Genomic DNA, 72,089 nt, shown 5'->3' with positions numbered 1-72,089 from the left:
AATTGAGATTACATTCATGCGTACCAAGTTGTTGGCACCGTTTTAGAGATCACAATTCCGTGCACCAATGACTCAGGTGAAAGACTCCGTATGGCTCTGCCTTCTCTACTCTGTAGGGACCTTCCCATCTTGATCTCAGCTTGCCTAGCATGAGCCTCAGGCTGGAGTTGTAAAGGAGAACTAATTCCCCAGATCTGAACTCTCTTCTCTTGATATGCTTGTCATGCACAGCCTTCACCTTCTCCTTGTATAGTCTGGAGTTGTCATATGCTTTGAGCTGAAGGGTCTCCAGTTCTGCTAGTTGCAGCTTCCTTTCAGCACCAGCCTTCTCAATTCCCATGTTGCATTCCCTTACAGCCCAAAAAGCCTTGTGCTCCTCCTCCACTGGGAGGTGACATGCCTTTCTGTATACTAAGCGGAAGGGACTCATTCCTATGGGTGTCTTGTATGCTGTCCGATAAGCCCAAAGCGCGTCTACAAGCCTGGTGCTCTAGTCCTTCCTATGCGGCTTAACTATCTTCTCCAGAATACGCTTTATTTCCCTGTTAGACACTTCTGCTTGCCCATTGGTCTGAGGATGGTAAGGTGTTGCTACCTTGTGAACAATGCCATGTTTCTTCAATAGAGCTGTCAATCTCCTGCTACAAAAATGAGTGCCTTGATCACTCACGATTACTCGTGGTGATCCAAAGCGACAGATAATATGATTTCTAACAAAAGAGACAACAGTGTTAGCATCATCAGTACAGGCAGGAATTGCTTCCACCCATGAAGTCAATGCCCCAAACGTAAAAAATTTCACAAAACAGCATAAGCTGTTGGGGCATCTCATCCCTCTTGGATATATTCTCAAACCTTTGGCATGGGAGCAAGATTTACAGAAGGCAGTAGCATCCTTAAAAAGAGTGGGCCACCAGAATCCACAGTCTAAAATTTTTCTAGCTGTTCTTTGAGGGCCAAAATGTCCACCACTCTCATAGGAGTGGCAAGCCTCTAAAATTGACTGGAATTCTGATTGAGGCACACACCTTCTAATTATCTGGTTAGCACCATACCTCCATAAATATGGGTCATCCCATATATAATATTTGAACTCACTTTTCAGCTTGTCCTTTTGATGCTTAGTAAAATTAGGAGGGAAGGTATGACTAACTAGATAATTAGCTCTAGGTGCATACCAAGGAACTACTTCAGATATTACGTACAAGCTATCAAATGGAAAACCATCATTGATAGGAGTGGAGTCACTCTTAATGTGCTCTAGGCGGCTCAAGTGGTCCGCCACTAAATTCTGGGAACCAATCCTATCCTTAATTTCTAAATCAAATTCTTGCAGCAACAATATCCAATGTATTAGCCTTGGTTTGGACTCTTTTTAGCTAATAAATGTTTTAGAACTACATGGTCTGAGTACACTACCACCTTAGTACCAAGTAAGTAGGCTCGGAATTTATCCAGAGCAAAAATAATAGCCAGAAGCTCTTTTTTAGTGGTAGTGTAATTAGACTGAGTAGCGTCTAAGGTCTTAGAAGTATATGCAATTATGAAAGGGTCCTTACCTTCGTGCTGAGCCAGTGCCGCTCCTACTGCATGGTTGGAGGTATCACACATAATCTCAAATGGCTGGCTCCAGTCTGGTCCTCTCACAATCGGAGCTTGAGTCAAGGCGATCTTCAGCTTATCAAACGCTTCCAAACAGTCCTCACTCAGCTCGAACTTAACATCCTTCTGCAGTAGCCTGGATAAAGGCAATGCTACCTTACTGAAGTCCTTGATAAATCTCTGGTAGAAACCTACATGACCAAGGAACGAAGGGACTTCCCTCACGGAAGAGGGATAAGGTAAACTAGAAATGACATTTACCTTTGCTGGATCAACTGAAATACCAGTATTAGAAATAACATGTCCTAGAACAATACCTTGCTTTACCATAAAATGACATTTTTCAAAATTTAATACAATGTTTGAACTAACACATTTGTCTAACACTCTAGCTAAACTATCCAAGCAAAGGTTGAAAGAATCACCATACACACTAAAATCATCCATGAAAACTTCCATATAGTTCTCAAGAAAATCTGAGAAAATACTCATCATGCATCTTTGGAACGTAGCCGGTGCATTACATAAGCCAAAAGGCATCCTCTTGTATGCATACATTCCAAAGGGACATGTAAAAGTAGTTTTCTCCTGATCTTCAGGAGCTATATAAATTTGAAAATATCCCGTGTAACCATCTAAAAAGCAGTAGTGTGATTTACCTGACAAGCGATCAAGCATTTGATCAATGAATGGCAGGGGGTAGTGATCCTTGCGAGTAGCCTGGTTGAGGCGCCTGTAATCAATGCAAACCCTCCAAGAATTCTGCACTCTAGTTGCTATGAGCTCTCCTTGCTCATTCTTCACTTTTGTGACTCCAGACTTCTTGGGCACCATGGTGCACAAATTGTGAATCACACTTTTCATAACTCGTACCACTGATCAGCAAGTGCACTGGGTCGTCCAAGTAATACCTCACGTGAGTAAGGGTCGAATCCCACGGAGATTGTTGGTTTGAAGCAATCTATGGTTATCTTGTAAATCTTAGTCAGGAAGTCAATTATGTTTATCAGTTGAGTTGCGAATAAACAAGAGAGCATGGATTAAAGGTTACTTGTTATGCAGTAATGGAGAATATGTTGGAGTTTTAGAGATGCTTTGTCTTCTGAATCTCTGCTTTCCTCTGTCTTCTTGTTCACGCACGCACGTCCTCCTATGGCAAGCTGTATGTAGGGGTTCACCGTCGTCAATGGCTACATCCCATCCTCTCAGTGAAGAATATGCTCACATGCTCTGTCACAGCACGGCTAATCATCTGTCGGTTCTTGAACATACTGGAATAGGATTCTTCGTCCTTTTGCGTCTGTCACTAACGCCTAGCACTTGCGAGTTTGAAGCTCATCACAGTCATTCGATCATTGAATCCTACTCGGAATACCACAGACAAGGTTTAGACTTTCCGGATTCTCATGAATGCCGCCATCAGTTCTAACTTATACCACGGAGATTCTGATTAAGGAATCTAAGAGATACTCATTCAATCGTATATAGAACGGAGGTGGTTGTCAGGCACAAGTTCATGGTTTGAGGAAGGTGATGAGTGTCACAGATCATCACCTCCATCACAGCTAAGCGCGAATGAACATCTTAGATAGGAACAAGCGTGTTTGAATGGAAAACAGAAATACTTGCATTAATTCATCGAGACACAGCAGAGCTCCTCACCCCCAACAATGGAGTTTAGAGACTCATGCCGTCAAAGAGTACAAAGTTCAGATCTAAAATGTCATGAGATGCAAAATAAGTCTAAAAGTTGTTTAAATACTAAACTAGTAGCCTAGGTTTACAAAAAATGAGTAAACTATGATGGATGATGCAGAGATCCACTTCTGGGGCCCACTTGGTGTGTGCTGGGGCTGAGATTTAAGCAATTCACGTGCAGAGGCCATTTGTGGAGTTGAACGCCAGTTTTTGTGCCAGTTTGGGCGTTCAACTCCAGCTTTTGATCCTTTTCTGGCGCTGGACGCCAGAATTGGGCAGAGAACTGGCGTTGAACGCCAGTTTACGTCATCTATCCTTGTGCAAAGTATGGACTATTATATATTTCTGGAAAGCCTTGGATGTCTACTTTCCAACGCAATTGGAAGCATGCCATTTCGAGTTCTGTAGCTCCCGAAAATCCATTTTGAGTGCAGGGAGGTCAGAATCCAACAGCATCAGCAGTCCTTTTTCAGCCTGAATCAGATTTTTGCTCAGCTCCTTCAATTTCAGCCAGAAAAATACCTGAAATTACAGAAAAACACACAACTCATAGTAAATTCTAGAAATATAAATTTTTCCTAAAAACTAACTAGAACATACTCAAAACTATATGAAATTAACCCCAAAAAGCGTATAAAATATCCGCTCATCACAACACCAAACTTAAATTGTTGCTTGTCCTCAAGCAACTAGACAAATAAAATAGAAGACTAATAGGTTGAGAAGCAATAATATCTCAGAGTTTTTGAGTGAAGCTCAGATTCTAATTAGATGAGCGGGACTAGTAGCTTTTTGCTTCTGAACAGTTTTGGCATCTCACTTTATCCATTGAAGCTCAGAGTGATTGGCATCTATAGGAACTTAGAATTCAGATAGTATTATTGATTCTCCTATTTCAGTGTGATGATTCTTGAACATAGCTATTTTATGAGTCTTGGCTGTGGCCCTAAGCACTTTGTTTTCCAGTATTACCACCAGATACATAAATGCCACAGACACATAATTGGGTGAACCTTTTAGATTGTGACTCAGCTTTGCTAAAGTCCCCAATTAGAGGTGTCCAGAGTTCTTAAGCACACTCTTCTTTTTGCCTTGGACCTTGACTTTAACCGCTCAGTCTCAAGTTTTCACTTGACACCTTCACGCCACAAGCACATGGTTAGGGACAGCTTGGTTTAGCCGCTTAGACCAGGATTTTATTCCTTTAGGCCCTCCTATCCACTGATGCTCAAAGCCTTGGGATCCTTTTTATTTGCCCTTGCCTTTTGGTTTTAAGGGTTATTGGCTTTTTGCTCTTGCCTCTTGGTTTTAAGAGCTTTTGGCTTTTTCTGCTTGCTTTTTCTTTTTCTTTCTAATTTTTTTTCGCCTATTTTAATATATATATATTTTTTCTACAAGCTTTGTTCTTTGCTGCTTTTTCTTGCTTCAAGAATCATTTTTATGGTTTTTCAGATTATCAATAACATGTCTCATGTTCATCATTCTTTCAAGAGCCAACATATTTAACAGTCTTAAACAACAAATTCAAAAGACATATGCACTGTTCAAGCATTCATTCAGAAGACAGAAAGCATTGCCACCACATTTAACTAATTAGAATTTCTCTTATTAAAACTCGAAATTTTATTGCCTCTTATTCAAAAGATCTACTACTTTATTCATGTTTGCTGATGATGAGAAAAATAAACTATAGCTTAATTGGATATAAAATCAAAATAGATACTAATTACTACTATATGACTCCTAAGGTAAACTTCTATAAGGACACTGTCACAGAGTTAAGGCAGAAATTGGAAATTAACAACCTTTATTCTGGGGGAACGGGGGTTCCTCTGATCCTTGGGGTGCTTGGTCCTGCAAGAGAAGACTTTTGGCGCTTCAATTCCCTTAAGTCACGCCCTTGCTCCTCTTGTTCTTTAAACATATAGGTCAGCATTTGAGTGTGTTCCTTCTGTTCTTTTATTATTTGCTCCATAGCTTCCCGTATCTTGGTAACAGATGTCTCAAGATACTCCCAGTATTCAGATTGAGGGATCTCTGGGAGGAATTCCTGTGCTCTCTTCTTGTTGGGATCATCCTGTGCTTGTTGTTTTTCCATTGATGCTTTGGTGATTGGCTTCTCAACTGAGACATACTCAGTTATTCCCATCCTTACTCCAGCGTCCTTGCAGAGCAGAGAAATCACGCTTGGATAAGCCAACCTGGCCTCTTTAAAATTTTTGTTAGCAATTTTGTAGAGTTCAGCTGAAATCAGCTGATGAACCTCCACTTCCTTTCCCATCATGATGCAATGGATCATCACTGCTCTTTTAACTGTGACTTCAGAACGGGTGCTAGTAGGCAACAGAGAATGCCCAATGAAGTCTGCTCTCATCATCCTCCTGTTGAAGGAGTCTGGATCATCCTTCAGCTGAGGTAGCTTTAAGATCTCCCTGATTCTGTCAGGGTGGGTATGAACAATCTTTCCTCTGACCACGGTCCGATAGTCATAGAGAGCAGTCCTAGATAGTTTCTGCTTGTCAGTTTGCCACATATTAGCATAGAACTCCTGGACCATGTTCCTTCCCACTTTCGTTTCAGGATTAGCTAGGACTTCCCAGCTCCTGATTCGAATTTGCTCCTGGATCTCTGGGTATTCATCTTCTTTCAGATCGAATCTAACTTCTGAGATCACTGATCTCAGACCCATTATTTTGTTATAATGGTCCGAATGTTCTTTAGATAAGAACTTCCCTTGATTCCAAAGTGGTTTTGGAACGCTCTCTTTCTTGCCTCTTGGAGTGGGTTGTTTTCCTTTGGGGGCCATGATCTTAGTGATTGCGGATAAACACACCAAACTTAGAGGTTTGCTTGTCCTCAAGCAAAAGAAGAGAAAGGAGAGGGATAGAAGGAGAGCTAGGGGCAATTGTTGATGGGAGAGGAGGGAGGCCGAACTCAAATTTATAAGGGGGGGAGGGTGGGTTTTCGAAAAAAGAGATAAAGATATGATAAAAAGATTTATTTGGAAAAGATAAGATAGAAGATATGATAAGAGAAGATATAGTTTAAAATTGAGAGGATATGAAAGATTTTTGAGAAAGATAGATTTAATTTTTGTAAAAGATAAAGTGGAGGTTTTGAAAAAGATATTGATGAGTTGAAAAAGATAGATTTGTAAAAAATTTTGAAAAGAGTTGGATTGAATTTGCAAAGATGCCTGGTGCTTATGGATTAAAATACATTTGATATTTTTAGTGGTAGGGTTTTTAGAAATTATGGAATTTAGAAATCAGGGTTCTTGACATGTTTATGTAAGAAATCATGAATTGAAGTATGAAAATCAAGATTTAGAATGAAAAATTTTTAACAAAAATGAGTTTTGTCTCCTCCCTGCCATCCTGGCGTTTGAACGCCCAAACACTGCCTGTTTTGGGCGTTCAGCGCCCAATTGCTGCTCTCCTGGGCATTCAACGCCCAGCTGCTGCCATTACTGGCGTTCAACGCCCAGTGGGTGCCCATTTCTGGCGTTGAATGCCCAGATTGCCTTCAAGATAATGTTTGATTCTCTGTCCATTGACAATGAACTTCTTATCAGAATCAATATCTTGAAGCTCCACATAACCATATGGTGATACACTTGTAATCACGTATGGTCCCCTCCACCGGGATTTCAGTTTTCCGGGGAATAGCCTGAGTCTAGAGTTAAACAACAGAACATTCTGTCCTGGTTCAAAGATTCTAGATGACAGCTTTCTGTCATGCCACTTTTTTTATTTTTCTTTATAAAGCTTGGCATTTTCGAAAGCTGTGAATCTGAATTCCTCTAGCTCATTTAGCTGGAGCAATCTTTTTTCTCCTGCTAGTTTGGCATCAAAGTTTAGGAATCTGGTTGCCCAGTAGGCCTTATGTTCCAGTTCCACGGGCAGGTGGCATGCCTTACCATACACGAGTTGGTATGGAGAGGTCCCTATAGGGGTCTTGAATGCTGTCCTGTAAGCCCATAGAGCATCATCCAAGCTCCGTGCCCAATCCTTTCTACGGGTATTTACTGTCCGTTCCAGGATTCTCTTTAATTCTCTATTAGAGACTTCAGCTTGCCCATTGGTTTGTGGATGATATGGAGTGGCCACCTTGTGGCGAATTTCATACCGAACCATGGCAGAGTAAAGCTGTTTATTGCAGAAGTGAGTGCCCCCATCACTGATTAGTACTCTAGGGACACCAAACCTGCTAAAGATATGTTTCTGGAGGAACTTCAGCACTGTTTTAGTATCATTGGTGGGTGTGGCAATAGCTTCAACCCATTTTGATACATAGTCAACTGCCACCAGAATATAAGTGTTTGAGTATGATGGTGGGAAAGGTCCCATGAAGTCAATTCCCCATACGTCAAACAACTTAATTTTCAAGATTCCTTGTTGAGGCATGGCGTAACCATGAGGCAGATTACCAGCTCTTTGGCAACTGTCACAGTTACGTACAAACTCTCGGGAATCTTTATAAAGTGTGGGCCAATAGAAGCCACATTGGAGGACCTTGGTGGCTGTTTGCTCACCTCCGAAATGGCCTCCATATTGAGATCCATGGCAATGCCATAGGATCCTTTGTGCCTCTTCTCTAGGCACACACCTACGGATTATTCCGTCTGCACATCTCTTAAAGAGATAGGGTTCATCCCACAAGTAATACTTTGCATCAGTAATTAATTTCTTCTTTTGTATCCTGTTGTACTCCTTGGGTATGAACCTTGCAACTTTATAGTTTGCAATATCGGCAAACTATGGTGCTTCCTGAATGGCAAATAAATGCTCATCAGGAAACGTCTCAGAGATCTCAAGAAAGGGGAGGGACGTCCCTTCCACTGGCTCTATCCGGGACAGATGATCAGCCACTTGGTTCTCTGTCCCTTTTCTGTCTCTTATTTCTACATCAAACTCTTGCAGAAGTAATACCCATCTGATGAGCCTGGGTTTTGAATCTTGCTTTGTGAGTAGATATTTAAGAGCAGCATGGTCAATATACACAATCACTTTTGATCCTACTAAGTATGATCTGAACTTGTCAATGGCGTAAACCACTGCAAGTAATTCTTTTTCTGTGGTTGTGTAATTTTTTTGGGCATCATTTAGAACGCGACTGGCATAATAAATGACATGCAGAAGCTTGTCATGCCTCTGTCCCAATACTGCACCAATGGCATGATCACTGGCATCACACATTAGCTCAAATGGTAGCATCCAGTCTGGTGCAGAAATGACTGGTGCTGTGACCAGCTTAGCTTTTAGCGTTTCAAACGCCTGCAGGCACTCTGTGTCAAACACAAATGGTGTGTCAGCAGCTAGCAGATTGCTTAGAGGTTTTGCGATTTTTGAAAAATCCTTTATAAACCTCCTATAGAATCCTGCATGCCCCAGAAAGCTTCTGATTGACATTGGCAGGTGGTGGTAATTTTTCAATTACCTCTATTTTTGCTTGATCCACCTCTATTCCCTTGTTTGAGATTTTATGCCCAAGGACAATTCCTTCAGTCACCATGAAGTGACACTTTTCCCAGTTTAAAACTAGGTTGGTCTCTTGGCATCTTTTCAGAACAAGTTTCAGGTGATCAAGACAGGAGCTGAATGAGTCTCCATATACTGAGAAGTCATCCATGAAGACTTCCAAAAATTTTTCCACCATATCAGAGAAAATAGAGAGCATGCATCTCTGGAAGGTTGCAGGCGCATTACATAGCCCAAATAGCATCCTTCTATAAGCAAACACTCCGGATGGACATGTGAATGCTGTTTTCTCTTGATCCTGGGGATCTACTACAATCTGGTTATAGCCTGAGTAGCCATCCAAAAAGCAGTAATAATCATGACCTGCTAGTCTTTCTAGCATCTGGTCTATGAATGGTAAAGGAAAATGATCCTTTCTGGTGGCTGTATTGAGCCTTCTATAGTCAATACACATGCGCCACCCTGTAACTGTTCTTGCAGGAACCAGTTCATTTTTTTCATTATGAATCACTGTCATGCCTCCCTTTTTTGGGACGACTTGGACAGGGCTCACCCAGGGGCTATCAGAAATAGGATAAATAATCCCAGCCTCTAGTAGTTTGGTGACCTCTTTCTGCACTACTTCTTTCATGGCTGGATTTAGCCGCCTCTGTGGTTGAACCACTAGTTTGGCATTATCCTCCAATAAGATTTTGTGCATGCATCTAGCTGGGCTTATGCCCTTAAGGTCACCTATGGACCACCCAAGAGCTGTCTTGTGTGTCCTTAGCACCTGAATAAGTGCCTCCTCTTCCTGTGAATTTAAAGCAGAGCTTATGATCACTGGAAAAGTATCACCTTCTCCGAGAAATGCATATTTCAAGGATGGTGGTAATGGCTTGAGCTCGGGTTTAGGAGGTTTTTCCTCTTCCAGAAGAAATTTCAGAGGCTCTTTCATGTCCTCTGAGTCCTCCAAATCAGGCTGAACATCTTTAAAGATATGTTTCAACTCTGATTCGAGACTCTCAGCCATGTTGATCTCTTCTACCAAAGAGTCAATAAGATCAACTTTCATGCAGTCTGTTGATGTGTCTAGATGCTGCATGGCTTTGACAGCGTTCAACTTGAACTCATCATCATTGACTCTCAGGGTTATTTCCCCCTGTTGGACGTTAATGAGGGATCGTCCAGTTGCTAGGAAGGGTCTTCCTAGAATGAGAGTAGCACTCTTGTGCTCCTCCATTTCCAGCACAACAAAGTCAGTGGGAAAGGCGAATGGCCCAACCCTGACAATCATGTCTTCAATCACGCCTGATGGGTATTTAGTGGAGCCATCCGCAAGTTGGAGACATATCCGGGTCGGTTTAACTTCGTCAGTTAAGCCAAGCTTTCTGATAGTGGATGCAGGTATTAAGTTGATGCTTGCCCCAAGATCGCATAAGGCTGTCTTGGTGCAATTACCTTCTAATATGCATGGTATCAGAAAACTCCCAGGATCTTTAAGCTTTTCAGAAAAGCTCTTCAGAATGACTGCACTGCATTCTTCAGTGAGGAGAACTCTTTCTGTTTCTCTCCAATCCTTTTTATGACTCAAGATCTCTTTCATGAACTTGGCATAAGAAGGTATTTGCTCGAGTGCTTCTGCAAATGGAATCTTTATTTCAAGAGTCCTGAGATAATCTGCAAAGCGAGCAAATTGCTTATCCTGTTCCTCTTTCCGGAGTTTTTGAGGATAAGGTATCTTGGCTTTATATTCCTCAACCGTAGTTGCTGCAGGTTTATTGCCTACAGAAGTGGTTGAAGAAGCCTTTTTAGAGGGGTTGTTATCAACATTTGTGTGTGTCTGATCCCTCACTGGCAATTGAGTGCCAGAGTTAGAAACTGGAGTGACGTTAGACGCCAACTCCTTGTCTGTTCCTGGCGTCTGAACGCCAGAATTATGCCCATTTTGGGCGTTCAGCGCCAGATCTTGCCCAGTTTGGGCGTTCAACGCCAGATCCTTGCCCATTTCTGGCGTTGAACGCCAGTCCTGCCTTGTTTCTGGCGTTGAACGCCAGTCCTGACCATGGTCTGGGCGTTCAGCGCCAGCCTTCCACAAATTTTCTGGCGTTTTAGTTCCAGAATTACTTTTTCCTGGGCTCTTACTGTCCTTAGGAGAATTTTGGGTGGTTTGTTCATTTCTTAGCTTTTTTCTGCCTTGAGGTGGGGTATTTAATGTTTTCCCACTTCTTAGTTGAACTGCTTGGCATTCTTCTGCTATTTGTCTTGACAGTTGCTGCTTTGTTTGCTTAAACTGTTCTTCCATATGTATATTAGCCATCCTTGTCTCTTGTAGTCTATCTTTGAATTCGGCTAATTGCTTTGTTAGGAAGTCCAATTGCTGATTGAATTCAGCAGCTTGTTTCACAGGACTGAGTTCAGCAGTTGCTGTTTTAACCTCTTCTTTCATGGAAGGGTCACTGCTTAGGTACAGATGCTGATTCCTGGCAACTGTATCAATGAGCTCTTGAGCCTCTTCAATTGTCTTTCTCGTGTGGATAGATCCACCAGCTGAGTAATCTAGAGACATCTGAGCTCCTTCTGCAAGCCCATAGTAGAAGATGTCTAACTGAACCCACTCTGAAAACATTTCAGAGGGGCATTTTCTTAGCATCTCTCTGTATCTCTCCCAGGCATCATAAAGAGATTCATTATCTCCTTGTTTAAAGCCTTGGATGTCCAGCCTTAGCTGTGTCATCCGTTTTGGGAGAAAGTATTGATTCAGGAATTTTTCTGTCAGCTGTTTCCATGTCCTTATGCTGGCCTTAGGTTGGTTATTTAACCACCTCTTAGCTTGATCTTTTACAGCAAATGGAAACAGTAATAGTCTGTAGACATCCTGATCTATTTCTTTATCATGTACTGTGTCAGCAATTTGTAAAAATTGTGCCAGAAACTCTGTAGGTTCTTCCTATGGAAGACCGGAATACTGGCAACTTTGCTGCACCATGATAATGAGCTGAGGATTCAGCTCAAAGCTACTGACTCCAATGGAGGGTATGCAGATACTACTCTCATATAAAGCAGTAGAGGGGTTAGAATATGACCCCAGAGTCCTCTTAGACTGTTCATTTCCGATTAGGTCCATGATGGAGAAAGGGAGATGATGTAAAATAGAGAAAATATTTTTATTTATTTATTTATTAATTTATTTCGAAAATGAAATAAATTAAAATAAATAAAAATTGAGTGAAGATTTTCGAAAAACTGAGGAGAGAGAAAGTGGTTAGGAAGTTTTAAAAAGGATATGATGATTTTGAAAAAAAAAGTTTTAAATTTTGAAATAAAAATCTGAATTTTTAAAAATATATTTCGAAAAATTGTTTTTAAAATAGAGAGAAAATATATTTTTGATTTTTAAGAGGAAAGAGAAAAACAATAAGATAGCACAAGATTTAAAATTTTTAGATCTAATGCTCCTTATTTTCGAAAATTTTGGAGGGAAAACACCAAGGAACACCAAACTTAAAAATTTTAAGATCAAAATAAATTTTCGAAAATTTTAAGAAAAATTAACAAGAAAACACCAAACTTAAAGTTTGGCACACAATATAGAGAAATTATTATTTATGAAAAGGAAGGTTTTGAAAAGAATATAAAAGATTCTAACCCAATTACCAAGAACACAGATTAACGCTCTAGCCAAATGAGTTATGAATGTAACACTTGTTTTGAAGAAGTATATATATATATATATATATAATTTTTTTTTAACCAAGAACAATAATAAGAGACTCTAAACCAAAAAGAAAAATTTTCCTAATCTAAGAAACAAAATAAACTGTCAGTTGTTCAAACACGAACAATCCCCGGCAACGGTGCCAAAAACTTGGTGCACAAATTGTGAATCACACTTTTCACAACTCGTACCACTGACCAGCAAGTGCACTGGGTCGTCCAAGTAATACCTCACGTTAGTAAGGGTCGAATCCCACGGAGATTGTTGGTTTGAAGCAATCTATGGTTATCTTGTAAATCTTAGTCAGGAAGTCAATTATGTTTATCAATTGAGTTGCGAATAAACAAGAGAGCATGATTAAAGGTTACTTGTTATGCAGTAATGGAGAATATGTTGGAGTTTTGGAGATGCTTTGTCTTCTAAATCTCTGCTTTGCTCTGTCTTCTTCTTCACGCACGCACGTCCTCCTATGGCAAGCTGTATGTAGGGGTTCACCGTCGTCAATGGCTACATCCCATCCTCTCAGTGAAGAATATGCTCACATGCTCTGTCACAGCACGGCTAATCATCTGTCGGTTCTTGATCATACTGGAATAGGATTCTTCGTCCTTTTGCGTCTGTCACGAATGCCCAGCACTTGCAAGTTTGAAGCTCATCACAGTAATTCGATCATTGAATCCTACTCCGAATACCACAGACAAGGTTTAGACTTTCCGGATTCTCATGAATGCCGCCAGCAGTTCTAGCTTATACGACGGAGATTCTGATTAAGGAATCTAAGAGATACTCATTCAATCGTATATAGAACAGAGGTGGTTGTCAGGCACACGTTCATGGTTTGAGGAAGGTGATGAGTGTCACAGATCATCACCTCCATCACAGCTAAGCGCGAATGAACATCTTAGATAGGAACAAGCGTGTTTGAATGGAAAACAAAAATACTTGCATTAATTCATCGAGACACAGCAGAGCTCCTCACCCCCAACAATGGAGTTTAGAGACTCATGCCGTCAAAGAGTACAAAGTTCAGATCTAAAATGTCATGAGATGCAAAATAAGTCTCTAAAAGTTGTTTAAATACTAAACTAGTAGCCTAGGTTTACAAAAAATGAGTAAACTATGATGGATGATGCAGAGATCCACTTTTGGGACCCACTTGGTGTGTGCTAGGGCTGAGATTTAAGCAATTCACGTGCAGAGGCCATTTGTGGAGTTGAACGCCAGTTTTTGTGCCAGTTTGGGCGTTCAACTCCAGCTTTTGATCCTTTTCTGGCGCTGGACGCCAGAATTGGGCAGAGAACTGGCGTTGAACGCCAGTTTACGTCGTCTATCCTTGTGCAAAGTATAGACTATTATATATTTCTGGAAAGCCCTGAATGTCTACTTTCCAACGCAATTAGAAGCATGCCATTTCGAGTTCTGTAGCTCTAGAAAATCCACTTTGAGTGCAGGGAGGTCAGAATCCAACAGCATCAACAGTCCTTTTTCAGCCTGAATCAGATTTTTGCTCAGCTCCTTCAATTTCAGCCAGAAAAATACCTGAAATTACAGAAAAATACAAAACTCATAGTAAAGTCCAGAAATATGAATTTTTCCTAAAAAATAATGAAAATAGACTAAAAACTAACTAGAACATACTCAAAACTATATGAAATTAACCCCAAAAAGGGTATAAAATATCCGCTCATCACACCACTTGTACTGGGCTGACCCATTTACTATATGAGATGGGGGTAGATGACATCAGCTTCTAGCAGCCTGGTCACTTCCTTCTTGACAACTTCTAAAATGGTGGGGTTCAGCCACCTTTGAGGTTGACGGACAGGCCTTGCTCCCTTTTCTAAAAATATCCGGTGCTCACAGACTTTAGGGCTAATGCCTACTATATCCGCCAAGCTCCACCCAATGGCTTTCTTGTGTCTTCTCAGCACACGAAGCAATTGCTCTTCCTGTTGGGATGTGAGTTCCCTTGCAATGATAACTGGGAGCTTGTGATTATCCTCAAGGTAAGCATACTTGAGGTGGGGCGGAAGGGGCTTTAACTCCAATTTCTACTCATGGCTAGACACTTGATATTCTAGAGCCATTGGTGGGGGCAAGTGATCTTCAATAGGCTCAGAGGGTTTCCCCACACTTGCACCTTGCTCCATGTGCATCTCTTCTACTTCTTCCTGGTGGACTTTAGCCATGGTCTCATCAATGATGTCGCACTGGAAGATGGAATGATGTTCCGGAGGGTGCTTTATAGCTTTATCCAGATTGAAGCTCACTGCTCGGCTGTCTATCTCAAAAGAATAAGTTCCTGAAAAGGCATCCAACTTGAACTTTGAAGTCTTCAGGAATGGCCTTCCAAGAAGGATGGATGATGGTCTTCCTGAGTCATTAGGGGGCATCTCCAAGATATAGAAGTCAATGGGAAATGTGAGCCCCTTAATGCTCACCAGCACGTCCTCAGCAATTCCAACCATTGTGATTATGCTTTTATCTGCTAAAACAAAATGAGCTGTCGACCTTTTTAAGGGAGGGAGCCTCAAAGCATCATATACAGACAATGGCATAATACTCATGCACACTCCTAAATCACACATGCATTCAGAAAATATTACACCCCCAATGGTACAGGAAACCATGGATGGACTCGGATCACTACATTTTTCTAGTATATCACCCATTAAAGCAGATATAGAACTACCTAAAGGAATAGTTTCTAACTCATTAGTCTTATCCTTATGCATGCACAAATCTTTTAGAAACTTTGCATATTTAGGTATTTGCTGAATAGCATCAAAAAGGGGAATAGTTACCTCAACCTTTTTGAAGATTTCTACCAGTTTGGGATCGAACTCCATCTACTTTCTGGGCTTCCTTGCAAGGTGTGGAAAGGGGATAGGAATGGCGTCTCTTGTAGCTTCAATTTCCTTTGGTTACCAATTCCTTGGTTGAGTTGCTTCTTCTTCAACCATGTCTTGTACTTTATCTTCCTCTTCAACATCCTCTACTTCAACCATGTCCTCAACTGGGGCGTTTTCTTAGTGGGCTTGGCTCCTCATGACTCCTCTCTTGTAGTATAGTTTCAGACCTCAAGGTGATGGCATTGATTTCACCTTTGGGGTTGGGTAAAGGTTGAGAAGGAATTACACTGGAGCTTGAAGGCTGATTGTTGGGAGTAGCTAATGAATCTATCCGGGAGACGAGAGCTTGTAAAGTGGTATTCAGACCGTTTATGGTAGAGTTAAGTGTAGTCTACATGTCTTGTTGTCCTTGTGCAAGGGAGCGAAGTATCTCATCATTAGAAGAGGAAGTGGGATAAGTAATCTAAGGGGTCTGCTGTTGGTTGTTCTGAGGTACTTGGGACTGCCTTAGGTGAGGTGCTCTGTAAGGCTGGTTTTAGTTCTGCTGTTGATAGGGAGGATTCTGCTGATACCGGTTATGCTGATTGTTATTATTATTATTATTCCACCTCTGATTTCCCTAGTTGTCTCTGCCTCCTCTGTTATAGTTGTCCCTCTAGCCTTGGTTGGAATTATCTCTCCACCCCTGGTTGGAGTTGTCTTGCCAACCTTGGTTGTAATTGTCACCTTGTTGATAGTATCCTTGATTTGGACGGTCATAGAAGTTATGAGTAGCTGTCAAGGTGTTGTCTTCTTGTTGGAGTTGCGGACACTCATCAATGTAATGACTATAGCATGCACATATCCCGCACACTCGCTGAGGAACCAACTGTTGACTCTGTTGCTGTGGGGGATGCTGAGGTTGCTGTTGATTCAGTTGTAGCTACTTTAGTATGTTGGTCATCTCTCCCAGAGTTTGTGTGAGAGCAGCAGTCTCACTACTAGAGGAAACCTCCGCAACAGCCTTGGGATGGTTGGTCCTATGCCTAGCATTCCAGGTAGACTCAGCTAGATCGGCGATCAGCTGCCACGCTTCTGCCGCCGTCTTGTACTTCTTCAGAGAGCCATTCCTTGCAGCATCTAATGTGATCTTGTCCTAAGGCTTCATGCCTTGAGTGAAGTAACTGATCAACACCATCTGGTCAATCTTATGATGGGGACAGGAGTCCAGGAGATTCCTGAAGCGTTCCCAGTATTCGTATAGAGTTTCTGAGTCATCTTGGATAATACAGGAAATTTCTTTTCTCAGTCTGTCTGTAACTTCAGCTGGAAGGTATTTCTCTAGGAACTCCCTTCTGAGTAGATCCCAATTGGTAACGACTGCTTCAGGTTGAGTGTAGAACCACTCCCTTACCTTTTCCTCAAGAGAAAACGGGAAGGCATACAGCCAAATAGTAGTTTCATCTGCACCATGACGCCTAGTAGTAGAGTAGGCTGTCTGAAAATTCCTGAGGTGCTTGATAGGCTCTTGAGCAGGTAAGCTATGAAACTTGGGCAGTAGGTTGATTAGAGTCTTCAGTTTAAAATCTGTAGCCAGATTTGGGTGACGCGCTTGATACTGTTGCAGTGTAAAGTCTGGAGCTCCTGCTTCCTGGAGAGTAATACTTCTGGGCTCCGCCATACTACTTGCACGTGAATCAACCGAATTAGTAGAAGAGAAGCTTGTTTCTTCCTCAAACGGCGCTTCAGATTCGCCCTCAGATGAGACTGGTGAATTGATAGTAACCACTTCACCACCCTCAAAGGCTAACCGACACCGAGCTTGCCTAATACGTAAAATAGTTTTTTCAATTTCAGGATCAAACGCGGCTAAGCTCGGGTCAGGCAGTGAACGCGTCATTCAATTAAAGAAATATATAGCTCATGGTAATAAAATAAAATAAAATAAAATACACAATTAAATCAATTTAAAAATATTTACACCAACCAATAATTTAGCACACTATTGCAAATCCCCGGCAACGACGCCAAAAATTGATGTGGTAAAAAATTGCCGATTAAGAATTTATAATAAGAACAGCGTTGCGAGTACAGTTCTTAACTGACGAAAATTCTGCTTATCATTTTAGAAAGGGTTGTCACAAAATTAGAATAAAAAATACTGGGAGTAGAATTTTCAGATCGTCTTCCAACGAGTTGACAAAAGAGTGCTATTTTATTGAGCAGGAGTTTTCCCAGAAATTTTAAGGTTGAAGAATAGAAAAGTAAATAATTGTAAATTAAGGCAATGAAAATTAATGAGAGAATTTATATAATCGAAATAAAAGCCTTGACCCAGAGAAGATTAATTGGAAGTTCTATCATTGTTGAATTTTTCCAAGTGTAATATTAAGAGGTTGTTGTTCTACTTAGTCATCCCTTACCTGATAAGGGAAAGTCAAGTAACTAACTAACCAACTATAAACCTCAAGTCCTAATCCTCTCCTTAAGGAAGGATTAGAGTTAGAGACTAGAAAGTCATCCAACAACTTCCAATTAAAATTAACACTTGAGTATTCTAACTCAAGGTTCTCCTATTAATTAACTCCAAAGTCAAGTTAGGAGTCTACTCCATTGACATGAATATCAACTTCACAGACATATAAAGGGAATAAAAAGAAAACATAATAAATTAAATACTTGTTAAAAATTAATTAAAGGTAAAAGTAGTTCTTTGCATTAATAAATCCCAAAATCATAAACATCCATATCTGAACAGGGTTAATAGGCAATTAAAAAGTAAAAGAATAAGGAAACAAACTAGAATAATGGAAACTTCAACAGAGGTAGTGACTTTTCTCAATGTCCAAATCAAAAGCATAAAACTCTAAAAACTATGAATATGAAGAACCCTGGAGGAAGTGCTAGAATTCTCTCCCTAAGATTCCAAACTAGGCTAAAACTGTGTAATGTGAATGTGTCGATGTGTTTTGAGTCTCTGCTTGTCTCTTGGCTCTAGTTTATGTTTCTGGGCCGAAAACTGGGTCCAAACTCAGTCCAAAATCGCCCACAGTGTTTTTTGCACGTGGCGCATGTCACGCGTATGCGTCAGTCATGCATACAAGTCACGCGTACGTGTCAGTCACGCGTACGCATCGATGGTCATCTTCGCTGTCACGCGTACGCGTCAAGTACGCGCACGCGTCGTTCCTCGCTGGTCAGCTCCTTAGTTTCTTGTGTTCCTTCCATTTTTGCAAGCTTCCTTTCCATCCTCTAAGCCATTCCTGCTCTGTAAAGCCTGAAACACTTAACACACAGATCACGGTATTGAACGGTATAAAGAGGAATTAAAATATACAATTTAAAGGCTTAGGGAGCAAGTTTTCAACCATAGAACAAAATTGGGAAGGAATTATAAAATCATACAAATTGTATGAATACGTGTGCAAAGACTTGATAAAAACCACTCAATTGAGCACAAGATAAACTATAAAATAGTGGTTTATCAACTAGCTTGGTCATACATCTCTTAGACAGCTAATCCACAACTTCATTGGGAACTTCTTAAGACACCAGTTCAGCCGAGGTATGGGGAGATTAGAGTCTTTGTGGTAGAGGCTAGAACCAAAGATGCATCATTCTCTGATCTGAAAGATTCGACCTTGTCTGTGGCATTTTGAGTAGGATCACTAAGGAAAATGAACTGCAGGAGCTTCATCCTCAATCAGACTGGATCCGAACTAACCCTGGAGTTCAGATCTGGAAGAGTATTGGCGATCCCATAAGAAAGGAGTTGATCACATACAGCCTGCTGGTGCACGAAATTGTGATCTCCAGGCTCGAACAAATCCTGGTAATGGCTCCAAAGCTTGGTGCTCTGATCTTAATTCATAATTGTCACAACTTCGATACAACTAACCAGCAAGTGCACTGGGTCATCCAAGTAATACCTTACGTGAGTAAGGGTCGAATCCCACGGAGATTGTTGGTATGAAGCAAGCTATGGTCACCTTGTAAATCTCAGTCAGGCGGATATAAATTGATAATGGAGTTTTCGAATAATAAATATTAGAATAGGGATAGAGGTACTTATGTAAATCATTGATAGGAATTTCAAATAAGCGAATGGAGATGCTTTTCGTTCCTCTGAACCTCTGCTTTCCTGCTATCTTCATCCAATTAGTCTTACTCCTTTCCATGGCTGGCTGTATGCAAGGGCATCACCGTTGTCAGTGGCTACATCCCCTCCTCTCAGTGAATAATATGCTCACGCACCCTGTCACGGCACGGCTATTCATCTGTCGGTTCTCGATCATGCTGGAATAGGATTCACCCTCCTTTTGCGTCTGTCACTAACGCCCAACAATCGCGAGTTTGAAGCTCGTCACAGTCATTCAATCATTGAATCCTACTCAGAATACCATAGACAAGGTTTAGACCTTCCGGATTCTCTTGAATGCCGCCATCATTCTAGCTTACGCCACGAAGATTCTGGTTAGGAGATCTAAGAGATACTCATTCTAGCTTAATTCATGTAGAATAGAAGTGTTTGTCAGGCACGCGTTCATAAGGGAGAAGGATGATGAGCGTCACACATAATCATCACCTTCATCACGTTCTTGGGTGCGAATGGATATCTTAGAAGCGAAATAAGAAGAATTGAATAGAAAACAGTAGTACTTTGCATTAATCTTTGAGGAACAGCAGAGCTCCACACCTTAATCTATGGCGTGTAGAAACTCTACCGTTGAAAATATATAAGTGAAGGTCCAGGCATGGCCGAGATGGCCAGCCCCTCTGATCTAAGAACCAGGCGTCCAAAGATGCCTAATACAATAGTAAGAGGTCCTATTTATAATAAACTAGCTACTAGGGTTTACATGAGTAAGTATTTGATGTATAAATCCACTTCCGGGGCCCACTTGGTGTGTGTTTGGGCTGATCTTAAGTGTTGCACGTGCAGAGGCCATTTGTGGAGTTGAACGCCAGTTTTTGTGCCAGTTTGGGCGTTCAACTCTGGTTTTGGATCCTTTTCTGGCGCTGGACGCCAGATTTGGGTAGAAAGCTGGCGTTGAACGCCAGTTTACGTCGTGAATTCTTGGCCAAAGTATGGACTATTATATATTTCTGGAAAGCCCTGGATGTCTACTTTCCAACGCAATTGGAAGCGCGCCATTTCGAGTTTTGTAGCTCCAGAAAATCCACTTTGCGTGCAGGGAGGTCAGAATCCAACAGCATCAGCAGTCCTTTTTCAACCTCTGAATCTGATTTCTGCTCAAGTCCCTCAATTTCAGCCAGAAAATACCTGAAATCACAGAAAAACACACAAACTCATAGTAAAGTCCAGAAATGTGAATTTAACACAAAATCTATTAAAAACATCCCTAAAAGTAACTAGATCCTACTAAAAACATACTAAAAACAATGCCAAAAAGCGTATAAATTATCCGCTCATCACAACACCAAACTTAAATTGTTGCTTGTCCCCAAGCAACTGAAAATCAAGTAGGATAAAAAGAATAGAATATACTATAAATTCCAAACTATCAATGAAACATAGCTCCAATCATATGAGCGGGACTTATAGCTTTTTGCCTCTTGAATAGTTTTGGCATCTCACTTTATCCATTGAGGTTCAGAATGATTGGCATCTATAGGAACTTCAGATTTCGAATAGTGTTATTGACTCTCCTAGTTTAGTATGATGATTCTTGAACACAGCTTCTTTATGAGTCTTGGCCGTGGCCCTAAGCACTTTGTTTTCCAGTATTACCACCGGATACATAAATGCCACAGACACATAATTGGGTGAACCTTTTCAGATTGTGACTCAGCTTTGCTAAAGTCCCCAATTAGAGGTGTCCAGGGTTCTTAAGCACACTCTTTTTTTGCTTTGGACCTTGACTTTAACCGCTCAGTCTCAAGTTTCCACTTGACACCTACACGCCACAAGCACATGGTTAGGGACAGCTTGGTTTAGCTGCTTAGACCAGGATTTTATTCCTTTAGGCCCTCCTATCCACTGATGCTCAAAGCCTTGGGATCCTTTTTATTTGCCCTTGCCTTTTGGTTTTAAGGGTTATTGGCTTTTTGCTCTTGCCTCTTGGTTTTAAGAGCTTTTGGCTTTTTCTGCTTGCTTTTTCTTTCTATTTTTTTTTTCGCCTATTTTTTTGTTTTTTTTTTTTTCTGCAAGCTTTGCTCTTTGCTGCTTTTTCTTGCTTCAAGAATCATTTTTATGATTTGTCAGATTATCAAATAACATGTCTCCTAGTCATCATTCTTTCAAGAGCCAACATATTTAACATTCTTAAACAACAACTTCAAAAGACATATGCACTGTTCAAGCATACATTCAGAAAACAAGAAGCATTATCACCACATCAATATAATTAAACTAAGTTCAAGGATAAATTCGAAACTCATGTACTTCTTGTTCTTTTGAATTAAAACATTTTTCATTTAAGAGAGGTGATGGATTCATAGAACATTTATAACTTTAGGACATAGTTACTAACTACTAATGATCATGTAATGAAGACACAAACACAGATAAGTACATAACATAGAAAACGAAAAACAGAAGAAATAAGAACAAGGAATGAATCCACCTTAGTGATGGTGGCGTTTCCTTCTTGAGGAACCAATGATGTCCTTGAGCTCTTCTATGTCTCTTCCTTCTCTTTGTTGCTCCTCCTTCATTGCTTTTAGATCTTCTCTGATTTCATGAAGGATGATGGAGTGCTCTTGATGTTCCACCCTTAGTTGCTTCCAATAATTGTGTGGAAGAAAATGTATCCCCTGAGGTATCTCAGGGATCTCTTGATTTGCAGTCAAATGTTCTACCACTGAGCTAGAGACCCTTGATGGAAGCTTTTGTCTTTCCTTTCCTCTTTCTAGAGGTTTCTCTGGCCTTAGGTGCCATCAATGGTTATGGAAAAAACAAAAAAGCTATGCTTTTACCACACCAAACTTAGAATGTTGCTCGCCCTCGAGCAAAAGAAGAAAGAATAGAAGAAGAAGAGGATATGGAGGAGATGGATGGCTGTGTGTATTCGGCCATATGGGTGGGATTGGGTGGGGAAGAGATGTTGAATTTTTGAAGGTAAGTAGGTGTATGGGTGTGAGTGGTAAATGGAAGACAGAAGGGATGAGTGTTTATTGGGAATAGAGGATGATTGAGAAGAGAGAAGAGAGTGAGTGAAGGTAGGTGGGGATCCTGTGGGGTCCACAGATCTTGAGGTGTCAAGGCATTTACATCCCTGCACCAATTTAGGCATGCAAAATGCCCTTGCACACAACTCTGGGCGTTCAGCGCCAGGTTGGTGCCCATTTTGGGCGTTCAACGCCCCTTTGCTGCCATTTCTGGCGTTGAACGCCAGAACCATGCTTGTTCTGGGCGTTCAGCGCCAGGATGCTCCCATTCTGGGCGTTCAGCGCCAGAACTATGCTTTGTTCTGGCGTTTGAACGCCAGACAGATGCTCCTCCAGGGTGTGATTTTTCTTCTGCTGTTTTTTATTCCGTTTTCAATTTTTATATTTATTTTGTGACTCCACATGATCATGAACCTAAGAAAACATGAAAAACAATAAAAATAAGAATTAGATAAACATTGGGTTGCCTCCCAACAAGCGCTTCTTTAATGTCAATAGCTTGACAGTGGGCTCTCATGGAGCCTCACAGATGTGCAGAGCTTTGTTGAGACTCTCCAACACCAAACTTAGAGTTTGGATATGGGAGTTCAACACCAAACTTAGAGTTTGGTTGTGGCCTCCCAACACCAAACTTAGAGTTTGACTATGGGGGCTCTAGTTGACTCTGCTTGGAGAGAAGCTTTTTCTGCTTCCTCTCCATGGTTGCAGAGGGAGATCCTTGAGTTTTAAACACAAGGGAGTTCTCATTCCATTGAAGGAATATTTCACCTCTGTCAACATCAATCACAGCTCTTGCTGTGGCCAGGAAAGGTCTTCCTAGGATGATGGATTCATCCTCTTCCTTTCCAGTATCCAGGACTATGAAATCAGCAGGGATGTAAAGGCCTTCAACCTTTACTAACACGTCCTCTACTTGTCCATAAGCCTGTTTTCTTGAGCTGTCTGCCATCTCTAATGAGATTTTAGCAGCTTGCACCCCATAGATTCCCAGTTTCTCTATTACAGAGAGGGGCATGAGGTTTATTCCTGAACCAAGGTCACACAGAGCCTTAAAGATCATGGTGCCTATGGTGCAGGATATTATGAACTTTCCAGGATCCTGTCTCTTCTGAGGTAATGTCAGTTGATCCAGATTACTTAGTTCATTGATGAACAAAGGAGGTTCAACTTCCCAAGTATCAATGCCAAATAATTTGGCATTCAGCTTCATGATTGCACCAAGAAACTTGGCAGTTTGCTCTTCAGTAACATCCTCATTCTCTTTAGAAGAGGAATACTCATCAGAGCTCATGAAGGGCATAAGGAGGTTCAATGGAATCTCTATGGTCTCTAGATGAGCCTCAGAGTCCTTTGGTTCCTCAGAGGGAAGCTCCTTATTGATCACTGGACGTCCCAGGAGGTCTTCCTCCTTGGGATTCACGTCCTCTCCTCTCCTCATAGGTTCGGCCATGGCGCTTATGTCAATGGCCTTGCACTCTCCTTTTGGGTTCTCTTCTGTATTGCTTGGGAGAGTACTAGGAGGGATTTCAGTGATCCTTTTACTCAGCTGGCCCACTTGTGCTTCCAGATTTCTAATGGAAGACCTTGTTTCATTCATGAAACTTACAGTGGCCTTAGATAGATCAGAGACTAGATTTGCTAAATTAGAAGCATTTTGTTCAGAGTTCTCTGTCTGTTGCTGAGTTGATGATGGAAAAGGTTTGCTATTGCTAAACCTGTTTCTTCCACCATTATTAAAGCCTTGTTGGGGCTTTTGATCCTTCCATGAGAAATTTGGATGATTTCTCCATGTTGAGTTATAGGTGTTTCCATAAGGTTCACCTAAGTAATTTACCTCTGCTATTGCAGGGTTCTCAAGATCATAAGCTTCTTCTTCAGAAGATGCCTCTTGAGTACTGTTGGATGCAGCTTGCATTCCATGCAGACTCTGAGAGATCATATTGACTTGCTGAGTCAATATTTTATTCTGAGCCAATATGGCATTCAGAGTATCAACCTCAAGAACTCCCTTCTTCATAGGCGTCCCATTACTCACAGGATTCCTTTCAGAAGTGTACATGAACTGGTTATTAGCAACCATGTCAATGAGTTCTTGAGCTTCTGCAGGCGTTTTCTTTAGGTGAATGGATCCACCTGCAGAAGTGTCCAGTGACATCTTTGATAGCTTAGATAAACCATCATAGAATATATCCAGGATGGTCCATTCTGAAAGCATGTCAGAAGGACACTTTTTGGTCAACTGTTTGTATCTTTCCCAAGCTTCATAGAGGGATTCACCTTCTTTCTGTCTGAAGGTTTGAACATCAGCTCTAAGCTTGCTCAGCTTTTGAGGAGGAAAGTACTTGGCTAAGAAAGCCGTGACCAGCTTATCCCAAGAGTTCAGGCTGTCTTTGGGTTGAGAATCCAACCATAATTTAGCTCTGTCTCTTACAGCAAAAGGGAAAAGCATGAGCCTGTAGACTTCAGGATCTACTCCATTAGTCTTAACAGTATCACATATCTGCAAGAATTCAGTTAAGAACTGAAAAGGATCTTCAGATGGAAGTCCATGAAACTTGCAGTTCTGCTGCATCAGAGAAACTAATTGAGGTTTCAGCTCAAATTTGTTTGCTCCAATGGCAGGAATGGAGATGCTTCTTCCATGTAAATTGGAATTAGGTGCAGTAAAGTCACCAAGCATCCTCCTTGCATTATTATTATTTTCGGCTGCCATCTCCTCTTCTTGTTTGAAAATTCCTAACAGGTGCTTACTGGTTAGTTGTAATTCAGAGTCCTTTCAGGTTATGGATCTGCTTCAACAAGAATATTCTTGTCCTTGCTCCTGCTCATATGACAAAGAAGAAGGCACAGAAAAAAATAATAATAGAGATCCCCTTTTTTTTTCTTTTTTTTTTCTTTTGAATGAGGGAGAGATGTTAGTAGATGAATAAAAAAATAGAAGGAGATGAGAGAGAAGAGAATTTTCGAAAATAATTTTTGAAAAAGAGTTAGTGATTTTTGAAAATAGTTTTTGAAAAATGTTAGTAATTTTCAAAAATTAAGATTTAAAAATTAAAATAATTAATAAATTAAAAAGAAATTTTGAAAAAGGGGGAAGATATTTTCGAAAATGAGAGAGAGAGAGTTAGTTAGGTAGTTTTGAAAAAGTTAAGAAACAAACAAAAAGTTAGTTAGTTAGTTGAAACAAATTTTGAAAAGATAAGAAGTTAGGAAGTTAGAAAAGATATTTTGAAAAGATATTTTTGAAAAAGATAAGATAGGAAGATATTTTTAGAAACTAATTTTGCAAAAGATTTGATTTTTAAAATCTCAATTAATGGCTTGATTCACAAGAAATCACAAGATATGATTCTAGAACTTAAAGTTTGAATCTTTCTTAACAAGCAAGTAACAAACTTCAAATTTTTGAATCAAAACATTAATTGATTATGTTATTTTCGAAAATAAGAAAACAATTTTTGAAAAATATTTTTAGAAGAAAGATAATAACTAAGAAATTTGAAAAAGATTTGATTTTTGAAAAAGATTTTGAAAAAGATAAGATTTTCAAATTGAAAATTTGATTTGATTCATGAGAAACAACTTGATTTTTAAAAATTTTTGAAAAAGTCAACCCAAATTTTCGAATTTGATGAGAGAAAAAGGGAAAGATATTTTTTTTTATTTTTGAATTTTTATGATGCAAGAGAGAAAAACACTAAAAAGATGCAATGCATGAAATTTTTAGATCAAAACATGTGATGCATGCAAGAATGCTATGAATGTCAAGATGAACACCAAGAACACTTTGAATGTCAAGATGAACATCAAGAACATATTTTTGAAAAATTTTTAATGCAAAGAAAACATGCAAGACACCAAACTTAGAATTCTTTAATGCTTAGACACTAAGAATTCAAGAATGCATATGATAAACATGAAAAGACACAAAACAAAAAATCATCAAGATCAAACAAGAAGACTTACCAAGAACATCTTGAAGATCATGAAGAACACTATGAATGCATGAAATTTTCGAAAAATGCAAGATGCATATGCAATTGACACCAAACTTATGATATGACTCAAGACTCAAACAAGAAACATGAAATATTTTTTATTTTTATGATTTTCTAATTTTTTTGTATTTTCTTTTAAATTTTTTTTTTTCGAAAATTATTGTGAAAATTAAAAAATAAGGATTCCAAAATTTTTAATATGAATTCTAGGAATCCTGCCATGTTAGTCTTAAAGCTCCAATCGAAGGGTCAGGCATGGCTTAATAGCCAGCCAAGCTTCAACATATAATTACATGGACTGGAGTGATTAGTTGAATACCAATCCCAAAGCAGTTTGGGTATGGCTTTACAGCCAGATAGGATTCAACATGTTTCATGAAACACTAGAATTCATTCTTAAAAATTCTGAAGAAAAATATATTTTTTGAAAACATTTTTTTTTTCGAAAACAAAGGAGAAAATTTTGAAATATTTTTGAAAAATTTTTGAAAACAAAACAAAAAGAAAATTACCTAATCTGAGCAACAAGGTGAACCGTCAGTTGTCCAAACTCGAACAATCCCCGGCAACGGCGCCAAAAACTTGGTGCACGAAATTGTGATCTCCAGGCTCGAACAAATCCTGGTAATGGCTCCAAAGCTTGGTGCTCTGATCTTAATTCATAATTGTCACAACTTCGATACAACTAACCAGCAAGTGCACTGGGTCGTCCAAGTAATACCTTACGTGAGTAAGGGTCGAATCCCACGGAGATTGTTGGTATGAAGCAAGCTATGGTCACCTTGTAAATCTCAGTCAGGCGGATATAAATTGATAATGGAGTTTTCGAATAATAAATAATAGAATAGGGATAGAGGTACTTATGTAAATCATTGATAGGAATTTCAGATAAGTGAATGGAGATGCTTTTCGTTCCTCTGAACCTCTGCTTTCCTGCTATTTTCATCCAATTAGTCTTACTCCTTTCCATGGCTGGCTGTATGCAAGGGCATCACCGTTGTCAGTGGCTACATCCCCTCCTCTCAGTGAATAATATGCTCATGCACCCTGTCACGGCACGGCTATTCATCTGTCGGTTCTCGATCATGCTGGAATAGGATTCACCCTCCTTTTGCGTCTGTCACTAACGCCCAACAATCGCGAGTTTGAAGCTCGTCACAATCATTCAATCATTTTTCGAAAACAAAGGAGAAAATTTTGAAATATTTTTGAAAATTTTTTGAAAACAAAACAAAAAGAAAATTACCTAATCTGAGCAACAAGGTGAACCGTCAGTTGTCCAAACTCGAACAATCCCCGGCAACGGCGCCAAAAACTTGGTGCACGAAATTGTGATCTCCAGGCTCGAACAAATCCTGGTAATGGCTCCAAAGCTTGGTGCTCTGATCTTAATTCATAATTGTCACAACTTCGATACAACTAACCAGCAAGTGCACTGGGTCGTCCAAGTAATACCTTACGTGAGTAAGGGTCGAATCCCACGGAGATTGTTGGTATGAAGCAAGCTATGGTCACCTTGTAAATCTCAGTCAGGCGGATATAAATTGATAATGGAGTTTTCGAATAATAAATAATAGAATAGGGATAGAGGTACTTATGTAAATCATTGATAGGAATTTCAGATAAGTGAATGGAGATGCTTTTCGTTCCTCTGAACCTCTGCTTTCCTGCTATCTTCATCCAATTAGTCTTACTCCTTTCCATGGCTGGTTGTATGCAAGGGCATCACCGTTGTCAGTGGCTACATCCCCTCCTCTCAGTGAATAATATGCTCATGCACCCTGTCACGGCACGGCTATTCATCTGTCGGTTCTCGATCATGCTGGAATAGGATTCACCCTCCTTTTGCGTCTGTCACTAACGCCCAACAATCGCGAGTTTGAAGCTCGTCACAGTCATTCAATCATTGAATCCTACTTAGAATACCACAGACAAGGTTTAGAGCTTCCGGATTCTCTTGAATGCCGCCATCATTCTAGCTTACGCCATGAAGATTCTGGTTAGGAGATCTAAGAGATACTCATTCTAGCTTAATTCATGTAGAACAGAAGTGTTTGTCAGGCACGCGTTCATAAGGGAGAAGGATGATGAGCGTCACACATAATCATCACCTTCATCACGTTCTTGGGTGCGAATGGATATCTTAGAAGCGAAATAAGAAGAATTGAATAGAAAACAGTAGTACTTTGCATTAATCTTTGAGGAACAGCAGAGCTCCACACCTTAATCTATGGCGTGTAGAAACTCTACCGTTGAAAATACATAAGTGAAGGTCCAGGCATGGCCGAGATGGCCAGCCCCTCTGATCTAAGAACCAGGCGTCCAAAGATGCCTAATACAATAGTAAGAGGTCCTATTTATAATAAACTAGCTACTAGGGTTTACATGAGTAAGTATTTGATGTATAAATCCACTTCCGCGGCCCACTTGGTGTGTGTTTGGGCTGAGCTTAAGTGTTGCACGTGCAGAGGCTATTTGTGGAGGTGAACGCCAGTTTTTGTGCCAGTTTGGGCGTTCAACTCTGGTTTTGGATCCTTTTCTGGCGCTGGACGCCAGATTTGGGTAGAAAGCTGGCGTTGAACGCCAGTTTACGTCGTCAATTCTTGGCCAAAGTATGGACTATTATATATTGCTGGAAAGCCCTGGATGTCTACTTTCCAACGCAATTGGAAGCGCTCCATTTCGAGTTCTGTAGCTCCAGAAAATCCACTTTGAGTGCAGGGAGGTCAGAATCCAACAGCATCAGCAGTCCTTTTTCAACCTCTGAATCTGATTTCTGCTCAAGTCCCTCAATTTCAGCCAGAAAATACCTGAAATCACAGAAAAATACACAAACTCATAGTAAAGTCCAGAAATGTGAATTTAACACAAAATCTATTAAAAACATCCCTAAAAGTAACTAGATCCTACTAAAAACATACTAAAAACAATGCCAAAAAGCGTATAAATTATCCGCTCATCACCTGCTATAGAAGAAATCATTCACAATTGAAAAAGATAGTAAGACCGGATTGATCCAGAAGAACAAAGCATCTCCAAGCCTTAACCATCTTCATATAATTGCATTCACTATCAACTGAGTAACGTTTTATTTATTTTCTTTTTATGCGAATTAAACAAATAAATAACTCTTCTATCTGCCTGACTAAGATCTACAAGATAACCATAGCTTGCTTCAAATCACAATCATCGTAGGATCGACCCTGACTCACTCAGGTATTACTTGGACGACCCGGTGCACTTGCTGGTTCATTAATGCGAAGTGTAATTCCGCGCTACCAGTCTCTGTCTATGTCTCATCTGGAAAACACAATTTTATGTCTTTATGTCTCTGTCTCAGCGTCCCATCCCTATAAATAAACACAACATAAGTGAATCTCATATCAAAATCACATGTATCTAATACATTTTGTGTCGGCCAGTCTTTTCTCCGCCAAAATTTGGGCTGATCTGCTATTGACACTTTGACACAAAAATGTGTCCCATCTATAGTTCTAATACATCCTAAATAATAGTCTATTGGTTAATAAATTAACATAAAAATTTTTATATTTAACAAAAATATTTATTCAAGTAATTGTACATGTCCATACCTTGAAATAAGGATAAAGCCTATGATTGCAAAGGATTTCCGAAAAAATAACAGTTCTAGATGGTTGTTGAAGAAATTCTTCTAGTAAAATAAATAGCATGAAAATAGTGGCTAATAGTTTTTTCAGACCGATGGTAGAAAAAAAAACTTTTCTAATTTTCACATTATGGGCTATGATACACAAAAACCTAGCAACTTGCTCCTCTACTATAACATGTATTGTATCTCGCACATGACATGTTGCTCTTAATTTCTCACACAATTGAAGAAATACATTAGGACTCATGCATAGAATAATACGACACCTATTAGTTTCACTTAACTATTGCATCAAAGTAGCTTGGATTTGTTCTCGCCCAATCATTTTTTGAAAGATGCATTTGTCAACCCGTGTAGACATCAATCTCAATAAATATAACATGAACATGATGTAACATACGAATGTTATTGTGCATAATTTCCTTCGTCTTTTCCAATCCTCCTTCAAAACTGTTAATATATGTCCTTGGTTTTCAAGGGTAAATATATGTTCTTGATTATCAACCCCAAACTTAAAGAAATGATTTAGTGAAAAATCACAATCAAAGATGTCTTTCATATTGGCAATAAAAAACTTTCTTAATGATTATTCTTATCCAATTAACAAGTACTTTGTAGGTCTGAATGTACATATCATAAATTTACAGCACAAACAAAAAAGTGAAAAAAATATAGAATCATTTGTTAAGTATAAGCAATGCAAAAAAATAACTAGTATTCATACATATAAACTCTTAATCAAAGAATATATTTAATTATAAAATAATCCCAATCAATTGAAACATAACTATTTTTTCTAACTTATAATAAAACTTTAACATAAACTATATATATATATATATATATATATATATATATATATATATATATATATATATATAAAATAAAAATGTAAAAAAGAAAAGTAACTCAACCATGATATATATGTTTTTCAAATATATAGATAACATGTATACATATAGAAGTTGTGTGCCCATTGACAATAATAATATGTGCTTTTTAATCATAAAACATTATATGTTGTTATTGGAACATTTTATCAAACAATTTAAAGACATGAAAATAAGCAAACTAATAAACCAAATCAGGATATAATCTTTGTCCATATATTTTAAAATCTAGCACAAACACACAAACCCATGGATATATGAAGTGAAATATGAAATAGCAAAAGCAAAATAAAAGCTTACCTAATTTGTTTAAGTAGAAACAAAAAGGTGCGACGACTAGATGGTCGATGGTTGCGCAATGGTTGTGTAGTGGGTGAAAACTTTTTGTGGGTCCCACCTACTTTTTTACACTATTTATTTTTTTCTTTCACATTCTCCATCTAAGACAAACAAATGAAATTTGAATTTTCACCCCTATTTCTTTCCCTCCACAACCCTTCTCTTTTAATTTCTACCAAAACAAATACAGTGGAAAGGAATTATTGGGATTTTTGTTGTTCTCAATTAGTCCAATGGGCCTTATGAGTGTTGTCATTTCAGCACCATTATTTTTTAGATGAACTCTTGGTCTTATTAATGTCTAAAATCGGCATTGTATAATTCTTCTATTATTTAGATCATTGATCATGACAAGTTTATCATTCAGCACCTTAGCTCTAGAATGCCAAAAATTCCCTTTTGAGCATGTATCAAAGTAGATGGAGGCTTAGGGGGAGCTCAGATGCGTTCTCGAAGTTGAAGTTGAGAGGAGGGGTATAGGCTGAGGAAAAAAATTAGGGTTTTTTTTTAAAATTTCCAAACGACGTCGTATTGGTCATTTTCTCAAAAACCGTTCGGATCCTAATTTGGTTGGACCGGCTAGTTTTTGGCCAATTTTACAATTCACTGCTAGTTTTTGAAAGAGATGATTCTACCTATCACCCGAGCAGCTAAAGCCATCGGTTTTCGATTCAACCGGTTTTCAAAACCTTGGTTTTTGGCTCATACACACCAAACCAAGGGTTAGCTGCCTCCTTGCAAGCCTATCTCCTCCTGCACGGTAAGTCTGAAAAGTCCAAAAAGTCTAGTGCCAGATTTGGAATAACCATGGTGGAGAGGGAATATCTATAAATCTATATAGATATTTCTTTGTACCTTATAATTCAACTTTTGTTTTAGATGAATGGGTTGGAATCTTAAATTTCATACATGATTTTTTTCTCTATAGTCGTGTCACTTTTAGGTTTTTTCTTTTTAACTCCAATGTGTGTACACTTTTTAAGATAAACACCATTTTAACATTATTATTTTCTTAACAACTAAATACGTATTCAATTAAAAAATAACTTAAATACACGATTAATTTGTAACAACTATATTTTTATATATGTCAAGAATGTTTGATGTATGAATAGCGCTTTTCTTTTTCTTTATCAAATAAATTAAAAATGATATTGCTACTAATACTTTTTTTTATGGTTTGACAGGCTAAGAACTAATTAGTCATGGATCTGAGCTCTATTAAGGGTTTATCCTAGCCAATGGGTTGCTGCATGCACAAGGTGAAATTCAAACCTCTGACACTTACTTATGCGAATAAGTGAGTTAACCATTCAACCAACAAAAATTGGTTATACTGCTACTAATATCAGTTGGGCTACACATCCAAGCTTTATTGCATATACGTCCAACCAAGCAGGCCTAGCACCAAAAAAACCCACTCTCATTAAAGAGAGTGGTTACACACGCCGGAAACCCCAAACGTTACCCATTCTCTTTGCACTCTAATATAAAAAACCGTTTGTTTTTCAAACTTAAAATTGTAACAAAAGAATTTTGAATCTCTCTAAAAATCTTTCAAATTCTCTGCGAAAACTACTGCAGAATTCGGTGGTGCATTTGAATTCATCAACAAAAAGCACACAAAAATAAGAAAAAAGATTTTGCAAGGTACTAAGAAAATTATTGTTATTATGTTCAGTTAATTTCTGGAAAATCTCGCATTTCTACTAGTTTGATTTAAGGTTTAGTGAATCGAGTTCATTCATTTAGTAGATCGAGTTTCTTTGATTCAATTTTTTCTTGTTTTTCTCTGTAACCAGGGCATCAAATGAAACTTTGTGTTTAGTTTATTGGTTCTGATAAATAATTTGATTCATCTCTTAGTTTAATTGTGTTCACTTGCATGCAGAAATAAATTGCATGTGTTTTTCTTACTAATTGAGTCTTTATGACTTTTTGTTCAAATCTGAAGCAATTTCGGTTTATATGTGAATTAACTGAGATTCACTTGATGCTACTATTAAGTATTGATTACATTTTTTATTCCTTAAGAAATTTAGGTTCATTTGTTTGTTTAATTTACATTTATTTGGTTTGGTGTCGCTTGAATTTGCTGAAGTTGTTCATGTGGGATTGTTTAGTTAGTTTTTGTTCAAATCTGAAGTAATTTCGGTTCATTTGTGAATTCACTGAGGTTCACTTGATGCTGCTGTTAAGTATTGACCAAATTTTTTATTCCTTAAGAAATTTTGGTTCATTTTTTAGTTTAATTTTGGTTCATTTGGTTTTGTTTCGGTTGAATTTGCTGAACTTGTTCACGTGGGATTGTTTAATTAGTTTTTGTTCAAATTTGAAGTAATTTTAGTTCATTTGTGAATTAATTGAGGTTCACTTGATGCTTCTGTTAAATATTGACAAAAATTTGTATTCCTTACAACTAAAATGAAAAAGAAGACCATCTTATAAAAGGAGAAGCCCCATTACAATGTAAGCATATACACATTAAATTAACTGTATTTTTGTATTATAAATATATCATAACATAATGTTTCAAACCCTTGCATAAAACTCACAATTTGAGATGCTCAACGAGATCGATAGCTAGGGTATTCGCTGAGTGAATAGAAGAAAGCTATCGTTGAACAAATGGGATTCGGTGTACTGAGACATATCCTATAATTAAATGTCTCGCACAAGCGCTTGAGGTTATTGATTCTTTGCATTCATCTCTATCATGGATTCTTGGACACTCGCTATGGAAAGTCTACATAACCCCTACTAGGATAGGCCTAAATTCAAGCGGTATTATGCTTTCCATTTTTTACATTTGTATTTTTCCTCTTTTATCTTTTTATTATTTTCATATTAATTTGTTTATATTAAAATATTTTGGTTCATTCATTCAATATTGACAAAAAATTTTATTCCTTAAGTAATTTCTGTTCATTTCTTAGTTTATTTGAGGGTCATTTGGATACAGAAAATGAATTTAATGTGTTCTTGTTAATACTTGTGCCCCTTTTTGACTGCTTGTTCAAACTTGAACTAATTTGTTTATACTAAAATATTGTAGGGGATAATTTTCCTAAAAAAGTTGTGTACAGCAAACTAAATGAGCAGTAGAAGGAGATTGTTGACAGCTTCAAAGGTGCTACTTTGGCGTCTTTGACAAAATCTATGATGGATATGCGTGTTGAAGGGTAAGGGAACTTGCTAAAATTCAAGACGACGTTCATCCTCTTCGTCCAAAAATGCTTCTTGTTGCTGACAACAATAAGCATAGTCTCCCCAGAATGTTAATAATGTTGTCTTTGAAAATACTCCTGGAAATGCTGAATATATATCTCCTAGTGTTCAAAAAGATATATTGCATATCTTTGCTAGAAAAGTGCGTACAACAATTTGAGAAGAAATTGGTGATTCTAAATTTTGTATAATTATTAATGAAGCAAGAGATGAGTCAAAGCAAGAACAAATGTCTGTGGTTTTAAGATTTGTAGACAAGCACAGTTGTGTTCAAGAAAGATTTTTTTATCTTATACATATTTTTTATACATGTTCTTTGACATTAAAAATAGAAATTTCATCAGTTCTTTCTCGTCATAATCTTGATGTCCAAAATCATAGGGAACAAGAGTAAAATAGAGCTAATAATATGTGTGGTGAGTGGAATGGATTGCAAGCTCTATTTTTGAAAGATTGCCCTTACATTCATTGTATTGCTCATTGATTACAGTTAGCACTTATTTCTGCAGCCAAATAAGTTTACTATGTTCATCAATTCTTTTCAAAACTTACACTAATTATGAATGTTGTGACTGTTTCTCCTAAACGTCATGATCAGTTAAGGGTTACTCAAGCAAATAATGTCGCAAACTTAATTGCCAATGATGAAATTGTGACAGGTAGTGGACTTAATCAAATTGGTACTTTGCGAAGAGCTGGAAATACTAGATGGGGGTCTTATTTGAATTCTATACGTAGCTTGCTATGCATGTTTGATGCTACTTGTGAAGTTCTTGAAAAAGGCACCGAAGAAGGTAATTTCTGTAACACCCTACCACACAGAGCCTTATGCTTAAGTCATAAGACAGAGGTGGTGAGGTATTACGACTTCTAAAAGTAAAATTATATATATAATATAGTGAAAAATATTTATAACTAGGATATATATATATATATATATATATATAACTATAACCCAAAATACATAAAATTAACCCTAGTTCTCCATAAACCTCTATGAGGTGCAGCAGTAAAGTATATACAAAATAGAACAAACTATCAAATCCCACAAGCCCACTCTGTTGCAGAGAATTTCAGACGTCTAGCGAGGTGCCTCTCAACCTGCATCTGAAAAACACAAATATCTATATGGAATGAGAACCGGGGGTTCTCAGCATGGTAACAGTGCCCACATATCTAACATATAATATCCTGGAAAAGCCAAAGGCAATCCTAAAACTTCTGACATATAATTAAATCTTATAAACAAAACTAAACCATAAATAAAATAGGCAACTAGCTAAGTATCTTCATTCTATTCTAATACTCTCCTTCCAACTCCTCCTAACCTCCCAGCCTTCACTGGTATATTTTTTCAAACACAATTATTACAAACTAGGAAATCACAGATAGAAAGCATATACAGCAAAAAAAAGTTTATGCAATCAATTAGGCAATCCAAACAAAGCATACCAAACAAACATAGATGCATATGATGCATGCCTGTCCTAGTGGCTGATGAGTCTCATCTATCGTTTATCAAGCCAACCCGACGTGTTCGGTAGCTAGCCCGGGCACAGTCTCTCTGTTGCACCTTAATACCATTAGAGAAAATTCGTGCCCTGTCACCATTAGAGGGTATCTGTGTGCTGTCACCATAAGAGAGTATCTATGCCCTGTCACCATTAGAGGGTATCTGTGCCCTATCACCATTAGAGGGTATCTATGCGCTGTCACCCTTACAACCAGAGAGATAAAATTACAAGCATACTCACATTCAACATTTTCCATCATAGTTCATTTACCACATTCATTCATTAATCATATATGCATCTCCGGCATACTCACCACATTTTCAAGCTTCCTCAATTAATCATAATCATTTAATCATCAATCAGATTTCAGTAATAATTCTTCTTTCATTTTTCTTTACATTCATTCATTCATTAATTCATTCATTTTTCAAACTTTCTTGATCTCCAAGTTACCACTCCTCCCTACGTTCTTCTCACCACTCAACATACAACTAAGCTTTAAAGGCTAAAAGAGTAAAAATAAAGGTTTAGAGGTTCGAAATTAGGTTTTAAAACATAAAATCTACTTTGCTAAAAACAGGGGTCACGCGTACGCGTGGGTGAGTTTTTCCTTGCTTGCGTATGCAAGCACCCTGGTCGCGTACGCGAGATGCCCAACACGAAAGGATTGGTCGTGTCGCGTGTGTATCTCGCGTATGCGGGCTTAGCAGAAACCTCAAAAAGCTGCTAATTCCTGAAACCTCAATTTTGCACCCAAACTTTGATTGCGCATAACTTTCTTTTTTTAAAACATTTTTTCTCTGTTCTTCAAACGGCGTAAACATCTCAGACCAAATTTTCTTTCTAAATAAGTTTGAAACAAATCGAAGGTCCAGAGACCAAATTATGCTCTGACAAAGTTGGGCTATTTCATAAAACCTTTCAAAACCTCCATTTTCAAAACATACAAATTACCAAGCCTTTTAAACCAACCCAAAACCTTACTAATTCAGCATCCTTCATAACTCTCAACTCAATATTTCAAGCTCCACAATTTACAATACACATTCATCATCCTACCAATTCTCCATTTTTATCAAATTCCAATCCAGTACTTCCAATTCCACAATATTCAATATACATCATCAAGTATCCAAATCAAGTACAATATCAACTTCAAAATCAATCTTTTTGCATACCAATCATCATCATATACAAGTCACATGCATCATCAACAAGGACATCAATTACACCCTCCAAAACCAACAATCATATAATCAATATAATCCATTTCAACCAATCAACAACATCATAAATTCAATTCCTATCCTAGGGTCACTAGCCTAAGTTTTCACATTACATTACATTTTAGATATGAAAAATCGAAACCATACCTTGGCCAATTTTCTGATAAACCTGGAACACCTCAAGCGTTCACTACACTACAAGCTTCATCACCCCAGCCCTCACCAACGAACCTAGCCTCCAAAGTTCAATCTCCAACTTCCAATTCCTCAAGTTGTCTCTAATCCACAACCAATTTCAATCTAACATCATAATATTCACTATAATCAACACTAATTCAATATTTCACAAAGGAATTGAGGGTGCTACCTGACCCACAGCTCCAATGAGCTAAACCCGACAATACCTGTGAGTTAATTCGAACCTAAACACCAAATTCAAGCAAAATCCAACATGATTACACATTGAATTCGAAATTTGGGAAGGAGAGAACTGGAATACAGAAGTGGTTTCCTTACTTAATCAATGACTGGACTTTGTAGAGCTCGTCGCCGCGGTCACGTGGCCGTGAACGAAGCGGCAATTAGAGCTCGGAGCGAAAAGTTATGTTGGATTGAAAATCAAGCAAGGGTTTGCTAATGGGGTTTCTTCCCCTTTCTCAAGTTTCCAGCATGAAGCATAATAAGGGAAGGAAGAAGGGCTTGCCCTTTAAGTGAGGGTGAAATTGGATTGGGCCTTGGGCCCGTTTTAGGCCCAGTTTGTCCGGTTCGGTCCAATCTTAGGCCAAATTCTTTAAAATTAGTGTCAATTTTTTTAATTAGTTCTACCTCACTAAACCATAAATTTCTATTTTCTAATTTATTTAATAAATAATTAATTTATTAGTTAATTATTCACTAATTTTGTGGGTTTTACAATTTATCCACTCGTGGTGATGCTAGTATTGCTTATGATACTATCACATCCTTTAAATTTGTCTTTGTTTTGCATTTGATGAGAAATATTTTGAAAGTTAGTCATGATCTTTGTCAAGCTTTGTAACAAAAAAATCAAGGAATATTGAATGTTTTAACTCTGGTTTCTACTACCAAGACTTTAATCCAAGGAATGAGAGAATCAAGTTGGGATACTTTCATAAAAGAAGTTATATTTTTGTGAGAAACATGAAGTTGAAGTTCCTGATATGAATGCATTGCATATTCCTAGAAGAGACCGAACTCGCAAAATTGTTGACCAAATTTCAGTGGAGCATCATTACCGTGTTAATATATTTCTGGCTGTAATTGATACACAATTGCAGGAGCTTAATCGAAGATACAATGATAATATGGTGGAATTGCTTACTTTAAGTTCAACTTTAGATCCCAGAGATAATTATAAGTTTTTCGATGTCAACAAAGTATGTGAATTAGTAGAAGGATTTTATCCAGGTGACTTCAGTGACCAAGAAAATTTTCACAATAGAATGCAAGCTCAACATTATGAACTCGATGTTCCTAATCATATTGAATTAACTAACTTGTGCACAATTTCGGATTTATGTCAAGGATTAACGAAGATAGGAAAGTCTTTAACATATCCTTTGATTGATCGTTTGATTCGCTTCGTATTAACTCTCCCTGTTTTAACTGCTACAACTGAGAGATCTTTTTCAGCTGTGAATATTGTGCAGAATAGACTCAAAAACAAAATGGAAGATGAATTTCTTGCTAATTGTCTTTTGATTTACATTGAGAAGAAGATTGCTGAAAGATTTGACACAGATTCTATTATCAATGAATTTTATGATATGAAGAATCAACGTGTACCATTTCGTTAGTAAAAAGTACACATTTTTTTGTACTTTAAATATATATTCTCTATCAGTATATTTTTGTAATGCATCTTACATTATAATTTATTTGCATATTTTTTTTATATTATATATATTATTAACCCCCATGGTAACATTTCTGGATCCATCCTTGCATATATATACATACACAAATTATAAAACACCAAGTCCCAAAATAGTTCTTCGCTTCTAAAGAGTCTCCAGAATGCTCAACGAGGTGACTCTCGACCTGCATCTGAAAAATAGCAAATATGTATGGAATGAGAACTGGAGGTTCTTAGTATGGTAAAATTGTTCACATAGATAATATATAAGGTCTCGGAAAGCTAGAGGCATTTCTAGAACTTTGACAATCCAAATTAAACTTATACTTCATACTAAGCTAGAATTTTGGGAATTTATCTAAGGGATTCTAGTTCTAATCTAATATTCATTCCCCGTTTTCTTCATATCTCCTAACCACCATATATAGAACAACCCTCATTATACCTCCGTCACATGAGGGATCTCTTAATTGCAAACACATACAATACAATCAAGGATAACACAATTATGGATAGCAAATACAACAGATAAGACAAGTAGCAATTAAGTACAGTTAAACAATTAGGCAAGTCAAAACAAAGCATACTCAAACAAAACATACAAATGCATATGATACATGTCTGCCCTATGGCCGATGATATTATCTGTCGGTTATACAGCCAAACTTGACGTGTTTGATAGCTAACCTTGGACAGAATATCACAATAGGGAGTAAGTGAGACTAAACCACAATCCTTGCTACTACCCACGTAACTCAGAGCAAGTGGAAAGAACCACTACTGCTGCTACTACCTAAGCGGGTATTTACAAACTCAACCTGGAGAAAGTAGAATAAACCACCACTGTTGCTATTGTCCAGGTGTCTCAATCACTGTCCCGGAGCAAATGGGACGAACCACAACCCTTGCTACTACCCATGTGCCTCAAACATTAATATTAAATTCCTTATCACCCAATCAACTCCATTCATAATCATAATCACGTTCATCATCACATCTCAATCTCATAATAAAATACTAACCCGGAGCAAGTGGGTCGAACCAAAACCCTTGCTACTGCCCAGGCGTTTCAATCATTAACCCATAGTAAGTGGGACGAGGCCCGACCCTTGTATACTATCCGGGCCAGCACATCTCAAACAGACTCACTTCCCTTTTCATAATCATTCTGTTCATATTTCAATCATAATTAATCATTCAACATGTCTTAATATCAAAATCACTCTCATCATATCTTAATTAAATTTATTCATCATCATCTCTCAATATCATAACCATACTCATCATACTTACTCATCATCAATCATTCTTAGTTTTCATTATCATAATTATCCCCATCATAACTTGACCTCTCAACCTTCATTGCTCACACACATAATTCTCATCATCATCGCCTCATCACACTTAATCTATTCTTCCGCAATATCAATTCAACTCCTTTAATATGTTCGCTCTTATTCCAAAGCCTAAAAACAAGCTATTGGACCTTAAACAGGGTTTACGAAACTTTACAAGTTTTCCAAGAAGGTCAAACAATTAAAAACAGGGTTTAGTGCAGAATAAGGAATCGTGCGTATGCATCATACCATCCGTACACATGCACCAGACAACTTTCCCAGCCTGTGCGTACACATCATAATGTGCGCACGCACAATTTGCAAAAGTTCCAGAGTGTCGACACACCCTCGTGCGTACACACGAGTCTCCCCACATGTTCTGGTCTGTGCGTGTGCACGATAGTGTGCGTACGCATGCATACCAAATTTTCTGGTTTTCTAAAAATTTTCTTTTTAAACCCAAACTTCAAACGCGCATAACTTTTTTGTTAAAATTATTTTTCGTCCGTTCTTCAAACGTTGTAAACTACTCAGACCCAATTTTCATCTAAGACAAGTTTCACCAAATTTGATGGTCTGAAAGTCAAGTTAAAGTGCGTTAAAGTTGGTTAAAAATTATGGTTTTTACCAAAGACACAAACCTCAAGCTTTTCCAAAGTTACCAATCCAAAATCAATCAAATCTTAACCAAATCCATTTCAAGCATTATCATGACTCACCAAACACTAACCCATTACCTATCAATCACTTAGTCACTCAAATACTAATGCTTTATTATCAATTCAACAACATTTTTATCACATATATACATATATACAATAATTGCATCAATTCCAACCACTTCACTATCAAATTCAATGTATAATTTATATTCAGCACCAACCACACCACAATCATCTCAACATATAATTTATCAATACCACTCACTAATTACCAACTACAATTTACATCAAACTCAATATTTATTTACTATATCTATTAAACATGCACCATTCACATAATTTAACTTATCTTACGGTCAACTAGCCTAAGTTTTCATGTATTTCATGTAACATTATATATTAACTACGAGAAACCAAAACCATACCTTGGCCGATTCCTTCATAAGCCAAAGACACCAAAATTTAAGACAACCCACAAGGTTTTAAAGTTTTCTCACCTTATCCATTGATGATTGGGGTAAATCTTACAATTATCCAATGTTAGATTGCACCTAAACCACCAAAATCATCAAAATCCCTCAATACCCAAACAAAAAATGTAGAAAAGAGAGGAACAAAGAACTGGGAAAAAATTAAAGATCCTTACCACTTTGTTGGGTTAGAATCAAAGAGCTCGATGAGGCGAACGCGTGGCCACAAATGGTGCGGCGATCAGAGCTCCGAATTGAAAGTTATGAGCGATTGAACGTTGGAGTGAATAGTACCCAAGGGTTTTACCTCCTTCTCCTCTATTTTAGCATGGTTCACATATGGAAAGAGTCGTTGCGGCTGAATGCTTAAGTTTGGGTTTATATATGTTCGGCCCAATATAGGCCGGTCCAACCGGTTTAGCCCGTTGGCCTAACTTTGGGACAAAATCTTTAAAATTATTGTTAAAATTCGTATTTTAAACATTTTTACTTCTTCAACTTATAAAATTTAATTTTCTAATTTCTTGGACTCATAATTAATTTATTAGTCTTATTTATTAATTTTCAGGATTTTATATTCTACCTTCCTAATTAGGAATTTTGTCCCCAAAATTCAGTTACTAAAAGAAAAAAGACAAGTGTAGCCCTTCCTACTTCAACTTTCCAGTCCTCAATCCTCGGTCAACCCTTGAAACAATCTTATATACTGAAGCTCCTCTTTTCCAATGAGAAACTCTTCTAGTTCACATTCGATGGGGTTCAAAGGTTACACTAGGGGTTTCAAGCTCAGCTTTTAGGTTCAACTACAGGGGTCCTTCTAGCTTTATCTCGATATCTACATTCAAATTTTGGAATCCGAAGGCTACACACTTCTCACTACATTGATGCTCCAACCCGATTTCGCTGCGTCACTCTGATCCTTTGTCATTACAAACTTAATCATTCGCCCATTCGACCAGAAACCTACTTGAATCTCTTTATCACACTAACTAAACGTCATCAACCTTTACTTCAGGTACACGAGTTTCTAATTCCCTTATTTGTCTCCACCACTAAGTCCATTACCGCCTCCATCACTGTTCCTAGTTTGTTTGTTCTATCCTTTTAGTTGTAGCTTGCACATCAGCAATGATATTCTCCAGAGCAGCCATATACTCAACCGTATCACCTTACTCGCGTTCACAAGACGTCCTTTGGGTCTTGTTCATATAGAACAATTGATATTAAGGTGATCGGTCTTAATATCTCAAGTCTAGTGCTTCAAATCTTCAAAAGTATGCTCATGAACATTTATACTATATATGTCAAGCAGACATCCTAAATAGCATGTACCCACACTTAGAGTATGCTCAAAAGCATAGTTAGTCCATTTCCCAGACTCTACAGGAACCGCTCTGATACCATAATGTAATACCCTACCATACAAAGCTTTACGCTTAAGTCGTAAACCAGAGACGGCGAGGTATTACGACCTGTAAAATAAAAATACGTATAAAATATAGTTGAAAGGAATTATAACTAAGTGTCTTGAAAAAGAAGCTAAACAAAACCGTAATAGAAAAATCGCATCGCACTCGTCTGGATAAGCGTATAAAGATGAATAAGATCGAAAAGAAAATAGTGATATACATATAGGGATCAAAGTTCCAAAGATACAATTACCAAGCTCCGGACTCGACCTGCAAAGCTAGCGCCGACCAGAGTATACATACGCACACACGCACGCACGCACGTACGCATGCACGCACGCACGCATACTTGGTGCACAAATTGTGAATCACACTTTTCACAACTCGTACCACTGACCAGCAAGTGCACTGGGTCGTCCAAGTAATACCTCACGTGAGTAAGGGTCGAATCCCACGGAGATTGTTGGTTTGAAGCAATCTATGGTTATCTTGTAAATCTTAGTCAGGAAGTCAATTATGTTTATCAGTTGAATTGCGAATAAACAAGAGAGCATGGATTAAAGGTTACTTGTTATGCAGTAATGGAGAATATGTTGGAGTTTTGGAGATGCTTTGTCTTCTGAATCTCTGCTTTCCTCTGTCTTCTTGTTCACGCACGCACGTCCTCCTATGGCAAGCTGTATGTAGGGGTTCACCATCGTCAATGGCTACATCCCATCCTCTCAGTGAAGAATATGCTCACATGCTCTGTCACAGCACGGCTAATCATCTGTCGGTTCTCGATCATACTGGAATAGGATTCTTCGTCCTTTTGCGTCTGTCACTAACGCCTAGCACTTGCGAGTTTGAAGCTCATCACAGTCATTCGATCATTGAATCCTACTCGGAATACCACAGACAAGGTTTAGACTTTCCGGATTCTCATGAATGCCGCCATCAGTTCTAGCTTATACCACGGAGATTCTGATTAAGGAATCTAAGAGATACACATTCAATCGTATATAGAACGGAGGTGGTTGTCAGGCACACGTTCATGGTTTGAGGAAGGTGATGAGTGTCACAGATCATCACCTCCATCACAGTTAAGCGCGAATGAACATCTTAGATAGGAACAAGCGTGTTTGAATGGAAAACAGAAATACTTGCATTAATTCATCGAGACACAGCAGAGCTCCTCACCCCCAACAATGGAGTTTAGAGACTCATGCCGTCAAAGAGTACAAATTTTAGATCTAAATTGTCATGAGATACAAAATAAGTCTCTAAAAGTTGTTTAAATACTAAACTAGTAGCCTAGGTTTACAGAAAATGAGTAAACTATAGCAGATGGTATAGAGATCCACTTCTGAGGCCCACTTGGTGTGTGCTGGGGCTGAGATTTAAGTAATTCACGTGCATAAGGCCATTTTGGGCGTTCAACGCCAGGTTTGGATCCATTTCTGGCGTTGAACTCCAGCTTTTAATCCTTTTCTGGCGCTGGACGCCAGAATAGGGCAGAGAACTGGTGTTGAACGCCAGTTTACGTTGTCTATTCTTAAGCAAAGTATGGACTATTATATATTTCTGGAAAGCCCTGGATGTCTACTTTCCAACGCAATTCGAAGCATGCCATTTCGAGTTCTGTAGCTCCAGAAAATCCACTTTGAGTGCAGGGAGGTCAGAATCCAACAGCATCAACAGTCCTTTTTTAGCCTGAGTCAGATTTTTGCTCAGCTCCTTCAATTTCAGCCAGAAAAATACCTGAAATTACAGAAAAACACACAACTCATAGTAAAGTCCAGAAATATAAATTTTTCCTAAAAACTAATGAAAATAAACTAAAAACTAACTAAAACATACTAAAAACTATATGAAATTAACCCCAAAAAGCGTATAAAATATCCGCTCATCAACACACACACATATATATAACCCAAAAGTATCCCCAAAAGATAAGATAATACATCCGTTTTCCCAAATCCACCTCTAAGAGGGACAAAAATACAACATATACTGTGGAGAAAATATATACATACATATACATACACAAAATATAAAACACCAAGTCTCAAAACAGTTCTTCGCTTCCAAAGAGTCTCTATAATGCTCAACGAGGTGACTCTCAGCCTGCATCTGAAAAATAACAGAATATGTATGGAATGAGAACCAGGAGTTCTCAATATGGTAAAAGTGCCTGCATAGATAATATATAAGGTCCCAAAAAGCCAGAGGCATTCCTAGAACTCCGATGATCCAAATCAAAGTTATAGTTCATACTAAGCCAAAATTTCGGGAATCTATCTAAGGGATTCTTGTTCTAATCTAACTATTCATTTTTCATTTCCTTTACATCTCCTAACCACCATATATAAAACAATCCTCATCACACCTCTGCCATATGAGGGATCTCTCAATTGCAAACACATACAATACAATCAAGGAAAACACAATTATGGATAGCAAGTACAACAGATAAGACAAGTAGCAGTTAAGTATAGTTAAACAATTAGGCAAGCCAAAACAAAGCATACTCAAACAAAACATACAAATGCATATGATGCATGTCTGCCCTATGGCCGATGATATCATCTGTCAGTTATACAGCAAAACCCGACATATCCGGGAGCTAACCTTGAACAGAACACCACAACACAGAGCAAGTAGGACTAAACTACAACCCTTGCTACTATCCGCGTAACCTAGAGCAAGTGAAAAGAACACTACTGCTGCTACTATCCAGGAGGGTGTTTACAAACTCAACCCGGAGCAAGTGGAATAAACCACTACTGCGGCTACTGCCTAGGTGTCTCAATCATTGACCTAGAGTCAGTGGGATGAACCACAACTTTTGCTACTGTCCAGCTGCCTCAAACATTATTATTAAATTCTTTATCACCCAATCAACTCCATTCGTAATCATAATCACGTTCATCATCACATCTCAATCTCATAATCAAATACGAATGCGGAGCAAGCGGGACGAACCACAACCGTTGCTACTTCCCAGGCGTTTCAATCATTAACCCGGAGCAAGTGGGACGAGGCCCAACCCTTGCATACTATCCGGGCCAGCACATCTCAATCAGACTCACTTCCCTTTTCATAATCATTCTCTTCATATTTCAATCATAATCAATCATTCAACTTCTCTTAATATCATAATCGCTCTCATCATATCTTAATTAAATTCATTCATCATCATCTCTCAATATCATAACCATACTCATCATACTTAGTCATCATCAATCATTCTTATTTTTCATGATCATAATTATCCCCCTCATAACTTGACCTCTTAACCTTCATTGCTCACACACATAATTCTTATCATCATCGCCTCGTTACACTTAATCCATTCTTTTGCAATATCAATTCAACTCCTTTAATACATTTGCTCTTATTCCGAAGTCTAAAAACTAGCTATCGGACCTTGAACAGAGTTTACGGAAGTTTACAAGTTTGCAAGGAAGGTCAAACAGTTAAAAATAGGATTTTAGTGGAAAACAAGGTATCGTGCATACACCTGTGCGTACGCACCATAATGTGCGTACACACAACTTGCAAATATTTCAGAGTGTGCATACGCACACCCTCGTGCGTATGCACGTGTCTACCCACATTCTCTGGTCTACACATGCGCACGATAGTGTGCGTACGCACGCATACCAGAATCTTTAGTTTTTTTGAAAAATTCTATTTTTAAACCTAAACTTCAAATGCGCATAACTTTTTCATTAAAAATTATTTTTCATTCATTCTTTGAACGTTGTAAACAACTCGGATCTAATTTTTCTTTGAGACAACTTTCACCAAATTTGAGTGTCCAAGGGCCAAGTTACAACGTGTCAAAGTTGGTTAAAAATTGTATTTTTTACCAAAGACAAACCTTAAGCTTTTCCAAAGTTACCAATCCAAAATCAACCAAATCCTAAACAAATCCATTTCAAGTATTATCATGACTCACCAAACACTAACTCATTACCTATCAATCACTTAGTCACTCAAAATACTAATGCTTCATCATCAATTCAATATCATTTTCATCATATATATACATATATACAATAATTGCATCAATTCTAACCACTTCACTATCAAAATCAACATATAATTTATATTCAACACCAACCACACCACAACCATCTCAGCATATAATTTATCAATACCACTCACTAATTTCCAACTATAATTCACATTGAACTCAACATTTATTTATTATATCCATTAAACATGCACCATTCATATAATTCAACTTATCCTACGGTCAACTAGCCTAAGTTTTCATGTAACATTATACATTAACTACGAGAAACCAAAACCATACCTTGGCCGATTCCTCCCTAAGCCAAAGACACTAAACTTCAAGCTTCAAAGACTCTAAATCAATCCCAATAAATTCTGGCCACCCAAAGCTGAGTTCCAAGCACTCCAATTCACCGATTCAATCTATTTCATACAATTCATCAAAACTAGTACTAGGGTTCACAAAACTGGACAACCCACAAAGGTTTAGAATTTTCTTACCTTATCCATTGATTATTGGGGTAAAATTCAATAATTATCCAATGTTAGATTGCACCTAAACCACCAAAATCATCAAAATCCCTCAATACCCAAACCAAAAAATGTGGAAAAGAGAGGAATAGAGAATTGGGCATAAAAATTAACAATCCTTACCACTTTGTTGGGTTTGAATCGAGGAGATTGACGACACAAATGTGTGACCGCAAGCAGTGCGGTGATTGGAGCTCCGGATTGAAAGTTATGAGCGATTGAACGTTAGAGTGAATAGTACTATTCTGAGGGGTACCTGAAAATGTTAATTTAGGCCTAAGCATGAGGTCTAGGCTCCTTCTGAGGCAGCGTCTGACTTATCCTTACATTGAAGTACCGCCGTCCGATTCCTCGTGAGGAGGTGGGGGTGGTATCTGCAAGAGACTCTGATGCTTAAGTCTGCAAGGGCTTTAGGCAGGTTTTAGTTGATTAGAACGTAAATTATACCTGAGGGGTATCAGTGTATTTATAGTAGAGTCGGTAACCACTTTTGTTGGAGTAGTTCCATCTTTATCGATGGATAACTCTTCCGTTTATCTTGGGAGTTCGTTGGAATCTATCTTTTAGGGAGGATAAAGATAGTGGGAGAGATTTGCCGAGGCAGTTACTTGCTTGGGCGAGTGGAGATGGGGCTCCTTCACGGTGTTCGACCTCTTCAAAGAGGTCGAGTAGGAGTTGGAGATCTCCTTTTTGGGTTGGGCCTTTTATCCTTATTGGGCCTGGCTTTATTTGTGGGCCAGATTATGACCAATGACCCGTCTACATGTAGTTGAGATTTCCTGACTTTCAATATATTCAGCAATGAAATCGATGAGATATTGGGACTTGATTGCTATCCGGGCTTCATACTTTAGGTCGAACTCGGACAGCTCCACAACTTATTGTAGTATCCGTCTTGCTAAATCCATCTTTTGTAGAATATGTTTCATTGGTTTATTTGTACGGACCGTGATAATGTGAGCTTGAAAATAAGGTCAGAGCCTTCAAGAGGTGAGGACAAGGGCATATGCAAACTTTTCTATCTTTTGGTAGTTCAGTTTTGTTCCTTATAAAGCTTTGCTAACAAAATAGACAGATTTCAATCCATCCTTGTCTTCTTTTACCAATGATGAGGCTATAGCTTGGCTCACTACTACTAGGTAGATGACGAGCTCTTCTCCTACTACTGCTCGGGTAAGTATAGGAGGTTGTTCCAAGAATGCTTTGAAATCTTGAAAGGCTTGCTCGCACTCTAAGGTCCACTCAAATTGCTTTCCCTTTCTAAGAATAGAGTATAGGGAAGTGAGTTTAATACCGATCTTGCTAGGAATCTATATAGAGTCGCCAAATTTCTATCTAATTGTTGAAATTCTTTAAGACTGGTCGGGCTCTTCATGTTGAAAATAGCTCTACATTTGTCCGGGTTAGCTTCTATGCCTCTTCGAGTTAGCATGAAACCTAAGACTTTTTCCGCTTCTACTGTGAAGGTGCATTTTAAGGGATTTAATCTCATCTCATGCTTCCTTATTGTAGAAAATACCTCAGAGAGATCGGACAAAAGTGCTGAGTCTGCCTTGGTTTTAACGAGCATATCGTCTATATACACTTCCATAAGATTCAAGGTTGTCTGACCTATTAGGGCATTGTAAGCTAAGGTGACCTCAACCACGATGTAATCGATGTTTAACGTCTTTGACCTCGTGCCCTTTCCAAAAGTGGTGTATAGAGATATGTACCTAAGAGGTCGGATCGGCGTATCACCCAGTCCGAAAAGGTTATCTAGGTATGCCTTAAGATCCTTTCTTCCAATCCAAGCTTGTCAAAAGCAGGTTTAAACAGTATATTCGCCGAGCTACCTTGGTCTATCAGTGTTCTATGGAGGTTTACATTGGCGAGGATCATATTTATCACTACGGGGCCGTCATGGCCTTGCGTTACCCCTTGAGCATCTTCCTTAGTGAATGAGATTATTAGCAGGTCGGGAGATCTGCTTTCTCCTGCGACTTGGTATACCTCCTTAAGATGCTGTGATGATTTAGATATTCCTCCCCCAGAAAATCCTCCAGTTATCATGTGTATGTGTTGCTCGGGAGTTTGAGGTGGACGTTCTTGTCATCCTCCTTCTTCACTTCTCTTTCTTTTCCTCGGGTTGTCTGACTTATCCACCAAGTACCTGTCTAGTCAGCCTTCTCTGGCTAACTTTTCTATGACATTCTTTAAATTGTAACATTTGTTTGTAGAATGTCTATAGAGTTTATGGTACTCATAGTATTCTGTCCGGCTTTTTGCCTTTTGTGTTCAATCAGACGAGGAGGTGGAAGCTTCTTGGTGTGGCATATTTCTCTGTAAACATCCAAAAGAGAGACCCGGAGGGAGTGTAGTTATGGTATCTTCGGGGTTTTTCTATGTTCTATTCTTTGTTTTTCTTAGTTTCATTATCTTTTTCTCGACGTGGATAAGGCAGGCTGGGTCACAGTAGTGGTTCTCTCAGTTGTGAGTTTTCTTCTATGTTGATATATTTCTCTGCCCGTTCTTGTACTTCGTACAAGGAAGCCAGATGTCGCTTTGATATGGATTGAAAGAATGGCCTTTCCTTGAGGCTATTAACTAACCCCATTATCACTGCTTCTGTTGGTAGGTTTTGAATCTCTAGGCATGCTTTATTGAACCTTTTCATGTAATCTCAGAGTGTTTCCCCGACCTCTTGCTTTACTCCCAACAAGCTCGGTGCATGCCTTACTTTATCCTTCTGAATAGAAAATCTAGTAAGGAACTTTCTTGCCAAATCATCGAAACAAGTGACTGACCTGGGAGGTAAGTTATCAAACCACTTCATCACCGCCTTAGTTAAGGTTGTCAGGAAGGCTTTGCGACGGATAGAGTCGGAGGCGTTGGCTAGGTATATCCGACTTTTAAAATTGCTGAGATGATGTCTCGGATCAGTTGTTCCATCGTAAAGATCCATGTCGGGGGTTTTGAAATTCCTTGGAACTTTGGTCCGAATGATCTCTTCCACAAATGGATCTTTTCCCCCTAAGGGGCTTTCTTCCCGATCTGCCCGGTTACTTCGTTTTCGAAGACTGGCCTCCAATTTTGAGAGCTTTTCTTCTAGCTCTCTTTGTTGTCTCACCTCTCTCTGTAGCTCCCATTCTACTTCCCATTGATGCTCAGCTTCTTGCTCAAGCTGATCCAGTCATCTATCATGGACATGAACTAAACCTAGTATCTCAGTGGGATGTGGGGTTTCTTCCTCTTCTAGTGGATGTATCTCTGAATGGATCCGCCTTAGTTGGGGGTTTTCGGATGTTCCTTCTCCGTGAGGAACGTGCGTTCTCTCCCGTGGTGGAGGTATTGAGAGTGGGAGGTCGTCCCGTTAAGGCTCGGGTTTTGATTCAGATGCCATGTGGCCGTCTTTATATTGATGGTCCGCCATTATCAAGGGTTAAATCATAGGTCACCGATAATGGTGTCAATGTTTTGAGGGTTACCTAAAACGTTGATTTGGCCCTGAACGTGAGGTCCAGGCTCCTTCTAAGGCAGCGTCTGACTTATCCTTACGCTGAGGTGCCACTGTCCGAGTTCCTCGTGAGGAGGTGATAAACCACTATTTTACAGTTTATTTTGTATTGCATTGAGTGGATTTTATCAATTTTTCATACACTTATTTATATAAAAAGCATGGTTTTACAAATCCTTCCTAATTTTGTGCTATGATTGAAAACATGCTTCCTAGGCCTTAAAATTGTTAATTTTTAATTCTCCTTTATTACCATTCAATGCCGTGATGTGTTTGTTAAGTTTTTTCAAGTTTACAAGGCATGAATAGCTTAAAGGATGTAGATGAAGCATGTTAAAGTGAAAGGAACACAAGAAACTAAAAAGTTGGGAAGTGAGGAGCGACACACACGCATGGCTGACGTGTGCGCGTAACCTGGAGCGTCTTTCAGTGACGCATACGCGTGGCTGACGCGTACACGTGGCTGACACGTACGCATGATGAGCATCACGTGCTACAATTTACAGAAAATGCTGGGGGCGATTTCTGGGCTATTTTTGACCCAGTTTCAGGCTCGAAAATACAGGTTAGAGGCTACAGAGTAGAGCTGGAAGGGGGGATCATTCACTAATTTTCATTCACACAATTTTAGGTTTTAGATGTAGGTTTCTAGAGAGAGGCTCTCTCGTCTCTCTAGGTTTTAGGGTTTTTTGTCTTATTCCTTCTCAAATTCATATTTCTACCTTACTTTAATTTAGTTTTTCTTCTACTTTTATTTGTTCTAGAACTTTAGTTTATCTATTTCTCTCGTTGATTTCTTTATGTTGCCAATTTAGTTTATGAATTCTTCTTGTCTCCTTTAATCCATATTAATGCAATTCATGTTTCCATGTTTATAATTGCTTTCTTTAATTTGTTGTTATTGTTTCCTCTTGCAATGGTCAGTCTTAGATTTGCTATGTCTTATTAGTTTTCTATATTTTTATTTTATGCCTTCCAAGTGTTTGATAAAATGCTTGGTTGGTTTTTAAATTAGATTTTTATGTTCTTGACTTGGATTGATTAATTTGAGACTCTTGATTTATCAAAAGTCTTTTGTTGATTGGTGATTGAAGATTGCCGGTTAGCTTGAACTTCACCAAAGCTAGTCTCTCACTATGAGTTGACTAGGACTTGTGAACTCAAGTTGATTGTATACACTTGACCTTCCTCATTGGTTAGAGGTTAACTAAGTGAAGGAAATTCACATTTACCATCACAATTGGCAATGATAATGAGGATAGGACTTCTAATTCTCTTTCCTTGCTAAGAGCTTTCTTAGTTATTAGTTTATTTTCTCGCCATTTTACTTTCTTGTTCCTTATTTCAAAAATCCAAAAAATATACTTTCCCATAACCAATAATAAACCACACTTTCCTGCAATTCCTTGAGAGACGACCCGAGGTTTAAATACTTCGGTTAATTTTATTGGGTTTGCTTAAGTGACAAACAATTTAAAAATTGATCGAGGATAATTTGTTGGTTTAGAACTATACTTGCAACGCGATATTTTTGTGAAAATCTTTATCGATATTTTTCCTCCATCAGGAGGTGGGGGTGGCACCTACAAGAGACTCCAGTGCTTAAGTGAGCAAGGGCTTTAGGCAAGTTTTAGTCGATTAGAATGTAAATTATACCTGAGGGGTGTCAGTGTATTTATAGTAAAGTCAGTAACCACCTTTGTTGGAGTAGTTCCATCTTTATCGATGGATAACCGTTCTCTTTATCTTGGGAGTTTGTTGGAATTTATCTTTTAGGGAGGATAGAGATAGTGGGAGAGATTTGCGGAGGCAGTTACCTGCTTGGGCAAGTGGAGCTGGGGCTCCTTTGTAGCGTCTGACCTCTTCAAAGAGGTCAGGTAGGAGTTGGAGACCTCCTTTCTGAGTTGGGCCTTTTATCCTTATTGGGCTTGACTTTATTTTTAGGCCAGGGTATGAACAAGTACCCAAGGGTTTCACCTCTTTCTCCTCTATTACAACATGATTCACATATGAGAACAAGTGTTGTGGCTGAATCTTAAGTTTGGGCTTATATATGTTGGGCCTCGGGCCCAATATGGGCCCGGTCTAACCGATTTAGTCTGTTGGCCTAACTTTGGGTCAAAATCTTTAAAATTAGTGTTAACATTTGTATTTTTTAAATATTTTTACTTCAAATTATAAAATTTAATTTCTTATTTTTTGGGCTCATAATTAATTTATTAGTTAATTATTTATTAATTTCTAAGGTTTTATAGATCACACTAATTTGAATGAATCTAGGTTCACACTGAATGGGTTGGATGTATTTATCAACATTTAAGAGTGGCAAAACCACAAATGAATAGAAATTTATACACGAAATTAACTGAAAAATGAACCCTCATTATATGACTATTCAATTGCAGAAACACCTAAACTGTTTGCCACAACATAATTGCAAAAGCTAATTTGAAAACCAAAATGTGACTATTTAATAAAACATAACATATATTAGAAATTAACCCTCATTATATGACTAGAGCTCAAATGAACTGAAATTTAGTCATACATGAATCAAAATGTATTCTAATAAATACCTAAAACTGTTTACCACAATACAATTGTAGCAACTAGTTTGAAAAACCAAATATGACTATTCAATAAAACATAACACAAATAAGAAATTAAGCCTCATTTTCATCAAAGGGGAAAACATTATATTAGCAAAATTTAGTAAACATCGAAACTTCTATCATCCTCTCCAGGATAATTCATATCCTGTGCATGATAAAGGCTAGAGCTTGACTGAATCATTGATCCACCATCTAAATGGTTCAACTGCAAAAAGAAATAAATCATATGTTAGCAAAATGCACAAACGCATTTTTTCCTAATCAAAAGCAAATCAATATTACCTCACTAAGAGCTGGCTTTTTCTTTGTTGCATATGTGATCTTTTTCCATATTTGATCCCAGTCTATTCTTGGGACGTCCTCTTGTTCTAACACGTAGGGGGCTTTGAAGTTCGTTCACATCATTCAATGTAGGGTCTTTTTGAGATAACAAACATTTACTTTCATTTTTCACTTGATATTCTTGCATCTCAAGCCATGACATTATCGAAATCCCGGTGCAAAATTTTAGTCAACTCCTCGGATTCTAACACAAATTCAAAAATATTGTGCGAGAAAAACACCAAATTGTCAAATCTCTTGGTTTTTGGCTCCAATAGAGGCTCGTCTCGACTGCTCTTGATATGTGTGTGCCTCCTCTTTATGTTCTTACTCCAGTGTTCTAATATATATTTTAGTATCACTTTATCTACTTGCTCAAAGCTTAAGGCACTTAGAGAATGACGGCATAGTATACCCCTTGACTCAAACAACAAGCACTAGCACTTAGCGTGATATTATGTCGTATGTAACTACAAACTTGTTGAATGTTGAGTTAGAAACTTGCTCTACAACTTCATATGCCATGAAATTTAGAGTGGAATGCGTTGATCTTGTGATACAATTCACATTTCCTCTAAATTGTGCTTGAACTTCCTGAACTTCTCGTGAGTATACACGTGATGAAATTGAGCCTCTATTGGTAATTTTGTTGCACACATTATCACGGTATAAAAATCTGCAGCATCAAATTCACTCTCTTTGCTCTTTGCTTCCTAGGAAATTATCATATTGCTTTACAAATAGAATCAAGGAGCTATTGCGTGTGATAAACTTGTTAAAAAAAGCATCCATGCTCTTGTTCCTTTGTGTCTCATCCCGACCCAAAAGTGGTGTTCGAGATAAACAAGAATCCATAAATGACGATCTTCATATAACTCCGCAAAATAGGACAAGATTCATAAATTAGACATGAAAATGAACTGAAAGTTATACCTGTTCAAACTGAAAAAATAACAACATTAATTAACTCGAATGAAATCGCGGTTACCTGAAAGCTAGTTATTGCCTCCAACACCATACTTTGTGAGAAAATCATTCCAATTTCAGTCAAATGCATCTTTTGTAAACAAGTTCCAAACAACATGACTCATCTCTTTTTCGATTTCTTCGTGTCACTTGTAGCCATTTAATTTACTTGGGATCTTCTTCATGGTATGCCAAATGCACCACCGGTGAATTGTTGTTGGTATACAGGTCTCAATAGCCCTTTGTATTGATGCACATTTATCGGTAAGAATCCCTTTTGGTACCTTTTCTCCCATGCAACGAACCCAATATTCAAATAACCATTTGAATGACTAAATATCCTCATTTTTCATCAAAGCATATCCGAGAAGTATCGACTGACCGTGGTGATTTGTTGAGTTAAGAAATTAATTAATAAAATTGCTGATGACAAACATTTGATTAGTGGGCTAATCACCCAATTAGTTTTGATTATTTTTTATAAGTGATGCAGGCCAAAAACAAGTGTCGCAACAACCCAACATCAAATAAAAGATATCTGCAAATGGGCTGAATGGTAAGTAAAAATAAAAACAAGCCCAAGTCATTCATCTCAAGCTAGATTCTTCAAAGAAGCAAAGGCAAGGCACCAATGGGCTGAACTTGAGTAGAACCCGATCCAAGCCCGAATTGAATCTCAATTCCCTTTCACTAGCTTTCACCAAATCAACGTTCCTTTCTTCTCTGTCTCAGTCAAATCAGAAAATCAGAAAAGTGAGAAAGAGAGAAAGAGCTTCTTCCCTAAGCTAGTCACCAAAGAAGCAAGAGAGAGAAGGATTAAGCTTGAAATACAGAAGTCTAATAAAAAAATCCAAACCAAATCAAACTTAGGTTAAACGTAACCCATTTCCTCTTGCATGCATCAGATCTTCTTCTCTTCTTCCCAACTCTCTGCTCTGTCTGAAATGGGATATAAAGGAAAGTTATTTTCTATTTTTCTCTGCTGTATATCCACGGTCTTAAACATGACTTGGGGACCAAGTTGGTTTTTAAGGGCTCAGATCAAGTTAACCATAGGAAGATTTTTGTGGTTGCTGCTTTATGGCTTTCGGTCAAGATGAAGAAGTCAGAAGCATAGTTTCTACTCTGGGGATTAAGGAGAAAAAGTGAATCTGCGGGTTGGTGAAGCTCAAGGCTAAAGGTGTTGACCTTGGTAGAAAGACCCAGCAACATGCAAGGAGATAAAAAAGTCTTTCTGCTCATTCAGAAGCAAGGAGAGAAAACCAGAGCCTGGTGAGTTGTGTTCTGTGAAGAAGTTCCTCTACTTGGATAATGATTTCTTTTAAAGAAGCATTCGGCAAATACTGAAGAACTATTTCTGAGGTTTGTGAATTTGGTTTTGCACATAGCAAAGAGGCTGCTGATGAAGTCAATCTCCTTCATGTTTTACTGATTGTGATGTTCTTTTCTATGTATATCTTTCTGTAATTTCTTGTGAGAAAAGGCATTGTGAGGAAACTCAAGTAAAAGCCATGAGTGAAAAAAGGCTGAGTGAAATACTTGAGAGAAAAGCCTAGAGTTATTTTCTGATTTCTTTAGGTATGTTTATGTCTTGTATCTTGTACCTGTGAGGTATCCCTTTCTTAGTTGGGTTAGCACTAAGAGTGAATAGTTTGGTATTAGCATAGCCAATGTCAAGTTAGGATAGAACTTGAGTGTAAAAGGATTGGGTCAATCCTGTGGAATTGGTGTATGTAATACTGTTAACTATAGTGAAAATTTCTCCATTGTTGTGGAGGAGACTGGACGTAGGTTGCATAGCACAAGGCAACCGAACCAGGATATATGCTGGTGTTAGCTTTTCTCTTTTCTGCACTGTTCTGTTTTCTGATATTCATGAGACAAAAGTAAATTGTCTCATAAATTTTTGCTGCTGAGTTCTAACAGAATCAGAATAGAAAGTTTGTTTAAAAAGGGTCATAACAGCAACTAAAAGATAAGCATAGATTCAACCCCCCTTCTCTAAGCCTACCACAACCTTCAATTGGTATCAGGAGCTAAGGTCTCAAGAATCAAGCTTAACTGCTTGGAGCAAAGATCCAATGGCGAACAACTTGGGCACAACCACAGTTACCTACACGCTCACTGAAGGCCAGTCAAACAACCGGCCACCTTTCTTCAACAGGAAGAACTACTCCTACTGGAAAGAAAGGATAAGGATTTTCATCCAATCCATTGACTACAACATACAGAAGATTGTTGTGAGCAGTCCCAAGATCCCAACAAAAACAAGTGCTGATGGAGTGGTGATTCCAAAAGAAGAAGCTGAATGGAATAAAGATGATAAGAAGAAGATAGAGCTGAATGCTAAAGCAATCAACCTTCTTCACTGTGCTATCAGCTTTGAAGAGTACCAGAAGGTGTCTAGATGCAAGACAGCCAAAGAAATTTGGGAAAAACTCCAGGTTACACACGAAGGCACTAAACAAGTCAAAGAAACGAGGATTGATATGCTGCGAAAAGAGTATGAGATGTTTAGCATGAAGGATGGAGAAAGCATTGATAAAGCATTTGAGAGATTCTCAATCATAATCAACAACCTTGATGCTATGGGTACAAACTATGCAGAACAAACCTTGGTGAGAAAACTCCTTAGAAGCCTCACAAAAGAATGGGAAAACACTGCCACTATCTTAACCGAGAGTAACAACATAAGTCCCATAACCTATGATGAGCTTAGAAGAAAACTCCTTGCCTATGAAGCCACACACACAAACACAGACTCAAAGAAAAAGGGAATAGCCCTCAAGTCACAAATAGAACCGAAAGAGAGTGAGTCTAGTGATAGTATTTCAGATGACGAGCTTTTGTTTTTTACTAGGAGATTTAGAAGGATGATGAAGAACAAGGGCAAATACAAGGGTTCAAGTTCAAATGAGCACAAGATCAACTTTAGCAAAGTGACGTGCCACACTGCAAAGAGGCTGGACACTTCAAGCTAAACTATCCAAAGCTCAAAAAGGAGGACAAAGGAAAGAAGGAAAAGAAGAGAGTACTCATGGCAGCTTGGGAGGACCTTGAGAATGACTCAAATGAAGAAGAAGAATCTGAAGGAGATGACAAAGACTGCTTCATGGCTGGAAACAACAATCTTAATGAGGTAAATTACTAAGATTTGACCATTGAGGACTTACATACTATTATTGATGATCTCACTTTAAACACCTCAAAACTGCTTGACAAGTATAATGAATGCAGATCTGAAAGAGATGTGTTAAGAGCTGAAAATAATTTTTTATAAGAAAAAATGAAGGAAACTGAATGTGCTTTGGACATCATTGAAGAAAACAGATTTCTAAAATCTGAACTTGAAAAATTAAAAGGAAAGCACATTGTGGATCCTTCTTATGAGTTAATTGCTGAAAATGAAAGATTAAATGATATAATTAAAAGGCTAAATAGTGACTTAGCAAAATTTGCTCAAGGTTCTAGTAACTTGGACAAATTACTTGCAAGTCAAAGACCATTGTTTGAAAAATCTGGTTTAGGCTACACAGCCAAGGAAGATGCAGTTTCCAACACTTCCTCTATAAAATTTGTGGCTTCTTCATCAAATACCAAATCCATACCAAACAAATCGGGTATTGGATATGTTTCAACTTTTGAAGAAAAATTTGATGAAGTGTACACAAGTGAAACTGAGCCTTCACCAAGAACTGATCCGAGTTCAAACCAGCCAGGTTTGGGTTACATTTCGAAAAATGAGGCTGCTTTCAAGAAACCACCATTTTACAACAAAACCTCATTTTCGAAAGGTAAAAATGTTCAAAGAAATTATGGTGAAAATACTTTTGCAAAGAGGAATAACTTTAATAAAAATAATTTTGTCAAAAGAAATGCATCTCCTTTAAAAACCAAAAAAATTTCGATACTTTAATCATTTCAAGCAATATAACTCACCTCAATTTCAGCGACACACATCAAAAAATCATTGTGTCAATTGCAAAAAATTTGGTCACTCATATGCACAATGTTTCATTGAAAAGAGAGTTGTAGGAAACAAAGTTTATAATGTTGTTTGTGATTTCAATGCACTTGGGCAACCAAGATGGATTAACTTCAAAGGATCCAAATTAATTTGGATACCTAAGGCTACTTGAAACTCTTCATGTAGATTTGCCTAGCATCCAAGAACAAAAAGGACATGTGGTACATGGATAGTGGATGTTCAAGGCACATGACTGGAAGGTCAACTTACTTCATCAAACTAAATAAGTATGATGGTGGTTTTGTGACCTTTGGAGATGATGGTAAAGGTAAAATTATTGCTGTTGGAAAAGTAGGTAATGAGCAGTCTACTTTCATTGATGATGTAGTTTTGGTATGTGGTTTGAAGCACAATCTTTTGAGTATAAGTCAGCTGTGTGATTTAGGATATCTAGTGACTTTCAAAAGATTTGAATGCTGCGTTGTTAATGAAAGAACAAATGAAGTGATGTTTGTTGCCAAGCGTTTTAATAATATGTATGGACTTACTCTTGATGAACTAAAGGATCAAAATGTAGCTTGTCTTCACTCGAAAGAATCTGAAAAGTGGTTATGGCACAAGAGATTGGGCCATGCAAGTATGTTTCAAATAAACAAACTTGTAAAGAAAGAATTAGTAAGAGGTCTTCCTTTGATAAAATTTGACAAAGACATCACTTGTGATGCTTGCCAAATGGGAAAACAAACAAAAAGTTCTTTTAAACCAAAGGAAGACATCTCTACTAAAAGACCACTTGAGTTGCTACACATTGATTTATTTGGTCCAACAAGAACTCAAAGCCTAGGTGGTAAACATTATGGTTAGTAATTGTGGATGACTATACTAGGTTTGGTTGGGTTTTGTTTCTTGCACACAAAAATGAAGCCTTTTCGGCCTTTGAACCTTTTTGTAAGAAAATTCAAAATGAAAATGATTTAAAAATCTCTTCTATAAGAAGTGATCATGGAACTGAATTTGAAAATAATTTATTTGAATCCTTTTGTGAGGAATTTGGGATATCTCACAACTTCTCTTGTCTAAGAACACCACAACAAAATGGTATTGTGGAAAGAAGAAATAGAAGCATACAAGAGATGACAAGAGTTATGCTTTGTGAGAGTAATGTTCCAAAGTTCCTTTGGGCTGAAGCGGTTAACACGGCTTGCCACATTTTGAATAGAACAATCATAAGGAAATTTTTGAAGAAAACCCCTTATGAACTTTGGAAAGGCTACCCACCAAACTTAGACTATTTACACATCTTTGGATGTAAATGTTTTGTTTTGAATAACAAAGAAAATTTGGGTAAGTTTGATCCAAAGGCGTATGAGTGTTTGTTTGTAGGATATTCCACAACTAGTAAAGCCTATAGGGTTTATCATCAAGATGCTAGGATTATTGAGGAGTCCATACATGTTACATTTTGTGATACTAATTTGGTGCAAAGCATTTTGGAAGATTGTGATGCAGGAAATCAAGCTCAAAAGGAAGATGAAACCACTCAAAATAATGAAAAAGGAAATTCTGGTCAAACTAAACCAGAAAATGCAACTGCTGAAAATTCAAGAGACAATTCCATTTTGTCTCATGAATCTGAAGGAAATTCTGAAGCTAGCAGCACCCAGAATCCCTTGGTATCTGAATCTGCCTCCAAATCCACCAGACCTCGTGAATGAAGATTCTTGAAGAATTATCCTGAGAAATTTGTCATTGGGAATGTCTCTCATGGAGTGCAAACTCGGTCTTCCACTAGAAAGGCAAATGAAGGATCTAACATTGCCCTTCTTTCACAAATAGAGCCTCAAAACGTCAAAGAAGCCCTTAGTGACCCCTCTTGGGTTAAAGCTATGAAGGATGAGCTTCTTGAATTTGAAAAGAATCAAGTATGGACTTTGGTTCCAAGGCCAAGTGGAAAGAAAGTGACTGGCACCAAATGGATATTTCAAAACAAGTTGGGAGAAGATGGTAGCATTGCTCGAAATAAGGCAAGGCTAGTGGCACAAAGATATGACCAAGAGAAGGAATAGACTTTGATGAATCCTTTGCCCCTGTTTTCCGAATGGAAGCCATAAGACTTCTCTTAGCATATGCTGCATTTTGTGGTTTTAAATTATATTAAATGGATCTGAAATGTGCATTTTTGAATGGTGTGATTGATAGAGAAGTGTACGTAGAGCAGCCTCCTGGTTTTGAAAATAAAGAGCATTCTAATCATGTTTTCAAATTATCTAAAGCTCTCTATGGTTTAAGACAAGCTCCTAGAGCTTGGTATGAGAGACTTAGCTCTTTTCTTTTGAAAAATGGTTTTCAAAGAGGCACCACTGACACAACTCTATTTATCAAGAATTCTAATGATTCTTTTATTCTAGTCCAAATATATGTTGATGATATTATTTTTGGATCAGCTAATGAATCCCTTTGTTCTGAATTTGGAAAACTCATGACAAGAGAATTTGACACGAGTATGATGGGTGAACTTAATTTTTTCCTTGGTCTGTGACGTGGCGAAAATTGGTGAGTTAAGAAATTAATATAAGAGATACGTTGCAAGTACAGTTCTTAACCAACCAGAAATCCGCTTATCAATTTAGAAGGTTGTCACAAAATTTAAATTAAAATACTGGGAGTATGAGTCCCAGGTCGTCTCCCAACGAGTTGCAGAAAGGTGTGCTATTTTATTAATCAGATGTTTTCAAAAATGGTTTGAGTTGAATAATAGGAAATTAAATTAGAGAATTTGTGTAATTTTAAATAAAAGCCTTGGCTGGGAGTAGATTAGTTGGAAGTCCTATTCTTGTTGGAGTACTCTCAAGATTAATTGATAATTGAGGGTTGTTCTGTTTAGTTATCCCTTACTAGGGAAAGGAAAGTCAAACAAGTTGGAAAGCTATTTCTATTCACAAGTCCCAATCCGCTCAATTGAAAAGGATTGGTGTCAGTGACTAGAGGACAAACCAACAATAAACCCAATTACAATTTTTCTTTTAAGCATTCCAACTCAAGGTCTTCCTTTCAATCAACTCCCATCCAAGTTATCGAACTACTCACTCGTTATGAATATAGAATTCATAACATAAGAAAGGGAAATATAGAAAGACATGATAAACAATAATCAAAGGGATCAATTAAAAATAAAAATAGTTCTTGTATTAATAAACTCTAAAAATAATTCAATAATAATTCTAAATAAACAAAGGACATGGAAGAGTAAGAGACAGGTAAAGAAAACAAACTAGAATGACGAAGTCTTGCTAAGGTAATAACTCTTCTCAATATCCCAATGCGAAAAGCAATAAAAATAAAATCCTAAGAACTATGAATGTGTAGAAAGAAAACCTAGAGGAGGAGTAAAACTAGATCTAAAACTGAGAATTATCTGTAATGAATTATTGTTTTCATTTCTGCATGTTCCTTGGCTCTAGTCTGCTTTTCTGGGCCAAAAATTGGGTCAAAACAGGGCCCAAAATCGCCCCCAGCGAATTCTGCAGATTCTGCAGATTGCGCATGTCACGCGATCGCGTCATTCATGCGGACGTGTCATTCGGCGTTTTGCCTTGCCACGCGTGCGCGTCGTCCACGCCTCCGCGTCACTTGTGCAGTTCCAATCCGCGCGGTCGCGTGACCCATGCGTCCGCATCACTTCTCGCTGGTCATCTCCTCAATTTCTTGTGTTCCTTCCATTTTTGCAGGCTTCTTTTCCAATCTCCAAGTCATTCATGCCCTATAAAGCCTGAAACACTTAACACACAGATCACGGTATCTAATGGAATGAAGGAGAATCAAAATACATAATTAAAAGTCTTTAGGAAGTAAATATTCAATCATGTAATAATTTTAGGAAGGAAATATAAATGCATGCCAATCATATGAATAAGTGGGTAAAGAATTGATAAAACCATACAATTAAGCACAATATAAACCATAAAATAGTGGTTTATCAACCTCCCCACACTTAAACATTAGCATGTCCTCATGCTTAGTTGAAGGAGATAAAATAAATGAGTAGGAACATGTAAAACTCATGTAATGTAGTGCAACCTATATATATGAATGCAACTATATGATTCTTGTCTACTTGATCAAAAGTAAATAGGTTCTTCAGGACAATTACAAATCAAACTCTACTAATTCAATTCTTATACAGTAAGAACAGATAAAAATGCAAGAAGGTAGCTCATGAAAGCAGGAAACATAGAATTTTAAGCATTGAACCCTCACTGATGATGTATGTACACTCTAATCTCTCTAGTGTATAGGGCAATCACTCTATCCTTCTCTAATCATGCTCTCTAATTTTTGTTCTTCACCTAACCAATCAACAACATTTAATATATTAATGCAAACATCATGAGGTCTTTTCAAAGTTGTAATGGAGCCAAGGTAAGGGTAAGGATACATATATGGCTACGTAAGCTTATAAATTGAATCTTTAATTAACCCAAGCTTCAACCCAACATATATATATTCTATATAACTTAAAATTCACACCCAGTCACCCAAAATTTTTCTTTCACATTCCATACTCATGTATCAACTTTTTATTTTAATTTCATCATACATACATTGATCTTTGAATTCTTAACTTAGCATTGGGGTAATTTTGTCCCCTTAATTATTTATTGAATATTTTTGGATTTTTTTTTCAACATAAACTAAAAATAAACATAGCTAATCAATGCACATAGATTTTTAATTCTTATAGTTTCACATGAGTAGGTACCTAAATTCCCATTATATTATCATGACACATTCCCTTATTATCTTTTGTTCCCACAATTTCCCATACTTAATTAACACAAACAATTCTATCTTAAGCTAACCAAAGATTCAATTGGGATATATAATTGTTTTTCTGCTTAAGGCTAGTAATGTGGTAAAATACAGAACAAATGAGATTTAAAGGCTCAAAGTGGTTAACAAAGGTAATTGAAAGGGTAGGCTTAATTTGGATAAGTGAGTTTAAACAAGTAATGGCCTCAATCATATGCAAACATATAAATATATTAAACATTGGACATATAGGATGAAACAAAATGTAGATTACAATCATAGAGAAGTAAACACACAAGAACAAAATAATTATGGTTAAATAATGTAACCATGCAAATAAGCTCAAAATCTCACAGGTTGTGTGATCTTTAGCTCAAAAACCATGTTCCAAATATAACTTCAAGCAATTTTAACATAAAATTTTTTATTAAAATTAGTGAAATTTTGTTCTAAAGATAGGGTCTTAGAAGAAACTTATTGTCTTTTCAATCAAGTAGAACATGCATGTAACTAATCTATTACTATGCAATTTATCCTATTCTACAAAAGAAAAACTAACTAAATATCCTAATTTATTGGTGTTAGGGAAGAGAAATTATCTCTGGAAGTCAAGTACTGACCGACCTCCCCACACTTAAGGCTTTTGATGAGCGGATAATTTATACGCTTTTTGACATTGTTTTTTGTATGTTTTTAGTAGGATCTAGTTACTTTTAGGGATGTTTTTAATAGATTTTGTGTTAAATTCACATTTCTGGACTTTACTATGAGTTTGTGTGTTTTTCTATGATTTCAGGTATTTTCTGGCTGAAATTGAGGGACTTGAGCAGAAATCAGATTCAGAGATTGAAAAAGGACTGCTGATGCTGTTGGATTCTGACCTCCCTGCACTCAAAGTGGATTTTCTGGAGCTACAGAACTCGAAATGGCGCGCTTCTAATTGCGTTGGAAAGTAGACATCCAGGGCTTTCCAGCAATATATAATAGTCCATACTTTGGCTAATAATTGACGACGTAAACTGGCGTTCAACGCCAGCTTTCTACCCAAATCTGGCGTCCAGCGCCAGAAAAGGATCCAAAACCAAAGTTGAACGCCCAAACTGGCACAAAAACTGGCGTTCAACTCCACAAATGGCCTCTGCACGTGCAACACTTAAGCTCAGCCCAAACACACACCAACTGGGCCCCGGAAGTGGATTTATACATCAAATACTTACTCATGTAAACCCTAGTAGCTAGTTTATTATAAATAGGACCTCTTACTATTGTATTAGGCATCTTTGGATTACCTTATGATCCTTTGATCACGCTTTAGGGGGCTGGCCATCTCGGCCATGCCTGGACCTTCACTTATGTATTTTTAACGGTAGAGTTTCTACACTCCATAGATTAAGGTGTGGAGCTCTGCTGTTCCTCAAAGATTAATGCAAAGTACTTCTGTTTTCTATTCAATTCTTCTTATTTCGCTTCTAAGATATCCATTCGCACCCAAGAACGTGATGAAGGTGATGATTATGTGTGACGCTCATCACCATCTCCCCTACGAACACGTGCCTGACAAACACCTCCGTTCTACATGAAATAAAGCTAGAATGAATATCTCTTAGATCTCCTAACCAGAATCTTCATGGCGTAAGCTAGAATGATGGCGGCATTCAAGAGAATCCGGAAGGTCTAAACCTTGTCTGTGGTATTCTGAGTAGGATTCAATGATTGAATGACTGTGACGAGCTTCAAACTCGCGAGTGCTGGGCGTTAGTGACAGACGCAAAAGGAGGGTGAATCCTATTCCAGCATGATCGGGTACCGACAGATGAATAGCCGTGCCGTGACAGGGTGCGTGAGCATATTATTCACTGAGAGGAGGGGATGTAGCCACTGACAACGGTGATGCCCTTGCATAAAGCCAGCCATGGAAAGGAGTAAGACTGATTGGATGAAGATAGCAGGAAAGCAGAGGTTCAGAGGAACGAAAGCATCTCCATTCGCTTATCTGAAATTCCTACTAATGAATTACATAAGTATTTCTATCCCTATTTTATTATATTAAATTCGAAAACACCATTATCACTTTATATCTGCCTGACTGAGATTTACAAGGTGACCATAGCTTGCTTCATACCAACAATCTCCGTGGGATTCGACCCTTACTCACGTAAGGTATTACTTGGACGACCCAGTGCACTTGCTGGTTAGTTGTATCGAAGTTGTGACAAATCATGAATTGAGATTAGAGCACCAAGTCTTTGGAGCCATTACCAGAGATCACAATTTCGTGCACCAAGTTTTTGGCGCCGTTGCCGGGGATTGTTCGAGTTTGGACAACTAACGGTTCATCTTGTTGCTCAGATTAGGTAATTTTCTTTTTGTTTTCTTTTCAAAAAAAATTTTTCAAAAACCTTTCAAAAATTCCTCACTTGTTTTCGAAAAAAAAAAAAATTTACTAAAAATAATGTTTTCAAAAATAAATTATTCTATGGCTTCAAAATTTTTAAGAATGAATTCTAGTGTTTCATGAAGCATGTTGAAGCCTATCTGGCTGTAAAGCCATACCCAAACTGCTTTGGGATTGGCTAATCACTTCAGTGGAGTCATGCCCAATCCTTCTGGATAGGGTATGTCAGGCTTGTCATGTCTGAATTACACTCATATTTTTATTAAAGCTTGGCTGGCTATTAAGCCATGCCTGACCCTTTGATTGGAGCTTTAAGACTAACATGGCAAGATTCCTGGAATTCATATTAAAAATTTTGAAATCCTTATTTTTATTTTTCACAATAATTTTTGAAAAAAAAATAATAAATAAAAATACAAAAAAATTAGAAAATCATAAAAATCAAAAATATTTTTGTGTTTCTTGTTTGAGTCTTGAGTCATGTTATAAGTTTGGTGTCAATTGCATATGCATCTTGCATTTTTTCGAAAATATCATGCATTCATAGTGTTCTTCATGATCTTCAAGTTGTTCTTGGTAAGTCTTCTTGTTTGATCTTGATGATTTTTTGTTTTGTGTCTTTTCATGTTTATCATATGCATTCTTGAATTCTTAGTGCGTAAGCATTAAAGAATTCTAAGTTTGGTGTCTTGCATGTTTTCTTTGCATTAAAAATTTTTCAAAATTGTGTCTATGATGTTCATCTTGACATTCAAAGTGTTCTTGGTGTTCATCTTGACATTCATAGCATTCATGCATGCATTCATTGTTTTGATCTAAAAATTTCATGCATTGCATCATTTTTTTGTTTTTCCCTTGCATCATAAAAATTCAAAAATCAAAAAAATATCTTTCCCTTTTTCTCTCATCAAATTCGAAAATTTGGATTGACTTTTTCAAAAAATTTTAAAATCAAATTGTTTCTTATGAGTCAAATCAAATTTTCAATTTGAAAATCTTATCTTTTTCAAAATCTTTTTCAAAAATCAAATCTTTTTCAAAATTCTTAATTATTTTCGAAAATTCCAAAAATATTTTTCAAAAATCTTTTTCTTATTTTTATACCAAATTTTCGAAAATAACATAATCAATTAATGTTTTGATTCAAAAATTTGAAGTTTGTTACTTGCTTGTTAAGAAAGATTCAAACTTTGAGTTCTAGAATCATATCTTGTGATTTCTTATGAATCAAGTCATTAATTGTGATTTTAAAAATCAAATCTTTTTCAAAAACTAATTCCTATCATATCTTTTCAAAAATATCTTTTCAAAATATCTTTTCTAACTTCCTAACTTCTTATCTTTTCAAAATTGGTTTTCAAAATTTGTTTCAACTAACTAACTAACTTTTTGTTTGTTTCTTAACTTTTTCAAAACCACCTAACTAATTCTCTCTTTCTAATTTTCGAAAATATCTCCCCCTTTTTTCAAAAATTTCTTTTTAATTAACTAATTATTTTTATTTTTATTTTTGATTTCAAAAATTTTTGAAAAAAATACTAACAATTTTCAAAAACCATTTTTCGAAAATCACTAACTCTTTTTCAAAATAATTTTCGAAAATTATCCCTCCCCCATCTCATTCTATTTATTCATTCAAATCCTAACATCTCATCTCACCTCTCTTCCATCCTCACAGTTGTGTTTCTTCCATTATATTATATTCTTTGTCTCCCCCTCTTCTTCCACTCACACAGGAATCCCTATACTGTGGTATAAAGGATCTCCATTATTATTATTATTTTTCTGTGCCTTCTTCTTTGTCATATGAGCAGGAGCAAGGATAAGAACATTCTTGTGGAAGCAGATCCAGAACCTGAAAGGACTCTGAAGAGAAAATTAAGAGAAGCTAAAATACAACAATCCAGAGATAACCTTTCAGAAATTTTCGAATAGGCAGAAGAGATGGCAGCCGAAAATAATAATAATGTAAGGAAGATGCTTGGTGACTTTACTGCACCTAATTCCAATTTACATGGAAGAAGCATCTCCATTCCTGCCATTGGAGCAAACAACTTTGAGCTGAAACCTCAATTAGTTTCTCTGATGCAGCAGAACTGCAACTTTCATGGACTTCCATCTGAAGATCCTTTTCAGTTCTTAACTGAATTCTTGTAGATATGTGATACTGTAAAGACTAATGGAGTAGATCCTGAAGTCTACAGGCTCATGCTTTTCCCTTTTGCTGTAAGAGACAGAGCTAGATTATGGTTGGATTCTCAACCCAAAGACAGCCTGAACTCTTGGGATAAGCTGGTCACGGCTTTCTTAGCCAAGTACTTTCCTCCTCAAAAGCTGAGCAAGCTTAGAGCTGATGTTCAAACCTTCAGACAGAAAGAAGGTGAATCCCTCTATGAAGCTTGGGAAAGATACAAACAGTTGACCAAAAAGTGTCCTTCTGACATGCTTTCAGAATGGACCATCCTGGATATATTCTATGATGGTTTATCTGAGCTATCAAAGATGTCACTGGACACCTCTGCAGGTGGATCCATTCACCTAAAGAAAACGCCTGCAGAAGCTCAAGAACTCATTGACATGGTTGCTAATAACCAGTTCATGTACACTTCTGAAAGGAATCCTGTGAGTAATGGGACGCCTATGAAGAAGGGAGTTCTTGAAGTTGATACTCTGAATGCCATATTGGCTCAGAACAAAATATTGACTCAGCAAGTCAATATGATCTCTCAGTCAATATGATCTCTCAGAGTCTGCATGGAATGCAAGCTGCATCCAACAGTACTCAAGAGGCATCTTCTGAAGAAGAAGCCTATGATCCTGAGAACCCTGCAATAGCAGAGGTAAATTACTTAGGTGAACCTTATGGAAACACCTATAACTCAACATGGAAAAATCATCCAAATTTCTCATGGAAGGATCAAAAGCCCCAACAAGGCTTTAATAATGGTGGAAGAAACAGGTTTAGCAATAGCAAGCCTTTTCCATCATCAACTCAGCACCAGACAGAGAACTCTGAACAAAATGCTTTTAACTTAGCAAATTTAGTCTCTGATCTATCTAAGGCCACAGTAAGTTTCATGAATGAAACAAGGTCTTCCATTAGAAATCTGGAAGCACAAGTGGGCCAGCTGAGCAAAAGGATCACTGAAATCCCTCCTAGTACTCTCCCAAGCAATACAGAAGAGAACCCAAAAGGAGAGTGCAAGGCCATTGACATAAGCGCCATGGCCGAACCTGTGAGGAGAGGAGAGGACGTGAATCCCAAGGAGGAAGACCTCCTGGGACGTCCAGTGATTAATAAGGAGCTTCCCTCTGAGGAACCAAAGGACTCTGAGGCCCATCTATAGACCATAGAGATCCCATTGAACCTCCTTATGCCCTTCATGAGCTCTAATGAATATTCCTCTTCTGAAGAGAATGAGAATGTTACTGAAGAGCAAACTGCCAAGTTTCTTGGTGCAATCATGAAGCTGAATGCCAAATTATTTGGCATTGATACTTGGGAAGTTGAACCTCCCTTGTTCATCAATGAACTAAGTGATCTGGATCAACTGACATTGCCTCAGAAGAGACAGGATCCTGGAAAGTTCATAATACCCTGTACCATAGGCACCATGATCTTTAAGGCTCTGTGTGACCTTGGTTCAGGAATAAACCTCATGCCCCTCTCTGTAATAGAGAAACTGGGAATCTATGGGGTGCAAGCTGCTAAAATCTCATTAGAGATGGCAGACAGCTCTAGAAAACAGGCTTATGGACAAGTAGAGGACGTGTTAGTAAAGGTTGAAGGCCTTTACATCCCTGCTGATTTCATAGTCCTGGATACTGGAAAGGAAGAGGATGAATCCATCATCCTAGGAAGACCTTTCCTGGCCACAGCAAGAGCTGTGATTGATGTTGACAAAGGTAAAATATTCCTTCAATGGAATGAGAACTCCCTTGTGTTTAAAACTCAAGGATCTCCCTCTGCAACCATGGGGAGGAAGCAGAAAAAGCTTCTCTCCAAGCAGAGTCAACCAGAGCCCCCACAGTCAAACTCTAAGTTTGGTGTTAGGAGGCCACAACCAAACTCTAAGTTTGGTGTTGAACTCCCATATCCAAACTCTAAGTTTGGTGTTGGAGAGTCTCAACAAAGCTCTGCACATCTGTGAGGCTCCATGAGAGCCCACTGTCAAGCTATTGACATTAAAGAAGCGCTTGTTGGGAGGCAACCCAATGTTTATCTAATTCTTATTTTTATTGTTTTTCATGTTTTCTTAGGTTCATGATCATGTGGAGTCACAAAATAAACAAAAAATTCAAAAACGGAATCAAAAACAGCAGAAGAAAAATCACACCCTGGAGGAGCATCTGGCTGGCGTTCAAACGCCAGAACAGAGCATAGTTCTGGCGCTGGACGCCCAGAATGGGAGCATCCTGGCGCTGAACGCCCAGAACAAGCATGGTTCTGGCGTTCAACGCCAGAAATGGCAGCAAATGGGCGTTGAACGCCCAAAATGGGCACCAACCTAGCGCTGAACGCCCAGAGTTGTGTGCAAGGGCATTTTGCATGCCTAAATTGGTGCAGGGATGTAAATGCCTTGACACCTCAAGATCTGTGGACCCCACAGGATCCCCACCTACCTCCACTCACTCTCTTCTCTCTTCTCAATCATCCTCTATTCCCAATAAACACTCTTCCCTATTAACTCTTTACCACTCACATCCAAACACCCACTTTCCTTCAAAATTCAACATCTCTTTCCCACCCAATCCCACCCATATGGCCGAATACACATCTCCCTCCATCTCCTCCATATCTTCTTCTTATTCTTCTATTCTTTCTTCTTTTGCTCGAGGGCGAGCAACATTCTAAGTTTGGTGTGGTAAAAAGCATAGCTTTTTTGTTTTTTCCATAACCATTGATGGCACCTAAGGCCAGAGAAGCCTCTAGAAAGAGGAAAGGGAAGACAAAAGCTTCCATCAAGGGTCTATAGCTCAGTGGTAGAACATTTGACTGCAAATCAAGAGATCCCTGAGATACCTCAGGGGATACATTTTCTTCCACACAATTATTGGAAGCAACTAAGGGTGGAACATCAAGAGCACTCCATCATCCTTCATGAAATCAGAGAAGATCTAAAAGCAATGAAGAAGGAGCAGCAAAGACAAGGAAGAGACATAGAAGAGCTCAAGGACATCACTAAGGTGGACTCATTCCTTGTTCTTACTTTCTCTGTTTTTCATTTTCTATGTTATGTGCTTATCTATGTTTGTGTCTTCATTACATGATCATTAGTAGTAGTAACTATGTCTTAAAGTTATAAATGCCCTATGAATCTATCACCTCTCTTAAAAAAAATGTTTTAAATCAAAAGAACAAGAAGTACATGAGTTTTGAATTTATCCTTGAACTTAGTTTAATTATATTGATGTGGTGACAATGCTTCTTGTTTTCTGAATGTATGCTTGAACAGTGCATATGTCTTTTGAAGTTGTTGTTTAAGAATGTTAAATATGTTGGCTCTTGAAAGAATGATGACTAGGAGACATGTTATTTGATAATCTAAAAAATCATAAAAATAATTCTTGAAGCAAGAAAAAGCAGCAAAGAACAAAGCTTGCAGAAAAAAAATAGAAAAAAAAAATAGGCGAAAAAAAAAATAGAAAGAAAAAGAAAAAGCAAGCAGAAAAAGCCAAAAGCTCTTAAAACCAAGAGGCAAGAGCAAAAAGCCAATAACCCTTAAAACCAAAAGGCAAGGGCAAATAAAAAGGATCCCAAGGCTTTGAGCATCAGTGGATAGGAGGGCCTAAAGGAATAAAATCCTGGTCTAAGCGGCTAAACCAAGTTGTCCCTAACCATGTGCTTGTGGCGTGCAGGTGTCAAGTGAAAACTTGAGACTGAGCGGTTAAAGTCAAGGTCCAAAGCAAAAAAAGAGTGTGCTTAAGAACCCTAGACACCTCTAATTGGGGACTTTAGCAAAGCTGAGTC

At 37.9% G+C, this 72,089-nt stretch overlaps 1 protein-coding gene and 3 non-coding genes across 4 annotated transcripts; 3 read left to right on the top strand and 1 right to left on the bottom strand.

The window, feature by feature from the left end:
• The first annotated feature begins 16,513 nt into the window (after positions 1-16,513).
• LOC148581058 (small nucleolar RNA R71) lies at positions 16,514-16,620 on the top strand. The gene has a single exon (XR_015897389.1). It is a non-coding gene; the product is annotated as a small nucleolar RNA R71 (small nucleolar RNA).
• An 8,028-nt stretch (positions 16,621-24,648) lies between these two features.
• Positions 24,649-24,756, top strand: LOC148581057 (small nucleolar RNA R71). Its single transcript, XR_015895857.1, has one exon. It is a non-coding gene; the product is annotated as a small nucleolar RNA R71 (small nucleolar RNA).
• Positions 24,757-35,084: 10,328 nt separating this feature from the next.
• Positions 35,085-39,082, top strand: LOC107620647 (uncharacterized). The gene is made up of 2 exons (XM_016322779.1): positions 35,085-35,319; positions 38,433-39,082. The coding sequence occupies exons 1-2, from the start codon at positions 35,085-35,087 to the stop codon at positions 39,080-39,082; spliced, it is 885 nt and encodes a 294-aa protein (XP_016178265.1).
• Positions 39,083-68,458: 29,376 nt separating this feature from the next.
• LOC148581056 (small nucleolar RNA R71) lies at positions 68,459-68,566 on the bottom strand. Its single transcript, XR_015895855.1, has one exon. It is a non-coding gene; the product is annotated as a small nucleolar RNA R71 (small nucleolar RNA).
• Positions 68,567-72,089: the final 3,523 nt, after the last annotated feature.

This window comes from Arachis ipaensis, chromosome B10, assembly GCF_059453495.1.
Source record: "Arachis ipaensis isolate K30076 ecotype BB chromosome B10, ASM5945349v1, whole genome shotgun sequence".
Lineage (NCBI taxonomy): Eukaryota > Viridiplantae > Streptophyta > Magnoliopsida > Fabales > Fabaceae > Arachis > Arachis ipaensis.
The sequence above is the reverse complement of the archived record's forward strand: the minus strand, read 5'-3'. Positions and strand labels throughout refer to the sequence as shown.

What these genes read in the sequence shown, in the direction of transcription:
- LOC107620647 (XM_016322779.1), top strand. Translation starts at nt 35,085, where the DNA reads ATGAATGTTGTGACTGTTTCTCCTAAACGTCATGATCAGTTAAGGGTT. An exon ending in TGAAAAAGGCACCGAAGAAG is followed by an intron (nt 35,320 to 38,432) that starts GTAATTTCTGTA and finishes AGAAACATGAAG; the next exon opens with TTGAAGTTCCTGATATGAAT.